The 72,089-nt window shown below is 34.2% G+C and overlaps 3 protein-coding genes and 2 long non-coding RNA genes across 10 annotated transcripts; 4 read left to right on the plus strand and 1 right to left on the minus strand.

Moving 5' to 3' along the window:
• Positions 1 to 11,689: 11,689 nt before the first annotated feature.
• LOC132629839 (IQ domain-containing protein IQM3-like) lies at positions 11,690 to 18,097 on the plus strand. 2 transcript variants are annotated; one of them, XM_060345222.1, is made up of 9 exons: positions 11,690 to 12,087; positions 13,575 to 13,689; positions 14,660 to 14,725; positions 14,806 to 14,908; positions 15,477 to 15,550; positions 15,639 to 15,785; positions 15,889 to 15,981; positions 16,602 to 16,703; positions 17,404 to 18,097. In XM_060345222.1, the coding sequence occupies exons 1-9, from the start codon at positions 11,819 to 11,821 to the stop codon at positions 17,887 to 17,889; spliced, it is 1,455 nt and encodes a 484-aa protein (XP_060201205.1). In that variant the 5' UTR covers positions 11,690 to 11,818; the 3' UTR covers positions 17,890 to 18,097. The 2 variants fall into 2 exon arrangements, with proteins under 2 accessions (XP_060201205.1, XP_060201204.1); XM_060345221.1 differs by having other exon boundaries at positions 11,693 to 12,087; positions 14,820 to 14,908; positions 15,463 to 15,550.
• Positions 18,098 to 28,824: 10,727 nt separating this feature from the next.
• LOC132629840 (uncharacterized) lies at positions 28,825 to 37,959 on the plus strand. Of its 5 annotated transcripts, XM_060345223.1 has the most exons (7): positions 28,825 to 29,149; positions 29,325 to 29,536; positions 35,367 to 35,480; positions 35,882 to 35,959; positions 36,369 to 36,434; positions 36,612 to 36,677; positions 36,799 to 37,959. In XM_060345223.1, the coding sequence occupies exons 2-7, from the start codon at positions 29,348 to 29,350 to the stop codon at positions 37,558 to 37,560; spliced, it is 1,275 nt and encodes a 424-aa protein (XP_060201206.1). In that variant the 5' UTR covers positions 28,825 to 29,149; positions 29,325 to 29,347; the 3' UTR covers positions 37,561 to 37,959. The 5 variants fall into 5 exon arrangements, with proteins under 5 accessions (XP_060201206.1, XP_060201207.1, XP_060201209.1 ...); XM_060345224.1 differs by lacking the exon at positions 28,825 to 29,149 and having other exon boundaries at positions 29,195 to 29,536; XM_060345226.1 differs by lacking the exons at positions 28,825 to 29,149; positions 29,325 to 29,536 and adding an exon at positions 33,899 to 34,134.
• Positions 37,960 to 44,292: 6,333 nt separating this feature from the next.
• Positions 44,293 to 51,422, minus strand: LOC132633623 (subtilisin-like protease SBT4.15). The gene is made up of 11 exons (XM_060350154.1): positions 51,302 to 51,422; positions 51,095 to 51,186; positions 50,300 to 50,400; positions 50,052 to 50,195; positions 49,621 to 49,726; positions 48,857 to 49,364; positions 48,160 to 48,260; positions 47,260 to 47,481; positions 46,643 to 46,751; positions 45,282 to 45,495; positions 44,293 to 44,873 (listed from the first exon to the last, which is right to left on the minus strand). The coding sequence occupies exons 1-11, from the start codon at positions 51,380 to 51,382 to the stop codon at positions 44,317 to 44,319; spliced, it is 2,235 nt and encodes a 744-aa protein (XP_060206137.1). The 5' UTR covers positions 51,383 to 51,422; the 3' UTR covers positions 44,293 to 44,316.
• Positions 51,423 to 56,647: 5,225 nt separating this feature from the next.
• On the plus strand, positions 56,648 to 58,395 carry LOC132633624 (uncharacterized). Its single transcript, XR_009579713.1, has 2 exons — positions 56,648 to 56,806; positions 58,080 to 58,395. It is a non-coding gene; the product is annotated as an uncharacterized LOC132633624 (long non-coding RNA).
• Positions 58,396 to 62,795: 4,400 nt separating this feature from the next.
• Positions 62,796 to 64,119, plus strand: LOC132633625 (uncharacterized). The gene is made up of 2 exons (XR_009579714.1): positions 62,796 to 63,119; positions 63,823 to 64,119. It is a non-coding gene; the product is annotated as an uncharacterized LOC132633625 (long non-coding RNA).
• The last annotated feature ends 7,970 nt before the right edge of the window (positions 64,120 to 72,089 follow it).

The following is a 72,089-nucleotide window of genomic DNA, read 5'->3' on the forward strand; positions in this document are numbered from 1 at the left end:
CGAGGCGCGTGTAAGTTTTTTACTTAAAACTAATTTTATTCAATATAAGGTAAATATTTATTTAATGTTGTACAATTTATCGTAAATATTATCTATTTTTTGCATATTTATAAATATTATCTTAGTCTTTATTATTGTTTATAGTTTCACATCCTAAATTGATAATAAAAAAAACGTGACACGTTAGAAATAAAGTTAAGCATTAATTTAAAACTAAGACGAAACCCTAAAAGATAAATAACTTAAAGCTAATGACTGCAAGTCTTCAAACAAAAAAGGACTCCGAGCACTTTTCAACCACTAAAATGACAATCCAAAATATTGCGTATTCTTGATGTGTTGAGCCTGTTTTATTAATCGTACAAATATAACTAGAGTTCTATATAAAATATTGAAGTTCCGGAATCTCAAAGCATGATTAATATACGGCTAAACTACGTAAAAAAGATAAACTACGTAAAGAGGAGTGAAAATGTGATGTTATTGAAAATGGCGGACTCCTATAAAGCAGTAAAATACTGCGCTATAGGTGAGAGAAAGATTTGGATAGCGCAGTATTTTACTGCGTTATAGCACTTAATGACTCAGTCTCCGTGAAGTGCTATAGCGCAGTAAAATACTGCGCTAAAGGTACTTTGGTAACTTTTTTTTTGTTGGGGTATTTTTGTTCAAAATGTTTTTTTGGGGGGCATTTTGGTTCCGGGCTCGCCTTTTCCCCTACGTATTGACCTCCTTCATTTTCGTATGGCCATTCCTATTTAGGCCTTTTCTAATTGCAACTAGCAATACATGCCCGTGCATCACATGTCTATTCACTTTAATTAGCCAGTTTTTAAGGTTTGTATTTTGAAAATAACTTTTGAAAACATTCTAATTGTTATTATATACATAAAATGTATTTTATGTACCATCACTTTAGTTGTAATTAAAAGTTTTTGAGATGGAAAGAGTCAGACTTTTTTTTATCATTATAATGACAATGAAAGTTGTTCATTGATGTAAAAGAAAATTAGTAAGAATATGAGGGGAAATTTTTTCTTTTAAATTCTTTAATATTTTATATGTATATCGACAGGTTGATATCCATTTCAATTAAGTAACTGTTCAGATCCAAACATAAGAACCATTTTGGTGTATATGTTGGATTAAAATATTTTTATTAAATTAATTATAAAATATATTATAATTTTTTTATATTAATTGTTACAAAGAAATCAAAATTAGAAAGATATATGCTATATCATTAATCACCAAATTTTAATTTTGAAATGAAAATATAAAGTAATACATTTTATAAATGTAAAGAAACAATAATCAAAGACTGCAAAGGAGAGTAAATAAGTAAAGTATTGACAATGAAGGAAAACGGGAATAAATGTCACCCCCTCCCTTTACTTTTACTTGTCGACGTTAACATATCAAGAAAAAAAATTATTCTTGTTATTTTACCCTTCACATTAATTGTTCATTTTCAAATCATTTTCTGAGGCTATTGAGACTATATACCACTAAATATGGATATTATGATAAAATATATACTTTATTTATTAATTTTCAAAGAACGTGCAAAGTCAAAAGTGAACAAGTTATGTGTAGGAGCATTAAAATAACTTTTGGTACAAGTTTTCATTACTATTGTTCGTCCTCTCTTCACGTTTAAAGTATTGACAAAGAAGGAAAACGGGGATAATAGAAATAGAAAAGAAGATAGATATAGAATAGAAAAATAGACATATATTGTTAGTAATGTGGCCAAGTAATATGGACGAAGGGAGTACTTCATTTTTATTAATTCTTAAAGAACGTGAAAAGTCAAGTATAGTAACGTGACCAAGTAATATGAGACGGGAGGAGTACTTCATTATTAATTCTTAAATAACGTGAAAAGTCAAAATGAACAAGTAAAAGTGCACGAAGGAAATAAATATGTGTCGGAGAATTAAAATAGAAGTGCACACGTGTATACATGAGAAGAAAATAAATATTCACTATTATGGCATATATGCACGTGAGATTTTTTAATTCTCAAAGAATGTGAAAATTCTAAAGTGAACAAATTAAAGTGCATGGAGGAAATAAATTAGTGTAGGAGAATTAAAATTGAACTGCATATGTCTATACATGAGAAGAGAATAAATATTCAGCTAGAACACGAAAAATCAAAAGTGAACAAGTAAAAGTGCACGGAGGAAATAAATGTGTTGGAGAAATAAATTTAAAGTGCATACGTCTATAAATGAGAAGGGAATAAATATTAAGTACTATGACACATGTCTACATGAGATATAAAAATAGTTGAATAAAGTGTACAAATTATATAGCTCATGGTACAAGAATTTAATGCGGGTACAATTCGTGAAGTTGTTGGTACAAGCTTGGGAGCCGTGTTCGTTCCCCCAAGCCGCTTATATATAATGAAAATATGTTAAACTATGTATTAACTCCGTATCAATTTATATGGCTGCTTTTAGATTTCAAGATTCAAATAAATCTTTCTTTGACCGTCATGTTTTCTTACATCTTTTAAATATTTTGAATTATCATTCTGACTTATAGTACTTTTTACGTAATTTTTAAATATGTAAATTTTATTTAAAAAACTTTAAAGATTCTATGTTCGAATTCATGATCAGAATTAAACTGTTTGGCTCTCGAAATTGGAATCGTGCCACTTAAAGTTGGACAGAGGGAATAGAAATGTTTTGTGGATCACTTTTTGTCCCTATTAGATTACTTTTCCGTTCCCTTTTCTTGTTCTTTATACTAAATATAAAATTTTCATTTACTTGTCTATTTTAATAAATTATGAAAGACTTATCAATTTCTTCTATTATCCTTTATCATTAATTAACTACATAAAGTATTCATAGTCAAACTTAAATTTTGAAAGCATAATTAATAAGGGCAATTTCGAATGTTTTACTCCTAATAAATGAATTCTTAAGGAAAGCATCAAGTCAATAAGAGACAAGTAAAAGGGAACCGAGGGAGTAGGTACCTTTTACATTCTTTGTCATTATACATTTTGGAAAAATTTATGCAACTTCAGAGTCACTGTTTCATTTCAAATCAGAGCATTTATTAGGTCTTACTAATTAATTAAACCTCATATTCTTCTATTTGGTTGTGTTCAGTATGAAGGAAAATATTATTTTAAAAATACTTTTCAAGAAAATAAGTGTTTTTTTACTTATTTTCTTGTGTTCAGTATGTAAGCAAAACATATTTTTCTAAAATCATTTGTATATAATATAGACAAGGACTATAGGAAGTGAGGGTGCAGATGGGGTGGGGGTGTGGGTGGTGGATAGTAGGGATGGGGGCTACGGGAAATGGGGTGAAGATGACTTACATTGGACGGCAGGGAAGAAATAATGAATGTGAAATGTCGAGCCACTTGTGGAACTTGATCTTCATACTTCCACTAGAAAAGTCATTTTCCTTAAAATTTTGACTAAGCAAACATAAAAAAATTGAAAACTCTGTAACCTCCAAGAGTTTGCTTCTTTAGTTAATGTGTCGAATTTTGTGTCCTTTGTATTTGCTAATTCTCCTTCCAAACTTCCTTTCTCATAAATAATCTTTAAAAAGTATTTAGTTATGTGACTAAGAAACTTTAATAATTATGAAGTTTTACCAATGAGATATGATTAACGTGCCACTAGATTAAATTAATTGTGCAATAAAAAATGGTTAAGGTTCAAATATGCCCCTAATGTTTGCGAAATTGTACACATTTGCCCGTCGTTAAAAGGTTGGTGCAAAGATGCCCCTAACGTTTGTTTTGCCATACATGCCCTTGAGTTAACGGAAAACATTGGAGGGCATAATTGTTCAGTTTCGCAAACGTTAGGGACATATTTGAGCCTTTGAAATTTCTGAATATTATAACTTGTTCAGTATAGTATAAGTTATTTTTTAAATTAAATTTACCATTTTTTTATGAGTTTGGACCTGAGCTTAGCAAGGACCTCATGCAACTAGTTAAAGAAAAAGAGAGAAAAAGACAGAAAGAGGGCAGGTTATAAACTTACAATAATCATTTCGTCCAAAAAAGTCAGCATTTCCATAACAAAAAATAATTCATTAAAATTTAGATGACAGCTTAAACAATGAACTATTCTGTTGGTATTAAGATTTTAAGTATTTGATCTAAACAAACCATTAAAAATGGTATATTTACAGATAATCTTTGCTATGACATCAGGGTTTTAATTTAAGTATATGTTTAGTTTGTCATTTGTGGATAAGTTTACATGTGATTGACCTAAGTCCACGTTTGTTCCTATTATGTTTGACACGGGAATTTTGAAATATTTAAAAGGAATATTATCACCAAGACACCCACTACAATTTAGAATAAAGCAGCTTCGAGGAATTAACACATAAGGATGTAGTAATAAGTCCATTAAAATTTCTAAATGGTAAATATTGAACTCACCATGTTTCTGTTTTAGGGAAAACTAGGACAGGTACAACACATATGTAGTTTTATGCACCAAAAAGAATCCACGGATAATGGTCTTCGATTGAGCTTGCGCACACATCTCTTATTTCATCGGATATCTAATATTTTACATTAGTATAAATATTGGGTAACACTGTCCACCAAAACTTAGGCAGATGAGAAGAATCATCTACTAGTATTTTTTGCCCCATTTACACCCACCTCGACTATTTTACCCTGCACCTACTACCTCACACAAACACAAATATTATGATCTATCCGTTAAGACTTAGACAGATGAAAAGATATACATTATCTAGTATTGTTTGCCTTTGTTCGAATTTAAATTTGACACCTCATAATTCTTCTTTCACTTTATTGACCTTTTTTTTTATTACATAGAGGGTAGGGGAAGGGGAAATGGGAAAGGGATTACAATGTGGGAATTCGAACCCTCACTAACAAAGTGAAAGTTCAGGTAGTCAATCAACCGAGCTACTTTATTGACCATTAGGTTATCCCTTTGAGTGCTTATTCTTTTAAAAAAAAAATTAACAAAATAAATAAAATAACACAGGAATCAAAAGAAGGTAGGATGCCAATATTTTTCCATGGGAAATAAGTTTTTTCAATTAAACATTTTTCTCACCGAACCTTATAATTGTCGGCATGCAATTCAATTAATTGAAATTCATGTACTGATTTGGTCCCTACTTGTTGCCAATGAGGGACCATTTTGCCTGCCATTAAACACATACAATAAGCATTGCATATCCAATTCAAGACTACCAAATTAAAGGTAGGTTAAAAAAAAAAATCCCAATCAGAGGATCTATATGAACTCACGCGAATCAGTAGCCAGCTCTTGTCAAGATACTATATGTTTTTTAAGATCAATTTCATTAAATATGTGATTATGAATTCAGTTATTATTACATATATATTAATATTAATTTGAAGTCGTTATACAAATATATAAAAATTAAAATCAAGGTTCCACCTCTCATCATAATTGGCTTTACATATATGTCCATAGGCGAGTGCATCTGACGGCCAAGATCTCTTCACCTTTAATCAGAGTTCTCGAGATCGAGCCTTTGAAATGGAGTAGTTTTTAGTAGGGAATGGTTTGTCCCTTAGTCGGCCTACTCGATTTGAATCAAAATTAGTAGAACCATTAAATTTCATATACGAGATGTCGGAATAAGGCCTCATCGATATTAGGCATGACTCGCTCTTCCATCCTTAATTAAAGGTCTCGTGTTCAAATTTTATGTGGAAAAATCCTGATAAAAAGTCCTTGCCTCTCTAAAGTGCCTTATACGATGCAAATATATATTAATCGGGGTTCCAATGTGAATACTGAACACTGAGTGAAAAAAAAAAAAAGCATGGCCCTCTTATTACATTTGTACCTAGTCAAATGAATCTTGTAAGACCTGGTAGTCTAAGCCGGGGGCTTTCTCTATTATTGTTAGTCTAGGTCAATAGAGTCAACAAATTCCATCTCTGAATCGTATCATTCTTTTCACATGTAGTTAATTAATAGGAAAGAAAAGAAAATCTAATTAAACATCAATGGGTAGAAAACTGATTGATTTAAAATCCTAGTATTACTATTTAAATTTTGGTATGTTGGCCATCAGACTGTCTAGTGGAGTTTGCTCGACAATTAAAATAAATGTCCATTCAAGAGTAAGTTTAATAAAAATGAAAATTGTAGTATATTACTAAGAAATTAAATAAATATAAATATAAAATATTTGCATAATCATATTACTTATAAGGTAATTACACAATCTGAATTGTCATTTTAATCAAACGTGTGCAAAGTGAGAAAATAACAGCAGTTCTCTACGTTTTATTTAAATGAAAAATTGTATCTTTCAATGGGCAGTTGAAACTTGAAATTTTTTTCTAATATTGTCCAACTTTGTCTTAGAAAAATAATATGTAAATGTTCCTTTTTTTTTTGTTCCTTTTTTTTTTTGCTTGATAGTATAATAGTACCACGAGTTGCTCAATGGTAAAAAATAAGTATAAATATCGTAATCACAATTTTGTCTCCAGGCGGAAATATTGTTTTTTTTTTGTAATCAAGTCCTATTTTCATTGACAAAAATAAATATATATAAATTAGAAGGTTGAAGCAAGTATGTAACTTAAATAGTATTATGATAGACTTACCGTGCTCTATTTTAACTTTTTATTATTTCAAAGCTAAAGACGTCTTATTTGACCAAAATCATCGCAAGTATCTATGACTGATTCTGGTTGTTAAATATTTCTACAGTAGTTCTTATTTACTGTTATAAAGATTCAAACATATTTTAATGAATACAAATACATTAAAGATTATGAAATATGTGTTGAACTTGTATTTGTATTCATTAAAGATTATGAATCGCCTGTCATCATTATCTTTAATCTTCATTAATTATAATAAATACAACAATTACAAGTAAATCTCTCGCTTTAACATTAGGCATAATACTTACGTGACGACATAATTAAATATGTGTTGAACTTGTATTTCTATATATATGCCGAGGCGATGTACCAAAAAAATAATATGCCTAGGCGGATACTAGATACCAAATTCATCTGAACCCGATACTTAACATAGAGAGCAATTTTATGTGTAAAAATTAACTAAAATTATAACAAATAGTAATAAATATGAATCCATAATTTTAAATATATAATGAATTCAATATGAAGAACTTTAAAAATTAAACTCATCAAACTTAAATCCTAAATTCACCTCCACAATATATATTAATATAAGAGTTGGAGGTTGATGTGGTTAGGAAAAAATTAACATTGGCTGGAAATAAAATTTAAAGGTCAATAAGAATCGATTGGTAAATCGATTATTCAATGGAAAAGAAGTATAAGACAATAAGAATACATTGGCTGAAAAGGTGAAAAGAGCATGACTTTTTGTTAGCCTCATTCACGCACGAATGCGTGAAAGGCCAAATTTTTATTTTTGCAGTTTAATCCTTTCACGCACTAAATTAGTGCGTGAAACCTATTTTTTTTTTTTTTTTTATATTAGTTTGGTTCAATTTTTTTTTTATCCTATAAAAGTGGCGGACTCGTACTTTTGATCTACACACTGGGCTACTGATTAAAATAATAACCAATAAAAAAATGGACATTACAAAATATAAAAATAGACCATGCAACGTAGAAATCAAAAACATCTTTTTCGAGCATACTTGAGTCTTGACCATGACAATATAGACGGTATGTGATTTTTTATTGTGATATTATGCAACAAAGACGACTTGGAAACTTATTGGGTCAATTAGTTTGTTATTATTATTGGAAAATTGGTGTTATCTAAGCTAATAGTAGACGCGCGCACACTAAAGGGCGTGAAGACTACTTCAAAATTTATATAGATTACTCCCTCCGTCTCATTTTATACAAAGATGTTTGATTTGACACAAAATTTAAAAAATAAAGGAAAATTTATGAAACTTATGGTCTTAATAAAATATAAAAATGTGTATGGCTAGAAATTATTTCATTAAAGATACAAAGGTAAATTTAAAGTTGAATTGTTACTAAATATAGAAAGATGTCATTCCTTTTTGGATTGACTAAAAAGAAAAGAGTGTCATATAAATTAAGACAGAGGGAGTAATAATTAGTTTTTTTAATAGCTATAGTGTTCGGGTAAGCTTATTTGCACTTCGATTAATTTTGTAGGATATCTATTACCGATCATCAGCATAGATATCGAACTCTATCCACCAAACCTTGGATAGATGTGAAACAAAATCACTTTGCCGACCATTAGAATTTGAACCTGAGATTTTATAGTCGTTGACCAACTTCATTGAACATCAGGCTATGCTTTCAAGTGCAACTAAAAATACATATATTAGTAATGCTACTCTGCCTTTTAGGAGCATGTGATTCACATGATGCACCTTTTGAATAAAGTTGTTGTACTCTACTATTTATCCAATAAAAATTATACAAATAGCTTAAGAACAGTTTTATACATATATATATACAAAAACACACAGTGTTGTAAAGAGATAAGTTAGTACAGAGGAATTCGTGTTATTGATTTAGAATTTTAGATTAAACTCTTGGTAAAAAAATATACATCTGATTTATTTAGAGTAGAAAATGCGCAAAATCGAAGTTTGTATTTAAAAAGGGAAATCCAAACATAGAGTCTATCATATGCAACCTATTAGCCGTGGAATGTGGCATTAATTATTTTTTGAAAATATAATTGGATTAAAAATAAATAAAGAAGAAAAAAGCAAAAAAAAGGAGGATGTCAAAGTCAATAGCTCTTTAGATATCCAATTCTATATTGTTATATTAAGTACATACAGTGAATTATTCACTACTATGACCTAAGCTGAATTCCAAATTTATACATTCTAAGGATTTTGATGTTGCCAAGTGAACTAAATTTTTGAAAGAGATATAGTGTTTGGCAAAACCTTAAATCACTCTATTTAATGGAAGAATCAACTAACGAAAAAGATATACCTACTGTTACATGGATTATGGACCTACACAACCTATTCAAGTCCAGATTGTGAAACTTGGAAAATAGATCGAGTACGAACAAGACTTGAGCTTGAGCAACAATTATTGTCACACCACTTAAAAGTGACAAAGTTAGCTCACGAAGACGACTCGTTCAGTTCCTCAAGTTTGAACGGATTAATGACTCGTCTATTTATTAATTTGATTCAACTTAACCCGCCTATTTATAAATTTCACCTATTTTAACTCTTTTAATTCAACTCATCTAAAAGTTGGACAAATATATAGTTCAAATTGACTGATGAGAAACCTTGTCAAACTCTTTTTAAGAAGATTTCCTTTTTGCAAAGAATATTTTTATTAGGTACTTAAACAAATTATAAAAAAAAAATTAATTAAAATTTAGTAAGGATTGGACGGGTTAAGAGCTATGAGCCTACGACCCATTGTTTAGCCAACTTTGAACCAATTCGTTTCAATCCAAGTAACCTTTGTGCGGGTCAATCTAAGGTTTCCAAATTTCCTTTCCATGTAAGTTACTATCTAAGGGTCCCTAACCTGCCTATTTATTTACTTAATTTAATTTAATCTACCTGAATTCAGCTCAAACCACTCATTTATTAATTTAGTCTATTTAAATATGTCTAAATTTAGCTCAATCCGATCCGTTGACACCCCTAACCAAGAATGTGGCGAGGAAATAAGATATCTCTCCACTCTTGAATAAGACGCATCGAGTCTAATGTCAGGAATAAGAAAATTCATGTAGAAAAACGCTACCTCCTGCTATGATAGAAAATGCTACATCATATATTATCTTATGCAAAATTATAATTATAATTAATTATTTTAATACCACAACCAAACGACTCCTTAATTAAGGAAAAAATGTACCCTTATTATCCAACTACTACTTTCGGTGGTCGCTTCACTTCGAAGTATGCTCTTATCATTTATAGTAGCAATTATGTTTTGGAGACAAAAAATTAATTCTCTAACTACTAAGGCTGGAGACAAAATTAATTCGAGTAGGAGGAAAAAAGCGACAGATTACACTTTATTTTTTACTCCCTCCGGATCAAAAAAAGAATTCACTTAGCCATTTACACACCCCTTAAGAAAATACTAACTCCTAGACAAAAATATGTAATTTGACCAAACTATCCCTAATTAAATAGGTATTGGGATTTGATCATATAACACTTAATAGGGGCACATATGGAAAAACAAGATTAATTCTTTCTTGATTTTCTAAGTGAACTCTTTTTTTGATCTAAGAAAAAAAAGCTAAGTTGACTCTTTTTTTGATCCGGAGGGAGTATTAGCTTATTAAAAAAATATTATTTTTATATTTTCTTAACAAGAAATTACACTGATGTTATAACATATTTATAGTCAATATCACCATGTTTTTGAGATACAAATACCTATTTATTAGAGAGTTGATGAGATGTTTGATCAAACTTTCAGGAGAAAAATAAGTGTATGTATAGTAACTAATAACAAAAGTTGTTCTGTTGAAAACTTAAATAAAAATAGTCATTTCAATTTTTGAAACCTTGGCCAAACATAAAGTTGATGTTCTAATATTGACAAATATATTTTGGCAATTAATCAACCAAACGTAAATTGCTATTCGAATAGTAGCTTGCAAAAAATATTTTTTGAAAATAAGCAAGTTGTTACTCTTCACAAAACAATTCTGAAAAATCAAATGGCAAATTTTAAATGTTTGGCAAAACAAAATATTAAAATCATGAATTTTAAAAGTATTTAATTCATACTTAAATTTCATATCAAGTCTAAATTAAATAGGGCGGGTTATTAAAAAAAAAAAATCGATGAAAAAAAAAGAAGTTACTGTAATACTCCCTCTGTCCTAATTTATGTGACACCATTTTCTTTTTGGTATGTCCCAAAAAGAATGTCATCTTTCTATCTTTAGAAACAATTTAACTTTATGAGAAGATTTACAGCTACACATTTATATAAGACCTGTTTTGTATCACACATTTCAAAAGTCTTTTTTTCTTTCTTAAACTTCGTGTCAAGTCAAATGGTGCCACATAAATTGGGACAGAGTGTAAAAGAAACTCTTATTCCAAGTAGGTGTTTGGACATGGGATTTGAAACCATGGTTTGAAATCAGCGTTTGGACATGCATTTCATCTCATGGTTTCAAACCATGGTTTGAAATCCCAAATCATTCAAAAATCCATGATTTGGGGTTTCAAAATTTTTTAAATATAAAACTTGACCCATAAGTTTATATTATGTAAAAAAAAGACCCATAAGTTGGTAGATATTTTTTACAATTACTCTCACCAACCATTTACCAACCTTTATTTATATCTGCCATGTTGGAGGATTATATTAAAGAGTAGTTATATTACTATTCATATTAATTTTTTTTATTGAACTAAAGTTTGATTAATTAATGTTATTCTAAAAAGGTCTTCCAATAGCGTATTAATTTTATTATGAATTATGACTTGCTCATTTGATAAGATTGTATAAGAATTAAGAATATTTTAATAATTTTTTCATAACTTGTGAAATTTTTATAATTATAAAAAAAAATACGACTTAAGAAAATTCAAATTGAATGTCCAAACATAATTTGATGTCGTAGTTTCGGTAGAGGCGAGTATACCTCTTTAATTTTTGAGCGCGTGGTAGTTGGATGTCAAAAATTGTTTCGTCCCAAATTTTTTGACAAGTGGAGTCTGTAAAATATATTCCATCCGACACTCATTTGGAACTCTGAAAATACTGCGTTTTCTTCTCGGACAACACACTGTCTACCGAGTCTGAAGGGGGGCTTTGTATTTGACGAAATCTCACTCAATGGAAGTCGAAACAAACGGCGTATCAAATTTCAATGTCAATAGAAAAGTGCTTGACATGTCCACATGTGAACTCTCGGAGCTCCGTATTCCCCATTTTCGGAGCTCCGACAACATGTCAACTACTCCAGAACCTGAAGGTTTTGAATGTGATAATGGAATGGTTTCATTTCCGGCTTCGAATGCTGCTAAGAGATTGCAGAAAGTTTATCGGAGTTATCGTACTCGCCGTATGTTAGCTGACTCTGCTGTCGTAGCTGAAGAGCTTTGGTACGTTTTCCCATACCTATTTAATTAGGGATAATTTAATCAAATTACGTTGACGCTCTTTTGATCCGGAGAAAGTATTTTGTTAGGTAATTTTCAAATATGTAAATTTAATTATTTAAAAAACTAAAGATATATATATATATATCCGAATTCACATAAAATTAGTTGAAATTTAAACTGTGTCACATAAATTGGGACAGAATAATACTCCTTTCCTTCTCAATTATGTAACATGTGGGATCATTTGGTATGCGGACTAAATTATTGCGGTATTATAATCCTGTGATTATAGTCCTGGGATTAAAATAATCCCAGCTATGATGGGATAAGGTGGGATATTCTAGGATTAGTTTTGGGCTTCATTTTATACTATGTTTGATGTAAGGTGTAAAATTATTCTGGGATAAATTTATATCTTGTACTAAATATGGTATAAAAAATTAGTGTTCGGATATCCCAACTTATACCATGCACCGAAGATTATTAGTGCTGGGATATCTTAAGATTCAGACTATATGAATTTTGAGCAAATATTTTTTCATATTTTAAGAAATATTGCATCTTATATACTTGTTATATGTTTTTTTGTATATTTAATTATAATATATTAGCTGGCTCTGCTGTGGTAGCTGCAGAGCTTTGGTAGGAGTTGTAACTAATCAGTACTGGAGTATTACTCATTATTCACTGCGTGTCAGTATCTATTTATGTGGCATTTTTTATTTTTGTGATTCAGATTATGTTAACTTTGATTAATAATTTAAAATGTATCTTTTTCGTTGTGTTGACATGAGATGAAGTTTAACTTACAGTACTTTTGTACAGTTTTTCAGTATTTAAATTTTAGGGAAAAGGGTTAAAAATGCCCTTTTACTTTGGAAAAAGGATTAAAAATATCCTTCAAATTAATTTTGGGTAAAAAATACCCCTCCCGTCATTAAAGTTTTCAAAATATACCCCTGTCTTAACGGAAATTCGCAACATAACCCGATTTTATTTTTAAACCCGCTCCATTTAAAACCGACCCAACTATATAAAAAATTCATATGCGACCAACTTGTTCCCGAGTCCTATATCTAGAGCCACTAGGCACAGGAGCAGGCAACCCATATGCGTTTTTTATTTAGTTGGGTCGGTTTTAAATAGAGCGGATTTAAAAATGAAATCGGGTTATGTTGCGGATTTCCATTAAGACAGGGGTATATTTGAAAACTTTAATGACGGGAGGGATATTTTTGACTCAAAATTAGTTCGGAGGATATTTTTAGCCCTTTTCCCACAATAGAGGGGCATTTTTGACCCTTTTCCCTAAATTTTAATTTCAAAATAGTGAGGTGATGTAATCCAATTTAGCTTTGAATTATTCATCAAATTAACTCTCGCTAAGCAAAACATTCACATAAATTAGGACAGACAGAGTACCTTTAAGGAAACTGTGTTTTTTCTTTTTACCTGTTTTTATTTATTTTTGTGCTAATGGTATGAAGGTGGCAAGCTATAGATTATGCTCGGTTGAATCACAGTACAATTTCTTTCTTCAATTACTTGAAGCCGGAAACAGCAGTTTCACGGTGGAATCGCGTAGGCTTGAATGCTTCCAAGGTACAGTATTGTTTACATTTTAATTTGTAGACATTCATAGTAAATATTTAAATGAAAAAGACAGAACTGTTAAGTGTCATGGGACTTATTGTACAAGGATTATAATGCTGTGATTAATTAAATTTATTGTTAGTTGTTACTTATGAATAACAAATGGAAATTATGCATAGATCGTGATTCCAAAACTATGGGTACATGCTTGTACAAGTTGTGGTTTATAAAAGGTATATATTGAAAATTATTAAAAATTCTTATTATTTCATTGCTATTTTATACCAAGACAATTTTTTTCTTTTTATATTAGTAGAACTAGAACATGGCCCCTTAATTTAAAGCTGTTTTTGTCATGTTAGGTGACCTTTCGTACTCCAGTCTCTATTTTGTGTAGTTTAATGTATAGGTCCGGACCAACATAAGTTTTGCAGATATAGTTATGTGGAAATCTCTGCTAGATCAAAATAATAGTATGTTAATAATTCAAAGAGCCCCTTTGGATTGGCTAAAAAGTTGGTCAAACCAGCTCATAAGTCATTTTTTAACTTATTTAGGTGTTTGGTAAAATAGAAAACAGCTTAAATTAAGATAAAAAGTGCTTAAAATAAGCCAAAATCAAGAAGTTGCTCAACCCAACTTATTTCTTTGGCTTAAAAGCCATTTTAGTTTGACCAACAACTTTACCCTTTTATTCCTTATATGTTCTATTAATTTCAATACTACCCTTACTTCTAAAAATCCTTTAAGTAATTTTATCCAAACACGTAACTGCTTATTTATAAAATAACTTTCGGCACTTAAAAAGTACTTTAAGCACTTATGCTTAAAAGTCACTTTTTTCAGCTAATCCAAATAGGCTCAAAATCTTATGATGGTTAATTGATATTGTAGTAGTAATGCAAAAGTTTATACCAGGATTAGTTTTTCTCATCCAAAAAAATCAAACATGCACTAATTGTATGTACATTCCGGCCAGGTTGGTAAAGGCCTGTCAAAAGATGCGGAAGCCCAGATATTAGCTTTTCAACACTGGATTGAGGCGGTGAGTCTGCTTTATTTGAATGTGCTCCTCCCTCAATTTTACTTTCATTATTAATGAGATATGATATTTGATCTATGTAGTGTGGTAATTGTAGATTGATCCACGCCATCGGTATGGGCATAACCTGCATATCTATTATGAAGAATGGTGTAAAACTGATGCTGGTCAGCCCTTCTTCTTTTGGTAAGGAAGCTGAATGCTGAAACTGGTATCATGCATTATCTCAAATGTAAAATCTTCAGGCTGTCAAAGTCCAGTTGTGCGGTCTCACAAAAGTTTTTGGGATGTAATAGCAGCTTTATGCTAATTGTCATAAACCCTGCATTTGATTCCTAGCTAGGTTAACTATTTCTTTATTATTGTTTTGGGTTACTGTTGCAGTTTCTGTTAAAAATTAGTTGGGATTTTAAGTGTGGTGTGTTGGTCTGATTTGCATTCATCACTAGAAGATAAAGCGATTTTTGTGCAAATTTATTCCTTAAGATTATCTTGTAAATATTGTTATATGTTAAAAGTTGCAAGCTTAAGAGCCTGTTTGGATGGGCTTAAAAAAAACAACTTATAAGCTGCTTTTTTTAAGCTAAGCTAAACGGGTCCAATTATTTTTTTAGGCTTATTTTAAGCACAAAATGTCTTATAAGCTACCAGCCAAACACTCAAAAAAGCTGAAAACAGCTTATATAAACTAAGCCAACGGGCTCTTAGTCTGGGTATTAGAATGACTTAAGCACGTGCAGGTTGGATCTTGGAGATGGCAGAAAGGTTGATCTCAAAGAATGTACAAGATCTGAACTTCAGAAACAATGCATCAAGTATCTTGGACCTGTATGTGCTGATTCTTTTGTACTTAATTCCATTGCCTGATATTAGCACACAGCTCCTAATTGTTCCCTCCTAATCTTTCTGTAATCAGCAAGAGAGACAATTTTATGAGTACATAATTTCTGGAGGGAAAATAGTGCATAAGCTAACCGGAAATCTTCTCGACACAACTAAAGGGCCGCGAGGGACAAAATGGATCTTTGTGATGAGCACCTCAAAACGACTCTATGCTGGTGAGGTGAGCGGTACAGAATTGCAGCATATTTGTTTTATTAATATTTTTAAAATTTATGATTATCCTACAAATTCTTAGTAAACTTTCTTTCTGTAATGTCTTTCAGAAAAAAAAAGGAATGTTCCACCATTCCAGCTTTCTGGCTGGTGGGGCTGCTTTAGCTGCTGGACGACTGGTGGTAGAGGATGGGACTGTGAAGGTAGACTGATTTAAGTATCGTAATCACTATATGAATTGGCTTGTTGTATTAGTTTAATCAGGGCATATGTTAAAAATCATATTGATCAGGTAGGTTATCTTTCCCTCTGTCAGATATGATGTTAGTAAGACTTCCTAATTGAACAATTTGGCTCCATCATTAGTATAAGCACTGTCTGTGATGATTCTTTTGCAATTTCCTTGCAACTCTGCACCATATAATTGCATAGAGGTTTGTTATATTGACTCTTTTGCCTTGATATACCTGTGTTGGATGGATATGACATATGTATAGGTATGAGTATTTTGTGCAGATATTCTTCAAATACCCTTAAAAGTTGGGCCCTTTACCTGTTTATGTACTGGATACATACCCCATATCCATGTTCATGTAACACAGGCATAGGAAGAGCTGAAGCTGTAGAAGTAAAACTCGCATTCACTACCTTCTTCAAAAATCATTTTTTGGCTTAGGGCTGTTTTGTCTTCAACAGGACGTATGAAATAAAGAGGATACTGCCACCTGAATCATATGCATGCAATTCTGAAGCCTAATCTAAGTTGCTGTTACAATATTTTGCTAGAATTCTGCTATACTCATGACATTTTTTTTTCCTTCAGTCTATTTCACCTTACAGTGGACATTATCGCCCATCGGATGATAGCCTTGACACTTTTTTATCAATTCTCAAGGAAAATGGAGTCAACGTGGATGAAGTTAAGGTGAGTGATTTTCATGTGTCTAGCGTTACTTCAAAATTTCTCTTTTAATGTCTACACATCAGAGAGCTGTTTATCTCATTATATAATTACTTTTGACTATTCAGAAATTTATTTTATACTCCATTAAGTAAGACCCAAGTCCTCCACCACCTCAGAGCCTATCATGAGCTATGTTGCTCAGACTCTTCAAATATCCCACCGGATGCATGTTGGATCCTCCAAAAGTAGTGCATTTTTGGAGTATCCAACACGGAAAGAGCAACATAGATTATAAGTACAGCGGGGAATACTCTCCTCGGGCTATAGTTCAAGATAAACAAATAAGAGCCTTTATTTTGTTGATAGAATTGCTCAACTCTCTCAAATGCTCTTCCCTTGTATGATTCTATCAAGTAATTGCTTTAGTGCCATTTTATCTTTCAAACATTAAGCAACTATATTCCTTTTCCTCTTCCTAGTCTTATATTTCTTTCCCTTGCTTTTGCATTGCTTCCTGTGTTTACCCTCTCTTTTTTCTATTCCCCCCCTCCCCCAGGCTTGGGGGTGGGGGAGGGATTTACCTTCAAAGCGAAGGGAACAATGCTTAATCCATGTCCTTTATCATACTGTCTGCTTTGCATCGGATTTGACTTGTGGTTTCGTGTGACTATTTTCCAAGTTTTAAACTAAATAATCCATGTCTTTTGTGATCTGTCATCAGATAAAAAAGGGAAATGAAGACCCCGAAGATGTAAACTCTGTCGAAAACCGTAAATTTAAACTTTCAAATCTATCAATCTCTCCTCCTCAAGCAGTAAACGAAGAGGAGAAAGACCATTTCACAGAATCAAACGGAGCACTACAAGCTGAAAGTAGTACAACTAGCTACAAGAGAACCCTCTCAGGCGGCCTTCAGAGTCCAAGAAGAGAAGTACCAAAGACCGCTATACTGGAAAGGATCAATTCCAAGAAGTCTACAAGATCATATCAACTCGGTCATCAACTCTCTCGGGTGTGGTCAACAGGTGCCGGTCCAAGAATTGGCTGCATTGCCGATTACCCTGCTGAACTAAGATGGCAAGCCTTGGAATTGACTAACATTTCACCTAGACCTTCTGCATCATCAACTTCTAGGCCTTTCGACACTCTTTGTTCACCTACTTGTTCTTCACCGGTTTTTGGCAATGTACTCGTGAAGTCTTCTTGAACCCGAGTCCTTTTTACCATTGTTGCTGCTACAATATGCTCTAGCAAGTGTAAATGGCTTGTTCTTCAGCTTATTCTCTGGGTCAGTTAATGTATTTAATCTTTCGAGTATGTGCTGTGTCCTCAGGAGTCAACTTACTGCAAGGACACAAAGGACTGTTTTTATTGAATCTGCATCTCATTCCAATCGGATTTCCTTTTTCTTCCAATTGGCTTAACATGATTGGGAGAAAACATGATGACATTGTTATGGTGTCTGCTCGAAATATTTGGGTGAAGGGATAAGAAAACTATCTCATTAGTTTGCCAAAAGAGTAACAAAAAACAAACCCAAACTTGATTTTCATTCGTTAAAGAACCATCGAGATTAAATGATTAGATGATCAATGTTGTTCATGTTGCTGAGAAAGTTTCTGGTCCATGTGACTTGAGGGAATGCATATAGAAGAAGCTCAAAGTACTGGCGATCTTTCTACTTTGGTCACTAAAGTACTTAAATATTAATATTAAACATGGCAACTGGAGTAAAAATAACACTCACAGACTACCTTTGACCTTATTTTTATAAGATAAATATTAGGGAAAAGGTACAAATATACCCCTCAACTTTGCGATTTAGAGCAGATATGCCCCTCGTTACAAAAGTGGTGCATATATACCCCTGCCGTTACAAAAATGGTGCAAATATACCCCTGCAGTTACAAAATGGTGCAAATATACCCTTTTCACTAACAGAATTTAAAAAAAAAAATCATTTAATTTATTTTTTAATTAAAAAAAAAAGTCTACCTATATTTTCTTTAGTAGACATAGTTTTCTAAAGCCACATGATATTTTTTTTTTCTGGTGTGTCGGGTCTGGTAAGTTTAAAAAAATGGGTAGACTTATTTTTTTAAAGTCACGGAGATATTTTTTAAAACTTACCAGACCCGACACACCAGAAAAAAAATTACCATGTGGCTTTAGAAAATTATGTCTACTAAAGAAAATATAGATAGACTTTTTTTTATGGTAATGTACAAAAGAAAAGCTCAACAAATTACCAAAATCATTTTAATTTTGAATATGCACTCTCAATCTACAAGTCCATTCAATGCAAAAAATCATTTCCTAATTTGACTTCTACTACCAAATCCTGAAACCTTTAAACACATTTACTAACAGAAACAATATAAAGGGCCAATCTTTTGATGTTTTTTTCCCATTAATAGAAAGATTCTAATTTCCCTCAGATATTTAAAGAAATGGGTACGTGGATAAAAATTTTACCTCTTACTCTCTGCAAAATTAACAAGGAAAAAGAGAGCCTTAAAAAATCCAGCTGAATTATGAAACTACCTCCCTGTCTTCTCACATATCATCATGTCAACTGGCCACACCCCTTCATCCGTTCATCGTCATGTCCTACGTTTTCCACCTTTTTATCATAAAAAATCGACTAAACAACATGCTACAAATAAATAAATAAATAAATAAATGAAGTTTATCCTATTTATTTATCTTATGTGACATACTTTATTTCATTGGTTAAAAGGTAAAAGACATAAATTGACCTCTAAATTATACCCCAAATATCGATATCACATTTAAACTATACAGACGATCTATTACACATCTGAACATCTCAAAAGTGAATTTAATGCCACCTTTTGAGCTGATGTGGCACATTTTTTTTAATTAAATAATAAGGGAGTGCGAATAAAATTAAAGCAAAAATAAATTTTAATTACAATAAAAAACTAATTCCCACCCCACTCCACCCCACCACATCTTCTTCTTCACAACACCCCGCCCCCCGTCACACCACCACCTCCAATCACGAACCAGCGCCTCCAACGAAGCTCCACCACGACGGACCTCACCCTAGCCCCCTTGCTCCTCCTTCGCCACTGTCAAGAACTCCACGAGCAACCATCCACACCCACACCCACCACCACCCCACCGGAAAAATCCCCACACCCATCACCACCCCCACCGGAAAAATCCCCACACCCATCACCACCCCATCGAAAAAACTGAATTGAGGAACAAATCATCCAATTTCTCCTCAATTTCGTCCCACTTACACTCAAATTCGTCCAAGTTTAAGAAACAATACGTAACTACAATGAAGAAATTGCACGAACTGCCCTTCAAATGGACTGGATAAATCAAATTTTCTTCATTGTTGTTAAACAATGAAGAAATTGCACGAATTGCCTTTCAAATGGACTGTTGTGTGGGGAAAGATATTGTGTTTCCGGTGGGATAAAAGAGATGGGGTGGGTTGAGTTATTTAGTGATGAAGAAGATATAATTATTGGAGGAGTGAGTGATGGTGGTGGTTCGGTGGTGGATAGAGAAGATGAAGAAGAAGGGAGAGGGCGAGGGGGGTGGGGGTGGAGGTTGAGGGTTATAAAATTTATATTTTACAATAAAGAAAAAGAAAAAATAAATAAAATTTTAACTAAAAGAAAAAAAAAGAATTTAAAATTTAAAATTTTTAAAAAATCTGATGTGGCGCTGACGTGGCGAGCGAGTGTATTACACCTCCCCTTGTGCAACTGGTTATGTGTACATCAGGGTGGTATTAAATTCACATCTTAATTGTTCAGGTGTGTAATAAGTCGCCTGTATAGTTTAGATGTGAAAATGACTTTTGGGGACAAGTTTAAGAGTCAATTTATGTTTTTTCCCTTTGTTAAAAAGTAATACATTTTGATCTCACGACTATTCATGACTAATTTTACAATGTAAATGTTAATTTTCCCCTTTTTAAATTTTTAAATAATTACACATTTCACTTTACTTCACTGCTACTAATAAGCGGGAATGGGAGGAGCTTCCGGTCAATAGGAATTGACGGAAAAGTCCTCTGAATGGTCACTATTTAAGACCTCATTAGCTCTATAGGTCAAACTGTCCGTAAATAAATATTCCAACTATTTCTTCAGGCAAAATTTAACCCACTGAATTAGTAATCTAAATAAATAAGGCATAAGGTGAAACTAATCTTTTTTAATGAAATGAAAATTATAGTTCAACATAGTATAGTATTATTGGGACCGTGCTCAGCACGGGCTACGCTTAACTAGTGATCTTATAAAATGATATACATGAATAATAGTAGACAATTATTTTCTAATTTAATTGCAAAGAAATAGAGATGCAAATGATCAATCAATTCGTGAAATGATAATTTAATAGATCCGATCACCTAAAGCTATTCACTGCCAATCTCAACATATGACAAAGTGGCATACAAAATTGGAGTACATCATCTTTAACAATTAAGCTATGATTTAATTAGGGAGACTAAAATACGTATTGCACCATTTTTCCTTTAATTAAGGTTTTCTCCCATTGAGTTTTGCTGGTAAGGTTTTTAATGAGGCACCTAACAATTTAGAATTATATATATATGTACTCTTTTCTCTTCAAATATTTTTTCACAGAATTTTTCCTGATAAGATTTTGACGAGACACATTACGTATTAATGAATATTTAAGGGGTATTGTTATGAGTGCACTTGTTTGGATGTCCATTTATTACTCCCACAGCTTACAAGAAGCTTATAAATAGCTTGCAAGTAGCTCTGCAACCAGCTTCCCAAAGAAGCTAACTAGTAGCTTATAAGTAGCTTTACAAGTAGCTTCATGAAGTAGCTTATAAGTAACTCACACAGCAGCTTGCAAGTAGCTTCTTTGAAGTAGCTTACACATCAGCTGATGGAAGTACATACCAGCTTCAGTTCTTCTATAAATAGGAGTTAATTCATTTTAGTTGTACATCAATTTGAAGAGTAATAAAATCTCTCTCTCCACCAGCTTTTTTGATAATATTTATTATTGTTGTGATGATTCCGATACAATTGGGCCAGGTACTCAAGTTGGGCATAATGATCAAATTGGGCTAGCTAAGGAAATTGAGACGGATCCAGTAAGAAGGAGCAAAAGGGCCACAAAACCACCTCAAAAGTTATCAGACTATATTTGGAATCCTGGGTAACTAGGATGGGTTAGGTTAACTATATTCAAGGACAGGGATATTAAATAGCTGGTAGAGATATTTTGTGCGTAGGCTAATATTGTTAGAATCTTCTCTCTCCACTATCTGTTCTGCTCTTTCCTCCTTTCTCTGTCTTCTTTTCTCAGACCTTGTCTCCTCTCTGTTTTTTTCTCTCTATGCTTCTCTTTCTGTAATCCTTCTGCTTGATTTCCATTTTCATTGTAATTGCAGTTACTAATTCAATCAAAGAAATCCTTGTTCGTTTGAGTATTGGTTGTTTGTAGAAAGTTCATTACATTTGGTGCTTTCATTGTTGTCTACCATGGTAGACCTTTCGAACCCCTCCACTAAGGAACCACTGTTACCCACTCCTGATGCTTGATTTGTTATCTCTCATCAGTTATCTGAGTTCTGTGTGGCTATGGAGAACAACACCAAGGTGATGCAGGATATGGTTGCTCACATGGCGAATCTCACTACAACTTTTCGACCTCTGGTGGCGGAAGCTTCGCGGTTCCGTACTGTTGACTCAATTTTGGGTCAGCCGAATGCAAATCCGGCTCACCCTACTTTGCGCCACAAACCAGCTCCTGTAGAGTTTGGTCGTTTTTCTAATCTTAATCCGGAAGCTTGGGTGTTTCAGGCTGAACGTTATTTTGACTTCTACTCCATTGCCGATGACCGGAAGAACTCGAGGGTCGTTTCTCCAAACTCCGGCAAATATCCACGGTGTCGGAATTCAAATCTCGCTTTGAAGCTATTGCGAATAAGTCCATTGCGTTGCCTGAACGTATGTTGGTGCAGTGTTTTGTGTCTCGGCTTCGAATGGATATCCAGTCCGGTGTTCTGGGCCTAAGGCCCAAAACTTCAGAGGAGGCAATGGCTTTGGCCCACACTGAGGAGCAACGCATAAATTGGGAGCAGGAGTTTCAAAACAAGCCCACGAAATAAGCCCACTTACTCAAAATCCCAGTCTCTTTTGTCGAACCCGTCTTCTTCATCGACTCCATTATTGCCCAATCCCTCTTCTTCGACGACTGGACGGTTTCCCCTCAAACGCCTTACTCTGGCTGAAATTTCACAACGCCGAGAGAAAGGTCTTTGTTTCTATTGTGACGAGTAGTATACACTCGGTCACAAGTGTAAGTCATCGCCCCAGTTGTTGCTTATTACAGATGAGCCCTTTGATCCAGTATACAAACCCGATTCGTTCGTCCCCGACGACGTTTTGGCTGAAGAATTACAGTGTTTGGAAATTCAAGAACATTCTGCTATCTCTTATTAGGCCTTGGCTAGCGGGACTTCACCAACTACCCTCCGTTTTAAAGGCCATGTCAATGGCTCTCCAGTGCAAGTGTTGTTAGATGGGGGCAATACCCATAATTTTGTTCAACCTCAGGTGGCCAAATTCTTGAACTTAATTGTGGAGACGACCCCTTCATTCCTAGTGGCGGTTGGCAGCGGGCAGCGTTTACTTTGCAAAGGTGTAGTCCGGGATGTTCAATTAACCATTCAAGGTTGTCAGCTATGCATTGACCTCTATATTCTTTCATTCCATGGGTCTAATATAGTTTTTGGTGTAGCTTGGCTGGCCACACTTGGACCAGTTCTCACCGATTACGGTACTCGGCAATTTTAATTTTCTCTCTATGGTGCTTGTTATAGCTGGTCTGGTGAACCACCAATTGATGTTCAGCCAGTTCAATTACACTGTCTACAGCACCTAGCTTCTGTAGATACGGTTGCTTCTTACTTTCGCCTGGAGCTAGTGCAGGATGATTCTATTGAACACCCTCTGCATCCTCCGGATCTTACTACCCTCTTAGGCAAATTTAAGGATGTGTTCTGTATGCCCCGAGGCCTTCCCCCTTATAGACCACAAGATCATGCCATCCATTTACATCCTCAAGCTGATCCAGTCAATGTCAAACCATATAGGTATCCTTATTTTCAAAAGCAAGTGATGGAGCAACTATGTGCAGAAATGCTTAGTGAGGGGATCATTCGACCTAGCACGAGTCCTTTTTCTTCGCCAGTATTATTGGTCAAAAAGAAGGATGGAACGTGGAGTTTTTGCATTGATTATAGGGCTCTCAATGCCATTACTGTCAGGGATCGCTTTCCCATTCCGACCATAGACGAGTTTTTTGATGAGTTATATGGGGACAAGTATTTTTCCAAGTTAGATTTATTATCAGGCTATCACCAGATTCGGATACGCCCTGATGACGTTGCCAAAACTGCATTTCGCACACATGAGGTGCACTATGAATTCCTTGTAATGCCGTTCGGCCTGTCCAATGCCCCCTCGACGTTTCAGGCCACTATGAACTCGATATTCAAGCTCTTTCTCCGCCAGTTCGTCTTAGTCTTCTTTGACGACATACTAATTTATAGCGGGTCCTGGGAATTGCACTTAGAGCACATTTATAAGGTTTTACAGTTGCTCCGTGATCACCACTTGGCTGCTAAAGAGGCGAAGTGCTTGTTTGGGCAAAAAAAAAAAACTGATTACTTAGGGCATGTGTTAACCCCGGAGGGTTTGTTTGGCAGTGGATCCAGCTAAAATACATATAATTCAATAGTGGCCTTCACCTCGGAGTATTAAAGTTGTTCGAGATTTTCTAGGGCTATCAGGCTATTATCGTAGGTTCATCCGTCAATATGCATCAATTGCAGGGCCTTTAACTAATTTATTGCACAAGGAACCTTTTTGTTGGACAAATCGTAGCCAAGAGGCCTTTGACGCCTTGAAGAAGGCCTTAAGCACAGCGCCAGTGCTATCTCTACCAAATTTCACATTAGAATTTCATTTGGAAACTGATGCCTCCGGTATTGGGATAGGAGCAGTGTTGTCCCAACAGGGTCATCCCATTGCATACTTTAGCCAGAAACTTTGTCCCCGGATGCAACGAGCTTCAACCTACCATCGCGAAATGTTTGCGATTACACAAGCTGTTAGTAAATGGCGTCAATATTTGTTGGGGCGTCGGTTTGTTATTTTCATTGATCAACAAGCCTTGAAACATCTCACGGAACAGGTAATTCAAACTCCGGAGCAACAAAAGTGGTTGACTAAACTAGTCGGGTTTGATTTTTCTATCATCTGTAAATCTGGGCAATCGAACCTTGCTGCTGATGCACTCTCTAGAGTTTCCCTGGCCTCTTTCAATGCTGTTTCAGGGCCAACCTATGATTTTATTGAGGAACTGCGGAACACTAACCAAAATCACTATGAGTTGCTCCAGTTGCGGCGCCATATCGATTCCATTAGTGATCACTTAGGCAATTTGGTCTTTAAGGAGGGGCTCCTATTCTTCCGAGGCCGTCTTGTTCTGCCTTCGGACTCATCGCTGAGATTGCAATTATTGAGTGAATTTCATCCCTCACCAGTAGGAGGCCACGCTGGGATCTCACGGACATTTTATTGATTGTTGTCGAATTTTTATTGGAAGGGTATGCGTAAGGACGTGGATACCTTTGTGGCTTCTTGTCAAATCTGTTAGCAAATGAAAGGTTTGATCAAACAACCTGCTGGTCTCTTACAGCCGTTTCGCATTCCGGACTTGGTATTTGAAGAAATCACCATGGATTTTATTACTTGCCTACCTAGTTCTAAGGGTAAGGCCACGATTCTCACGTGGATCGGCTATCTAAATATGGACACTTTATTGCGCTTCCATCTACCTTCACTGCTCAAAGTGTTGCGGCAGTCTTTGTCTCTGAAATTATTCGACTTCGTGGTCCTCCCAAGACAATTGTTACTGATCGAGATCCCCGTTTTATGACTTCCTTCTGGAAAGAGATTCACATATTACAGGGCACAACACTATCTATGAGCACAGATTACCATCCTCAAACGGATGGACAGTCGGAGACTCTCAACAAATGTGTGGAACAATATCTTAGGTGCTTTGTTGTGGATAGCCCACATGAATGGTCACCATTGTTGCCCTTGGCCGAATACTAGTATAACACGGCACTTCAGGCGGCTGCTGGAATGACTCCCTTTCAAGCCTTGTATGGGCGGGCACCTCTTAATATTCCTCGTTATGTTCTGGGCAGTAGTACGAATCAATTGGTGGAGGATTATATGTTGCAAAAAGATGAAGTGATGGACTTACTGAAAACTAATTTGATGAAAGCTCAGAAACGAATGAAGGACATGGCCGATTGAAAACGCCAGCATGTAGAATTTTCTGTTGGAGAATGGGTTTATGTGAAGTTAAAACCTTATAGACAACACTTCTTACGGCTCCAACGCCATCACAAGTTGGGCAGGCACTATTTTGGTCCGTTTAAGGTTCTGAAGAAGATAGGTGAAGTCGCTTATAAGCTAGAGTTACCTGATGAAGCTAGAATACACCTTGTTTTTCACGTCTCAATGCTTCATCGGTATGTAGGCATACCAGAAATTAGGTCACTCCTCTTCATTTGCAAGATGTTCCTGTTACACATACGCCGGACCTTGTGGACAAGGTCCTTATTGGGCTCGGAGGTAATGTGATGATTCCGGATACAATTGGGCCAGGTACTCAAGTTGGGCATGATGATCAAATTGGGCCAGCTAAGGAAATTGAGACGGATCCAGTAAGAAGGAGCAAAAGGGCCACAAAACCACCTCAAAAGTTATCAGACTATATTTGGAATCCTGGGTAACTAGGATGGGTTAGGTTAACTACATACAAGGACAAGGATATTAAATAGCTGGTAGAGATATTTTGTGTGTAGGCTAATATTGTTAGAATCTTCTCTCCCCACTATCTGTTCTGCTCTTTCCTCCTTTTCTCTATCTTGTTTTCTCATACCCTGTCTCCTCTATGTTTCTTTCTCTCTATGCTTCTCTTTCTGTAATCCCTCTGCTTGATTTCCATTTTCATTGTAATTGCAGTTACTAATTCAATCAAAGAAATCCTTGTTCGTTTGAGTATTGGTTGTTTGTAGAAAGTTCATTACAGTTGTCTTGTACTTTTATTATTATTTTATAATATCTACAAAAAAAATAAAACTTACATTTATTTGTTTTTTTTTTATATGACATAAACTTTTTTAATTTGTTAAAAATAATATATTTTAATGACACAGATATTCATGACTAATTTTACAATGTAAAATGTTAGTAATTCTTTTCCTTTTTAAAATCCATAATTGATTAAACATGGCCATGTAATATGACATACATTTTTTTTTCCAGTATTTAATATGACATACATAAATGATACTAATAGAGAATTAATTTCTTATTTAATTGCTTGTGCCTGTAAAAGCCGTAATGCCTGTGTGGTGGCAACGAGGCGGATTTGATCTTACTAAGGCAGCAAATACAGTATTATTTGATCTTAAGCGGCGCAAACAGGGATGGGTCGTAAAACTTTTACAGGGATATCCTATTTAAACATTATACTCCACTATTTAATTTATATTTAATATTTTAAATTTATTTACTTCTACCTAATTTTACAGAAATTCCTCAAACATCACACATTTAGGTTTGTCAAACAGAACTTTAAACCTTATATGTAAAAGTATTCCAAAATGGGAACTTATAAGAATTAATTATAATTGAGATATAATTTAAATAGTATCGCAAGATCGGCTATCTTATCTGTAAGGATGACCGAGTTGGTCGAGCAAGTGATCTCCCCTACGAGACTCATGGATGCTTTCTCGGTCGAGCTTGTCGCACGTGTCTTGTCTAGTGCGTTTTACCTCTTTTAAGCACTCGAAGAATATTAACTGTGTGTTGCCATGTCAACAAATAAAGATCAACTCTCTTTCCCCCAAACGACACAGAAGAATTCTTTTTGCCGGTTAATAGCCTGTTTGACCAAGTTTTTAGGAGGCCAAAAGTGTTTTTTTTTAAAAGGTGTTTGGTCAAATTTTTGGGAGAAAATAAATGCTTCTGGGAATAGCAGAAGCTGTTTTCACGGAAGTTAATGAAATAGATTTTCCCCAAAAATACTTTTAAGAAAATACATGAATTGTTTGCTTAAAAAATACTTTTTAATTTAATTAACCAAACACAAATTCTTTCTCACCAAAAATACAATTTAAAAAAAACACTTTAAAAAAAAAAAAACACTTCTCAAAATAAACTCATTTTAAAAGTTTGGCGAACGAGACTATATATGCCTCAATCCGCCGACATTGCTATAAGTAGTAGGAATGGTTTTACGCTGCAAAACTGCCAAAAAGCAAAAATAGCTTTGGCAGGTCAAGTATACTACGTGGGCACACTGCACACACATGGCCTTCATCGATACATGGCTTCTTCCCTTCTTACAATGGGCTGCGTATTTTTATTAAAACTGTCACGATACGTGGCACTCATTCACCGCCTTCTTTTTCCCTCTCTGCGCTCGTCATTCACTTAAAAGATCCGTTTGGCAATCAAAATTATTCACTTCACTTTATCCGATAATTAGTGTTTGGTCATGAAAATTCTAAATACAATTTAAAATTATATTTCGAGTTTGGTAAGCACCTAAATTCCATTTTTTTTTACGTTCAGTATTAGTGATGTAACTAGAATTTTTAATAAGGAGATTCAAAAATAAAAAGAACTAAACAAACAAAGAAATCAAGGGGTTTAATATTTTTTTTATATATATATAAAATAATTTTAACTTTATATATACAAGGGCGGATGTTGTAAGAGGCCAGGGTGTTCACCCGAACACCCTGAACAAAAAATTACAGTATATATTTAGAGTAAATTTTCTGTGTTCATATACATATATTAACTTTTGAACACCCTGAACATATATTACAATGTATATTTAGGTCCAGTTATTTTTCCGAACACCCTGAGTGAAAATCCTGAATCCGCCGCTATATATATACAAGATAATTTTTCACCGAACGAGTCGGGTGAATCTTTTAGCCACCACCTGACTTTGCCCTGTTTAGTACATTCAAACAACTAATCTTTGCAAAAATGACAATCAAACACAACTCTATCTTCAATTCTACCTTTAAAAATTTCCTGAAAAATATTTGGTTTCTATGCTAAACGTCTACTTAAACATTTTTTTCCTTTTTATCTCTACTTGTTGCTTTTTTTTTTCTCACTTCACAACCATTATATTAGCATTAATGCACTAGATCCTATCAGAACTTTAAAGTTAAGCGTGTTTGAGCGACAAAAATACTAGAATTGAGTGACCCTTGGCAAAGTTGAGCGTGTTTGAGCGACAAGCCGACAACAATACTAGAATTGAGTGACCCTTGGCAAGTTCTCGTGTTGTGTTCCTCTCTTCGGGAAATACTAGAGGTATGATCTTCGTACATCATGCCTAAGTCATATCGTTCTCACAAAATTACACTTAATATGTTGTTGCTGCTGTAGTTGCAAGAAACGTGGCACTCATTCACTGCCTTTTTTCTTCCTCTCTGTTTTTCTTTCTGTTCTGTTGTCATTTCACTTTAAACGTTTTTTGTTTTTGCAGTCTTGGCTTTTTTTATTTTCACAATGAACACCAAACAGGTCACTGATTTAACGCCACCGTGCACGGTGGAGCAACGGAGGTATGCTGGTGGTGATGATCAAGATGAACTAGTGGATTGTGAAATGGAAGCAGCACAAGCTTTAGCTTGTTTGGCTAATCCAGTTAGTAAAAATGATGAGTTTTTTGTTCCAGGTCCATCTGGTTGTTCTGAGGTTTGTTTGTTTTTGATTTAAAAAAAAAAAAAATTGTATTTTCTGGTTCTTATAGTTTATTTCAAATAGTTTGTGATTTGAAGTGTAGTGTTTTCTTTTTTAATTTTAGAGTATTTTATACTGCACCTGGGTGAGCTTATGATGGTATGTGTATATGTATGCAGGCATTGCACATATGCATATCATGATTTTAGCTCTGTAACAACTGCTGAGAAAATGCACCAGTTTTATTAAAACTCTGCTAGTAATCTTGGTTACAATTTGAGGTGAATTAGGAGTGATTTCTTCTCTTTAAATGAAACGTTGAGTAATCAATAGTTTTATGTTTTTTTTTTCCCTTTCTGAAACGATATTTAGGGTGCTTGCTCTTGTTTTCATTTTCAAAATTTGCAATTAAAGTTACGGTTTCAGCCGAATTCAGTAGCTTTGTCTCAGACCTTGTATGTTTTAAGAACTTTACTAAATCCGAACAAATATTAAATTTTGAACTCCTTGATGATGATCAGTGAGTTTAGTGGCCTCCTAAACCCATAAGGTTCAAATCCTAGATCCGCCTCAGAAAATTTGCTAGGATTGTTTAACTATTGTTTAACTTTGATTAATAACTACCAAGTTCTTTGATAACGGTGGCGTCCAAGCTAGCTTGCATGTAACTTGACTAATTCCGCGGATACACCTTCTGTCCCACCAGTAACAGGTACCAGGTAACTCTGTCCTCCAAGGCTGATGAGAAGAAATCACCTAGTATTTTTGTCTCCTTTGGGATTTTAACTTGAGACTTCGTGATTCTCATCGCACTTCATTAACCACTATGCCACATTCTTGGGTACCTTGGTATCTTCACTTGAAAATAAATAGTTTTGTTCGCGATCCTGAAAACTTCTTGTGAATTTCAAAGAGTTCTACATTAAAATTCTTTTTGTTTAAAATCTTTACAGGTTGTAGGAGAAATGTGATCGACGGTTTATTATCAATATTTTCTTCTTTTTATTTGTGGGTGGTACAAGCTAAACAGGACACGGTTTTGTGAAACAAAAGAAAGGAGGAGAAGAGTTTTTAGTCCAAGTTGGAGAGTTAAGCACTTCAAGGGACAATTATTATTTTCTTAACTTTCCTTAGAATTTGAATCTACAAACATTGCGTGCACATAGCATATCCTTAGCTATGGTTAGGTGACAAATTTATGACAAAGGATATGAGTCGATCTTTTACTAGTTAGGTGTGTGCTCATTCTCATAATAATGACTGTGTAAGGGATATACTATCTGTTAGGTGTGTGCTGATTCTCATAATAATGACTTTTTGTATGGGATATACTACTCTGTAGTTTGCATATATTTACTCCAGGAAACTGTTAGTTTTGAGTACATAGTTGAAAATGTAGCTGGGGGACGCTGAAGCTAAAAAAACCAATGAACAGGGGTTTCTCTCATTGTTATTGTGTCTGTAGAGAAATATTGCAGAAGAAAAGTAAATTGGAGAAACCTTCTACTAGCCCAAGATCGTTACTAAGATTGGAAGATTCAACTAAAGAAGAGAAGCTTTGGAAAGGAGAAAGAAAATTTTAGATAGGAGAACTTGGTTATGGAAGAAAGTCTTTCTTGAATTACTTGAATTACTTACAATTGGGTTGGTTACAAATGACTAAGATCACCCTTATTTATACTTGTGTAGGGATGGTTCTAGAAATACTTCTAGATACATCTATTAGAAAAATCTAGTTATTTTTATCTCCTACCACTACTCTAGAATATCTTGATATTATTCTAGATACAAAAGGATCTAGATAATTCTATCCTCAACTATAAATATCTAAGTGTCTAGAATTTCTAGACATGTCCTAAATACAATAAATATCAAAGATATTACATTATACCTTTCTAGAAATTCTTCTAAATATCTATGATATTTATTCTTCCAAAAAATTAACTTTAATTTTTCACACTCCCCCTTAAAGTAATTTTTTGGAAGCTATCCTGAACTTGTCACGGAAGAACTCAGACGAAGCTTTTGGACGTGCCTTGGTGAAGATCTCAGCAATGTTTTCCCGACACTTCTTCCTTCTTCAAATGATGATGGTTTTCCGCTGATAATTGGGCCTCCAAAGAAACATGAATAATTCTTGATAAAATTTTCATCTCTGTAGCGGGCAGACTTGCCACTATTTCTTTTTGGCCTTTGCAAACCACGTGAATCATCTTTATGCTGAATTTCACATTCTTGAGTTTCCAGACTCCCCCTTTGTCTTAGTTCCTTAACAATTGTGTTATCTGGAGAAGCACCAGAGTCGGTGACGATCTGATCATGAATTTCCTTCAAAGCCTCAATACCAGCACAAGATCCACCCCTAGATTCCCTTTCCAGCTCCTCAATAAATTGTTTGGCAGCTTCAGAGCTTCCAAAAATCATACCGTTTGTGTCTCCATATGAAATTGAGCCTTCAATGTCAACCTCTTCCTTTATTTGACCGTCGGCTTCTCCATCGGCTTCCAGTATTTGATCTGAGGTAGTAATTGACTCTGATACGGCAGATGACTGACTAGAGACTTCAACTTCCACTACAATTCCCTCAATGCTTTCTTCAGAATGGTCACTATTGCCATATATAATTTCAGACACTGCCTGCTCAGGTTCTACTTCAACATCCTTCACGTCCAGACCTTGATTACAAGTTTCAGCATCTGGTTCGTTGATTACCTCAACAGCAGCTACCACATCACTAGTTTGAATGTCTTTGAAATCTTCTTGCTTCTTGTTGATGTCACCAATGCCTTCCTTCTCCATGTGATGGACCGTATTATTTTTCATCACAATTATATCACAATCATGTTCTCGGAAGTTGGAAAATTTAGATTCATCTCTAGTGAGACGGTGTCCACATCCTGAATCCACAATCCAGTCTCTTTCGAAATTAAGGGAAGCCAAGGCGTCTACTGCTCGAGTCTCAGCTACAAAGCACCTTCCCCAGTCTTCTTCTTCTTCTTCTTCTTCTTCAGAAGCTTTCTCGGTTTGTGCCATGTTGCTTTCTTTGGCTCAGCAAAATCTTTTTATGTGTCCTACTTCACCACATCGATAACATTTAATATACTGCTTACCATAATTAGAAGACTCCTCCTTCTGTCTTGGCAAGCTTGAACCCTCTTGGAATTGAGAATATGCCATCTCTCTTGAGCCATTTTGCTTTTGCCTTACTTTAAGATTCCTTCGGTTAGCTGCAAAAGCATTTCCTTCCCCTTCTTTGATCGACACACCAGCCATCTGTTTGGCTAGTAGCTCCTGTGATAACAACAAATTCTCAAACTCCTCCAAGGATGGTTGTTGAGCCCATCCTTGAATTGATGTGACAAAAGGAATATATTCTGACTTCAAACAACGAATGATAATTCTTCTCATTCGTGCTTCAGAGATAGCCTCATCAAGGTTTAATAATGAGATCTCTGAACATAAGTTCTTAATCTTCAAGAAATATTCAGCAATAGAAAGATTACCTTGAGTGGTGTTCGCCAATTCATTCTCCAATATCTGTAGTCGGGCTTCATCCTTCTTGTTGAACAGTCGATCGAGGGTCCTCCATATCTGATGAGCTGATTTGCACCTAATAATATGATCAAACAAGTTGTGCGAGATGGACCTCTTCAGGATGAACTCCGCCTTCGCATTAATTTGCTTCCACTTCTTGTATGCGTTGCTATTTTTAGGTCCGTCAATGGGAGGACTTGTGTAACTACCATTAACAACATCCCACAAATCCTCTCCCACAAGGTATGACTTCATACATGTCTTCCATACCTTGTAGTTGGACTGATTCAACAACTCCATCCCCAGTCCATTAACACGGCCGCTTAAATCCATTTAGACAAATCAGTTGAATCTACCACTAACCCGATCTTGAAATAAAATCCAGAAGACAACTACGGCTATGACTCTGATACCATGTAGAGAAATATAGCAGAAGAAAAGTAAATCGGAGAAACCTTCTGCTAGCCCAAGATCGTTACTAAGATTGGAAGATTCAACTAAAGAAGAGGAAGCTTTGGAAAGGAGAACGAAAATTTTAGATAGGAGAACTTGGTTATGAAAGAAAGGCTTTCTGGAATTATTTGAATTACTTACAATTGGGTTGGTTACAAATTACTAAGACCACCCCTATTTATACTTGTGTGGAGATGGTTCTAGAAATACTTCTAGATACATCTATTAGAAAAATCTAGTTATCTTTATCTCCTACCACTACTCTAGAATATCTTGATATTATTCTAGATACAAAAGGATCTAGATAATTCTATCCTCAATTATAAATATCTAAGTGTCTAGAATTTCTAGACATTTCCTAAATACAATATATATCAAAGATATTACATTATACCTTTCTAGAAACTCTTCTAAATATCTATGATATTTATTCTTTCAAAAAATTAACTTTAATTTTTCACAGTGTCTTTTATAGGAGGTGGAAAAATCTTCTCAAACTGTTTATGAATCATGACGTTCCAACTCAGACTCTACAGTTTTGTGTATGTATTACGGGCTTACGTTATGAACTGTATCAAATGACATGTCTGATCAGTACAGCATAGCATTCCCCTAAGGAGAAATAGGTAAGGTTAAATCATATTCTAATTTTGTAACTGCTATTGGGATTTGGAGATTCGGTTTGAGTTTCAATTTCTTGAAGTAATTCGACTAGGAAGATTGTGGTTAAGATCCCTTCCTGAGTCCCAACTTCCTTCTTCGTCATGGATGCTTGATATTAAGAATTTGTCAGTCCAATGACAACTTCACTTCTCCGGAACTACTTCATTTCCCTTCCATCATTGGTGTAGTATGTGCCGCCATTTTAATGATAGCTATTAAAGGAGACGTGAGTTTTCCCTAAGAATTTCACAAGGTAAGGGGTTTTCAAGGACAAGAATGCAAGGTGTTCACTTTTAATTGTTCTAATACTCTTTTCTTTAGTGAAGTCTTGGTAAAAAGGTCTATATTATCTATGATAGGAAAAATACAGCAGAATTTAGATAACCAAAAAACACTATCCTTGGGTTGGTTGGCTCTTGAACTTTACACAATTGACAAGAATGTCTTCTTGAGGCATCCTATCTGAATTTACAGTTGTGAGTTATTGATCGCCCGTAGTGGAAGTTGGAACAACATTTCTGTTGTTTAATTGCTCAAATCAACAGACGAAGTTGTATCATTAGCATTGTTGTAGGAATTGCCGGCATTCTTTCTTATGCAGAGGGCATAGATTAGAATAGTTTTAGTGTAACGTGGGCTTAAATCTGGCTGTTGACAGGATTTTCCCGTCTCTAACAGCTTTAATCTAATAGAGTTTGTCGATGAGCATTTAACTCCCATTTAGAGGAAAAAGGCAACTCTACAACAACAACAACAACAACAACAACAAGCTCAGTATAATTCCCCCATGTGGGGTCTGGGGAGGGTAGAGTGTACGCAGACCTAACCCCCACCTTGAAAGGTAGGGCGGCTATTTCCGAAAGACCCTCGGCTCAAGAGAGGAAAACAAGACAAAAGGTCAGATAGGACCAAGCATATCGAAAATAATATGAAAACAAGGAATAACAAAAGCGAGAAAGTCATGATAGAACAGATAAATAAGATAACCAAAGTATAACGACCCAACAAATATAAGCAGCAATCAAATGCAGAAATCAAATGGCAATAAACAAATGAGCAAAACTACAACTACTATGGTGAAAGGTAAAAAATAAAGAATCTTGCCATCTTTATTTAAGCAGACAGATACATCAGCTTTGGTAATGCTATTACCAGATCTTTTGGAAGAGTTGAGTAATGCTTTTGCTTTTAACAGGAGCAAGCAATAGCTATGCATGCTGAGGAGGAATCTAAACTCAAAGCAAGTCCTCAACACGCTCTAAACTATCCACCAGTTGCCAGCAGAAGATCAAGGCAGAATTTGACTGAGGTACTGAAAAGTCTTAATCTCGTATTCCTTATATCCTTTAGGGGGCATTTGTTCGGTGGTATTAGATAAAAATATTGGTATTAGCTTTGGTATTATTTAATTCCTTGTTTGGCAGTGTTTTCAGCCCGCCCTATTCAGTACTATTCTTTTACATAGTAAGCTATGGCATTAACAATACCGGTACTATTCCTATTCGAAAACACCCTATTCAGTACTGTTTAATTATGCAATGCATGTTATTTGATACAACAAACCAAACAGTCAATAAAAAATAATGTCAGCATAACTAATCCCAACATTACTCATTACTACTACACCCTATTCAGTACTATTCTTATACACCCTACCAAACAACCCCTTAGGTTGTTCGGACTTTATTGCTTAATTTCTGATTATCTCAGGAGGAGAAAGAAGAACGAAGGCTGTGTCGCGTGTTAGCAAATAGAGAGTCTGCCAGGCAGACAATTCGCCGTAGACAGGTATGCGCACCCGAGCTATTCTCTTTGGCAACATCAGTCCATTATTGAGAGTCCAATCCCTATTGCTCATGTAGACCATCTTTTAGTGCAATTTCTTTCCTTCAGAGCACTTCTGTTCTGTTTGAGCATAAACTTCCTTTTCAATTGGCTTATTTGTGGGTTATTTATCAACTAGCTGAACGCAAAAATGCCTAGCATTTAGAAGTTTGATGTTTATGACTTGCTCGAATTCATCGTCAACTTGTCTTCTTAACAAAGTAATCAACTTGAAGAGATTGCGAGGTCTTAATCGATGCAATATCACTTTGTGTTGAATATTCCTATTTCAGAGAGTCGTGCATTTCTTGTGTTCGTCAAATCCAGGTTGTGGCTAAAAGAATATCATGCTCATGTAATTATTTCTTGCTAGGCCATGTATGAAGAATTGACAAGAAAAGCAGATGATCTTGCATCAGAGAATGAATATTTGAAGAAGGTATTGAGAATTTCTTTCTTGTGTACGATCCAAGTTTGACAAATAACTTGATTGTTAACATATAACTTGGTCCATGCAATCTTTAGCTACTTCTCCTACTATTACATTGCTTTTCTATAATATGCTACTGATCCGCATACTCACTTTTTTTTACTGTATGATGTTTGTGACAAGTAGCAAAAGGAGCTGGCAGCTAAGGAGTATGATTCTTTGATGAACGTAAATACTAGCTTAAGAATACAGGTAAATCCTGGTTTAATTAAATAGAATATGAACTTAGAAATTCAGATTATGAAAGAGAGATATCATTGACCTGACACATCACCTGTGTAAAACTATAACGCATCACTTTGGCGTTCTGCAGATAGCCAAAATAGAAAAGGCCAAAGTAGAGGAAACAGATGGTGGTTCTAAGTCAAAACCTGTAGAAATCTCCACTACAAATACAGCTCCAACTCCAACTCCGACCCCCCTTTTTAACCAATCTCCAATTACACCTTTCTTTTGGCCGTCCATTGTTCAACCTTTCAGCTGTTTCTTCTTACAGTGTGGTTCTCAAAATATCTCTGATATTACATCTGTGCTGCCTTCACCAACATCTGTAGACTTAAATTCTATCAACGGACAAGAGTCCACTGCTGGAAATCCATTATATGTACTTCCCTTCCCTTGCTTGATCCCGTATCATCCTCAAAGTAATCCGTTTCATCCTTGCTCCTCTACCCTTACTGAAAACCATCCTGAGGCTTCCTCCGTCCATCAATGTAGTACTCCATATCCAAACATGGAGAACAATCAAGCGGCAACACTAAGAGACTACGAAGCGGCGCTTGGTTTTCCACCGGATGGAGGTGCATCGAAGGGTAGCCGACAGCCTTCTGGGGTCCACTCCAGAGAAGTGGGCCCGATGACTGGTACGTCTGGACAAACTGACACTCCTCAAGACAATGCCCTCGATATCAACACTGTTTCAGAAAAGACATCTCAAGAGTCACTCGCCTGCTCTAGTGAAAAGTTGGTAGATGCCATTGCAGCAACAGAGGCTCGGAAAAGAAGGAAAGAGCTACTGAAATTGAAAGGCCAGCACTCCGATCATGGCTCGCACCACCGAGCTTCCGCGGAGTGAATCTTGATGTGAATTCGGGATTAGATCAACTTCCTTGAGTTAATGGCCGGGCGCTACATTAGAGATTTACTCATTGGAACTGGTGGAGGGTTTGTAATATTACCATCTCTTGAGTGATGCAACTTTTTTTTTAATTTCAGTAAGAGATGGACTATGATGTTGACTACTACAGAAAAACATTACAAGTTTTGTGAGGATTTTGTTATTTGCCAGAGAGTAAATATTGGAAGAGACTGTAGCAATATGTGGTTCCTTTACTTCATAATAGCCCTTTTGTAATAGAGCTAACATTGTCGTTTTGCATTTTCTATGCCTTGTAATAGCCCTTTTGTAATAGAGCTAACATTGTCGTTTTGCATTTTCTATGCCTTGTAATAGCCCTTTTGTAATAGAGCTAACATGCCGTCTGTTTTTACATTTGAAAATAATTTAATTTTAAACTTTTATATTACACGAATGTCTATGACATTATCAAAGCCCGGTTAACAAGACATGCTGGAGGGTCATGCTGCGATACGGTAAAGGAAAGTCACCAAACTAGCTAATTAGATACGAGCCCCTCTTTGGTGGATTCTTCTCTTTGCTCCAGAGTCTACAAGGTATTAACAACTGTTTCAGCTATTGTTCCCTTCCCAAGAGCAGCAAAACTTGTATTTTTGTTAGTCAAGAATGCATTTTGTCAACGCTAAAAAGAAGTTATTCAATTTACTAATGCAGCTGAAGGCAGAGGCGAATCCAGCATTTCAAGAGGATGAGTTCACCATTTTATAGTAACATCAACTTGGTGAGCAAAACATTAAAGGCTGCTTAGAAATTAAAAAAAAGAAGACACAAAAATGCAATTAGTTGGGTTCAATCCCATGACCTTAAGGGATTAAACCCAACACTTAACCAGTGCTCCACTTAATCTTTGATCATGTGTTCCTTCAGTTAATATTATATATATTTTAAGAATTATATACATAATATACCGAGTTTCGTCGGGTGACCATGAGTTCATGTGACTCATTTTTCCTACATAAATTCGCCCCTGACTGAAGGTACGTAACTTTTTTTGAACCGAAACAAGAAAGAGCTTGTATCCGTTGCCTCAAAAGTCTTACAATAATACATAGTATTTTATATTTCATTTTCAATACCATAAATATAAAAATCCTACGCTTAAGAGTTACATAAAATGAAACAGAGGCAAGGTTTGGTAAACTAGATACAGTTTTGTTGCGTCGATAAATATTAGGTACAAGTAAATTCTATCAATTGAAGTAGACAAAAAGTGAGAAACATGAAAACCAAAAGATTCAGAATCTATTATCAAACAGTGAAGAGAAAATGACAAAATTAATATGAAATAAAACTATGAAGTAAATACACAGAAGAAATATGTAGAGAGATATCAGATTATATTATTTCTGCTCTTTCAATATTGCATCTGTGCATCCTATTTATAGGAGCAACAGGACATGGGATATTTTGAGATATTTTGGGATATTTATAACTTAATGGATATCCACTACTTGGGATATTTATAACACTCCCCCTTGGATGTCCATTAATAGATGATGTACCTCGTTAAACCTTATTAAAAAAAAAAACCCTGTGGGAAAAATTCCTAATGAAGGAAAAAGAGTGCACATATCTAGAAATACGCTTTGAGAGCTGCCTCATTAAAAACCTTACCAAGAAAACCCAATGGGACAAAACTTGGTTAAGGAAAAAAGAGTACAACACGTATTTCACTCCCCCTGACGAAGACCAAGATTCAGATGTCGGAGTCTTCGCATTCCAATCTTGAATATCATCTTCTCAAGAGTTGAAGTTGGCAAAGATTTAGTTAACAAATCTGCAGGATTGTCACTTGAACGGATTTGTTGCACATCAATATCACCATTCTTCTGGAGATCATGTGTGAAAAATAACTTTGGTGAAATGTGCTTTGTTCTATCTCCTTTTATGAAACCTCCTTTTAATTGAGCTATGCATGCAGCATTATCTTCATATAATACTGTGGGCATTTTTGTATCACACTTCAAGCCACATCTTTCTCTGATGAAATGTATCACTGATCTCAACCACACACATTCTCTACTTGCTTCATGAATAGCGATTATCTCAGCATGATTTGAAAAAGTAGCAACAATGGACTGCTTGGTCGATCGCCATGATATAGCAGTACCTCCGCATGTAAACAGATAGCCCGTTTGAGATCGAGCTTTATGTGGATCAGATAAATAACCTGCATCTGCATAACCAACAAGATCTGTACTACCTTTGTTAGTATAAAACAGACCCATATCGCTAGTTCCCTTCAGATATCGCAATATATGCTTAATCCCGTTCCAATGCCTCCGTGTAGGAGAAGAGCTATATATTGCTAGCAAATTAACAAAAAATGCTATGTCAGGTCTTGTAGCATTAGCAAGATACATAAGTGCACCTATTGCACTAAGATATGGTACTTCAGGACCAAGTAGCTCTTCGTTTTCTTCCTGAGGTCGGAACGGGTCTTTGCTCACTTCAAGTGAGCGAACAACCATAGGAGTACTTAAAGGATGTGCATTGTCCATGTAAAACCGATTTAAAACTTTCTCAGTATAGGCAGATTGATGTATAAAGATCCCTTTTGCGAAATGTTCAATTTGCAGACCAAGACAGAGTTTTGTCTTTCCGAGATCTTTCATCTCAAATTCTTTCTTCAAATATTCAATCGCCTTTTGGAGCTCTTCTGGAGTTCCAATGAGGTTTATGTCATCAACATAAACAGCAAGTATAATGAACCCTGATTTTGTTTTCTTAATAAAAACACATGGACAAATGGCATCATTTATATATCCTTCATTTATCAAGTACTCACTTAGGCGATTATACCACATACGCCCTGATTGTTTTAAACCATATAATGATATTTGTAATCTGATTGAATACATTTTCCGAGACTTTAAACCAAATGCTTCAGGCATTTTATATCCTTCAGGAATTTTCATATAAATTTCATCAAGTAAGCCACATAGGCCGTGACAGCATCCATCAGTATAATTAATGTGACATCTTCTGTTGTTTGGACTGCTGGCCCAATAAACATTACGTTTACCAAGATGGATCATTTTACTTGGTAATTATTCTACGTCAACATGCTTTAAGAGACGTAGAAATAAAATCCTCACAACCTATACAATATTGCGCGCTATATTGTATATTGTCGACAAGATATCATGTTGTATCGGTTCGCAATTCGACATAACTTACTGAGATCTCATCACTTCATTATTTTCAGGTACCTGAACCTCCTATAAGGTTTATGAAGTGTTATGTCGTAGCTCTTCAAGAGCACATTGCCTCCTTATTATGATCATTTGCTCCTCCCTTTTTCAAGGATTATTATATTTGGAACCGATTGGTCTACCATGCTCCATGCACGCTGTAGACTTTGTCCTTCAGGGACATTAAGAGCATTTTGCAGATGAAATATGAAATAGTTGGGTCAGCAAATGCTTCTAGCATTTGACTTGAATTATCTGAGGATCATACTGATGATAATTCACAACATATTTCTTAGCTGCTTATTCTCTCCCCCTTATTTTAGTGACATATGTCCCCATTTTCTTTGGGAAAATCCATCTGTGTGCATCATGGTATATCCATTAATCATATACCGCACATCAAATGCTAAAAGATGAAAATATCTAGTTCCTGACCCTGAACCAAATATGAGGGGAGAATTTATCAAAATTTATTGATCTGAAGCATACAAGTGCTGTTGTATGCAATATATCATATCTCAGACCAACATCTGAAACTCTGTTCTCATAAGCAATGGTTTAGTTGTATTATGGAGGCATCCAATGCCAAACCAACTTAGATATAAATCAGCATTATCAAGATGATTGTCTTGATTACATATTCTGAAAATTGTGCTTCCAACTCAATTATTTTGAGCAAGCAACTTTGTAAATGTCAAACTGCCAGTTGACAATAAACATACATGTGACTGTCTTAAATAGATGCATCTATTTAAGACATCACATTGCAGGTGAAGGGGCCCACATTCACCTTTTATATTTTTCAGAATTTTGGGGATTCAGTCCCAACATTAGCTGGTGTAATCAACTTATTATGAGAACAAGCAACACAAACAAATTCTTGAAGAATCTTCTAGTTCTTCAATATGTTTTTTAATACTCAATTAGCACATCAGATTTAAATCAGGACGATCAAAATGGTCTTGTCAACTGATAAAATTATCTGTACCCGTAAACTTCAAGTTTACTATGACGAGTGCTATTTCTTTTAATAAACTTCTGGTTTACTATTGCATAAAATTTTATGTCAAAACTTCTGGTTTATTGTGACATGCGATCTCATCATGCTCGGGTAACGCTTTACACACGTGACCCTACCCGTAATAAGTTGGAGATATTCAATCTTCCAATCATCTGTAGTCTCAATATGATGACCATTTTTCTCGCTAGTAAACTTCAGGTTTACTATAATTTATTTTCCGATCGAAATAATTATGATCTCAGATGAATGGCACTATCATATATAAGCTCTTCGAGAGACATCAATTTGTTCACCATAATCATATATTATTTGGACACTGCTAGTGTCATGATACTTGTAAATAAATAATTAGCTCTTCTGGAGCCTTTGATCATTAATTTCTATTACCAAATATTTCTTAAATACTTCTGGTACCATTAAAGCAAATTTCGACACTACTGGTGTCACGAAATAAACATTGAATTCTAAACTTCAATATTTCAAACATCTCCTTCAGGGAGATTCATCATTAACTGAGAATTTTGTATCTAAGCTCAAACACATAATAATCAAATCCTTCATAAAGAAATACATTAATTGTTATTTCCTTCAAGGAAATCAATAACAACTAACCATAATGTATTAATGTGGTTATAGGAGAAAGCATTCTACTCTTCTTCCTTTTGCCTTAGAAATATGTTTCGACGTACGACAGGTACATATAGCAATGTCTGACTTTCATACCACCAAAATATAACATCTACATTCCTTGTATTTTATCCCTCCAGGAGATAAGTTGTGGTATTTGTTCATTCACTTCGGGGAATGAAACCTGATTATTTAAATGTGCTTGAAATACGACGCTCATCAATAGCTCGTTATTTTGCTCAAACACAAGAAAATATTGCTTCAAAGTATTTCTCAGATATTTTGGTAATTCTTTCTGCTTCAGGAGTAAAGTTTCAGAGTTTTACTGCTTCGGGAGTAAAGTTTCAAGTTTTACCACTTCGGGAGTAAAGTTTAAAGGTTGACTAATTCAGGAGTAAATTTCTAAATTCTACTACTTCGGGAGTAGATTTCAGAGTTGTTTCAGGAGTAGAATTAAAAACCTTACTACTTCAGGAGTAAAATACATAGGCTTACTACTTCTAGAGTAGAATTGAAAGTTTGCTAATCGTGGAGCAAAATTATGAGTTTAGTACTTCGGGAGAAAAGCATATAATATTCAGAATATTTCTTCTCAATTATTCTACCTCTTCTGGAGATGGATCATAATATTTTCACAATCAAATGCACGTTTATATTTATAGGCTAAACTATATATTATCACATTCACTTCAGGGAATGGATCTATATTTGCAACATTTATCAAAAGTTTTCATTCTTCAGGAATAAAACATAATTATCTGAACGTGCCTTAAGCATATCAAATCGTGATAGCTTATAGCCTCTTTTAAGATATTGCTACTTCAGGAGCAAATCGAGGCATACATATAATGTGAAGAATTTTTCTCTAACACATCTTCAATCATAAACACAATAAGCCCGTAAAAATATTACCACTTCTGGTGTTCACTGATATAAACTCATTTAATCATTTCATATTTGCGAACTAACCTTCCAGTAGAATATTGGCATAAGGCCTTCAGCAACTTTGGTTTCAAGATATTTTGTCAAAAAGAGGCCGAAGTGCTATATTCCATAGTAATATTAAAAAAAAAAAAAAAGGCCATGTTTCTTAGTTCTTACTACGCTGATGGTGAGCTTCTCCCAAAAATCAGTTTAAAATTTTCGTAGTTGTTAAAGTCAACAACAATCAACCATCAAAACAAAGATAGAAAAATACTTGGAACATGTTACCTGAACTGTTTAGACTAAATAAGTACTGCAAGTCCTTTACTTTATCTCCAGTGAGGCAACGACTTGTACTCAGTGTAATTCCAAGAATTGCACCTTCGAGACTTTCAAAGTATTTGCTCAAGATGGCTAAGGCTCGTGCTGATAACGTGTTATAAACTGCTTGTACATATTGTCCGCTTTGGCGCACCTCACGGCTTTAAAACGCGTATACGAAGGAGGAGGGCCACCAGGCACCATTAGCTCACTTGTATAAACTGTCCGCTTTGGGAACTTCTGGCCCCTCACGGTTTTCAAACGCGTATACAAGTAAAGGCTTCAGGCCCAGCTTATAAGCACGCACACAATCCCGTGTGCGAGCGATGTGGGAACTTCAAGTTCACAACACACCCCCTCATCGCGAGCATCGTGCTGATAACGTAATATGAAATAAAACTATGAAGTAAATACACAGAAGAAATATGTAGAGAGATATCAGATTATATTATTTCTGCTCTTTCAATATTGCATCTGTGCATCCTATTTATAGGAGCAACAGGACATGGGATATTTTGAGATATTTTGGGATATTTATAACTTAATGGATATCCACTACTTGGGATATTTATAACAAAAATGTATTTATTGAATAAACATCTAACTTTAATACATATAATCCACTAATGGCCTATACACTAAGATAGGACTTTTAACATTAGGCTTTTTCCCAATCCACACTAAAGAACCAGAAAGGTACCATGATTTTTCTCTAATGAATTTCCCCTTCAACATAACTCTAAAAGACTTCTTCTGATTCACTGTACTGAATGACAAAATATTTGGCACAACTTTTATTGAAAGACACTTTGGTCCCCTAACTTTTGCTTTGTACACAGCTTTTCCATTCCCAACATGTGTCACAGTTCTATAAAAAATTGCAGAAATGTCACTTTCATTTGCATTCTTGAGTTGTAAATGCATTGAGGGGTAATTTAGTCCATCTGCTCCTTTTGCTTCTGGAACACTTGAACATTTGTACTTTTTGCTTCCAGTGAGCAAGGCTATGTTTGTACTGTTATAGCCTTCTTTGCAAAAATAACTTATGTATGAGTCTAAATCAAGGTCATAAATTAAACCAGGGTTAATTGCCTTTCTTGGATTAATTTGTCCTGATCCTGAGGCTAGTTCAGCTCCCACTGGCCTAATCTTCATAGATTTAGCTGAAAAAATGAAACCAAAAAAGATTATTAACTATCCAACGACAGTATAAAATCTAATTTTTACACTATCAGGTCGTACAACGGCGAAGCTACCGGCAATATACTCCCTCCACCCCAATTTTGTGATGCACTTTGACTGAACATAGTTGAAGAAAAAAAAGAAAGACTTTTGAAATAAGAAGTTTAAAGCTAAATCGTTTCTAAATAACCGATAAATTAGGACCAAAGAAGTATGAAATAACTTTTACTTTATCGGGTCGCACAGAGACGAAGCTACAACCTATGAAGGATGATCAGCTGACCCATCCTTCACTGGCTATAGCTTCAACCCTGGCTAAGGTCGTCTAAAAGATAACTTTATATCCGTTCATAATAAGTCGGATTAGTAGCCTGAATTACAAATCATACCTGTTGTCATCAGAGCGGATTTGATAGCAGCAGGAGACCAGTCGGGATGAAACGATTTTACATACGCAGCGGCGGCTGCAACATGTGGACAAGCCATGGAAGTACCTGATTCAACATAATACTTCACATTTTTCTTGTCTTCACTATCTCCATTGATTCTATGTGATCCTGAATTTGCAGCCAAGATGCTCAATCCTGGTGCAGCAATATCAGGCTGCAAATAATAATACTTCATGTCAGAGAGCACTAGCAGAGCCAGAATTTTTACTAAGGGAAGTCAAAAAATAAAAAACACGATATAATACGTAGATAGACACCTTGACTTAACCTCAACTAACAACTAAATACTCAAACTTTCAGAATGCACATCTAGACACCTCAACTCGTACACATTGTGTCTCGTGGACACCCGATGCTGACGGGGAACATGAACTTTGGAGGTGTCTAGATGAGCATCTTGTAAAGTTGGAGCATCCAAGAAGTCCTTCTCTTCCAACCAAGAAGTTCTTCGCTCCTTCCTCTCTTTTTTTTTTTCTTTTTTCTTTTTTTCTTCTTTATTCCTCCTCTTTCATGTCTAAAGGATGATTGAAAACAAAGAATCGTTTTGGTTGCAGTAAACGACAATCATCAAAATGGCTAAAATGAGTGCTTTTTAACTCAACTTGCATGCTAAAGCTAAACATATGAAAGTTCAACTAGAGATTCAGAGCAAAGAAGGAAATCAGTAACGTCATAAGCTAATATTTGACTTTTAATTACTTTGTTTTTGCATTAATTATCCAACATATATCTACGAAGAAGTCAAGGAGATTCAACATATGATGAGACATACACGTAAATTTTCATTAAGGGGAGTCAAAAAAAGAAGAAGTAAATACACGAAAAATTGAAGGGATTCAACGTATAATATATGCACATAATTTTTTTTTCCATCTGTCTACAAAGTGTAGTTTTTCAGCAAAGGGGTGTCAATTGATAGTGGCATACACAAGATTTTGAACAAGTAGAGTTAGCCTAGTCTTACAATTATGATTGTAAGTAGATGTAGAGTTTCGTTTCTTCCATTCTCAAATTGATGTTTACTTTGTAGGAGCTATCTTGCTCGGACTTTTTAAAAGTATTGATGCGTGCATTTTGGAACCTCTAAAAAATGTGTTTTTTTTAAGAATTCGACACGAGTGAGGTCATTATTTTTGTTAAGTCCGAACAGCATAGTATAACACCATTACTTTTCAATGGTGTAGGCCTATTTATAAAATATTTTTTGCCCATTACATACATAAAAAAATATATGAAGCAATGTTGGATAACACCTAAAAGGAACCAGAGGAGATGAAAATAATGATTCTCATTTTTGTCACCTTGAGAATGTTGAGACTGATGGTTTGGGGTCCTCTAGATGAGAAAGAAGCCACAAATGGTGCAGTCATATTCACAGTTCTTGATTTGTATATTACAGCTTTTGGGGATCTGAAAATTCATCCAAAAAAACATTAGAAAATACATAGTTAAATTCAGCAGCGAAGCCAGCATTGTCAATAAAAAATTCAAAATATAAATTAGTAAGCACGTGAAAAAATTAAGAGGATTCAACATTTACTACATAATACATAAAAATAGTTTAACATTATATATACAATGTAATTATCCGACGCGCGCGGCCAGGTCAATTATTTTAATGACAGCTACTTTTTTCTTGAGGAGCAATGCCTTTTCGCTTTTCTTAATTAATTCATAAAAATAGCAATTAGCATTGTGGTGGAGCGATAAACACTCCTTCATCTTTAGCCAGTAGTCACGAATTCGGGATTTCAAGCCCCGGGTAAGAATTCGCCTTTGTTAGAAAGTGCTTTACTTCCTGGCTCGATTTCAAATTTAATCCGGCGCCATTAGAAATACTGATCACCAGGCGAAAAACCAAAGAAAAACTAATTCATAAAATCAATATATAAATATGTGTGTGAAAAATCAAACTTACTTTGTAGAATTTATGTACTTCTCAACTTGTGCAGCATATGTAGTATTGATATTTGTTGCTGATATTTGTGTCTCAAATGCAACGTCTGTCATCTTATCACCGACTATAATGGCACCAGCACCTTTCAAGTATTGAATGACGGAATCTTGTTGACTACTTCCAAGACAATATACTATTTTCCCTTTCACTTTGCTCTCCTCTAAGGTACCAATGTCGCAAGCACTGAATTTAAAAAAGAAAGAAAGAAAAAAATTTAAAAATTATAAAAAATCTTGATAAAAGAAGAAGCTTAAAAGTTATAAAAAAAGTTCTACTCCTTCTGCTTTAATTTAAGTGACATATAATTTGACTCAACAAGAGTAGGAAAGAAGAGAAGATAACATTGTGGTATTAAATATGCTATAACATTGTAAATAAAGATTTTTGAAAATTATGGATTTAAACTTGCCAGAAACACACATATATCTAGCTATAAAAGCTTCAAATCATGTTTGGAGTGCCGCCCCAAGAAATGCGTCCGGTAATGCGTGATTCGAATTTAGTCGGGCTCCATTGAAGATACCGGATTGAAAAAAGAAGAAGCTATAAAAGCTTCTTGTTACAAAATAATTTGATTCCATAATTTGGTTAAGCACATAGTTTAGAGAGAAATGAAACTTTTTAACATTGTGATCTTAAACATGTTAAAGACATTTTTGCGATTCTCCATATAACTTTTGAGACTTCTAATCCTAAATAAGCTATAAACATTATATGGCTATGAAAACTTCTCGATAACAGTAAAATGAGAACTATAAAGTTAAATTATTCTTATTCTAAATATAAAATTATATTTTTGAAAAATTAATAAAAAAATAATGTCACACAAATTGAAACAAAGCGAGTGTAACATATGCGTACCTTGAATTTCCATGATAAGATGCATTTTTTACCTCTGCAAGAGTTCCCGTGGTTAAGGGAAACCATTTTTTATTCGGTTCAAATGTGTTGATTGAAATTCCCTATAGAAGAAAAATACAATAATTGACCATAGAGAACTTCAATAAATAAGCGGGTCATTAATCCGTCTAAAAATTACTCTGACTAAGTTAAGATGGCTAAACAATGAGTCATAACTCCCCTCGCTCCACTTTAATTAAGTTTTAATTTCTTTATACGTTTTCTTATACATTTTAAATTACCAAATACTTTTTTTTTCTTTATTATAACTATATCTAAACGTGTCAAACAACAAAATTTTAAAAATATTTGACAAGTTTATTTAAAGATCAATTTGAGCTACATATTTAGCCCAAATCGGACTAATTAATCCGTCATGGAACTATGCCAAACTAAGCCCGTTCAAACTAGTCATATTTTCATGGATTAATTTTTTCATCCATAGAAATATAATTTATTGACCACTTATCGATCGTATTTTTAAAAAGTTACTACTGTTCTGGAAATTCAAATTCAAAAGTGAAATTCCCGGTAATACATTCGACTTTACTTAACGAACTATAGCACCAGAATATTGGCTACATTTTAAATTTTACCCCATAGTTATGTAAACAAAGCATATATAAGTGAAGAACTAAAAAGAGTTTGTGTAACTTACAGAAATTTGGACTCCGTTACCCAACTTAGCATCAGTCTCAAATTGTCTATCAATGCTACTAGCTGCCACCGTAAAAATCCATGGTGCTACATTTTCAATACTTCCCAAATCAGGCCCACTATTTCCACCAGCACAAGAAGTCAATATCCCTTTTTTCAGGGCATGAAATGCTCCAATAGCTATCGAATCATCGAAAAAATCGCGGGACTCGCCTCCGACAGACAGGGAAATAAAGTCGACCCCATCCGCGATCGCGGCGTCGAACGCAGCTAAAATGTCGCTGTCTGAGCAGCCCATGGACCAACACGCTTTGTAAGCGGCAATGCGCGCGGAGGGGACCCCACCGCGCGCAATGCCTTTTGCTAGACCGTTTAGGCTGGCATCCCGGACGGGTATGCCCGCGGCCGTGGAAGCCGTGTGGGACCCGTGGCCCTCTAAATCGGCCGTTGTGATCTGGTCAGTGTCCCCCACACCTTCAAGATTGAAGTATTGTGCTCCAATCACTTTGCTGTGCATTTGTAAAAATATTAGTATGAGTTTAAATTTTATACACTAACAATTTAAAAGAATCACTACGGAAACTGGCAACAGATAACTTCTATAGCTAAACAGTAAAAAAAACGCCACTAATCCTATTTAACGACAACTTAGCAACGGGATATAAAAATAATGTTAGCTATATGCTTTTTAATGACAAATAGAAGAACGTCAAACACCATGGAGAGGAAAAATACACTTTCGCACCTAATATTTACAATACTTACTTGTTGCATTTAGTGAAATTCACACCCTTGTCACATTTGCCTTTCCATTTGGAAGGTGGAGGCCCAAAGCCTTCATCATTGAAACTTGGTGATTCAATCCATACTCCTAAAAAAATCATATAAGTTGAAAAAAAAAAAAAATGTAAGTCTTGGTTGCAAGATTTTATTTTTTATTTTTTATGAAGATGGTGTTCGGGTTAGTTTGGACACACATCGACAATTTTGCCGAGCAGAGTTGGATTCAGAATTTTGTGTATGAGTTCTAAATTCTAGAAAAGAAAGCCTACTGAAATCTAAATAAATTATTTATACATTTTAAATATATTTCTTAACACAAATACGATCCTGCAGCTAGAACTCTAGTTCCGCCTCTGGCACCGGATACATGCTATTGAAGAGTTTTGGTCATTGTTTAAACATTGGATACTTACCTGTATCAATAACACCTACAATGATATCACTTTCAACTTGTGGTTTTCTTCTAACATTCAAAGGCATGCCAACAAAATCCCATGATCTTGTAGTACGAAGTTGTCGAATAGTGTTTGGAAACACTGAAATAACATCTTCTCTACCTGCAACAACAATGTCATACTAAATTAAATTAAAATATGATCAAACTAAAAGATGAAATTTTACACACTCATTAACTTCGCCAGTATTTGATATTATTTCATACGAGATAGAACGTCTGCTTCTTCGGGTGATAATTTTGCCACGAACCCATTAAAACTTCTTCGGTAACTGTGGAGCACTCTCGATTCTCTTGATAGTCCTAAACTGAAAATTACAAAATTATTGAGAAAAAAAATAAACAATATTTCGAGTCTCGAATAACTAACTTAAATTTGCTTTCATTTCTAGTAACCAATTGCAAATGGAGAAAAAAGTTATCATGATCAGTGTCGTACACATGATTTTTCATATGTCAAAATTTACAAAAGTGAAGAAATGAACTCATATTAACAAAAACACTATTCAAATCGTAATAATAAAACATAATTCAGGTAATTACCACACAACTCTCTTGGACAAGTGTTCATATTTTGAAATATATTCATAATAGTCTTATTAGAAATACTTCAATCAGTGTATTCATTTTGAAACAAATAACAATAGAAGCAAAAGGGCACATCTTTTATTACACTATACTCCAACCATTAATCAATAAGGATTGTAGTGGAGTATAGTAAGTAATCCTACATTATTAACCAGAGTTCTCGGATTAGAGTTCTGGGTGTGGAATCACCTTTGTTAGGAAGCGCTTTACCCCTAGTATTGGACTCGTCCCCGACAACAATCCAAATTTAATTGGCCCCCAATATATACGGACACTGAACACCGAACACCGAGTAGAAAACCAAAGGTATGTATACACCAACTAATTAATCATACTCAACAAACCATCAAGAATTAACGACAACAAGAATAAATTCACAAACAAATATGTGAAAATAGGAAGAAACATATTTACTCTGATCCAATTGCTTGTTTGAGAATGTTGTTGTGATTGTTAAGCAAGAAACTGGTGTCCTTTGGAAGTTCCCCCATATACACAATATATGACTGTAATTACACATTATAACATCATGAACATTATAAAAATCTAAAATTTAACGTAAAAGATTTGCAAAAAGAATGAAAATAACATCAATCGAAGATTTTTTTAAATATTTTATACCTTTCTTTGATTATCATTATTTGCATTAACTATGAGACACAAATTGAAGATGAAAATCAAAGCACTTTTCCACATTTTCATTCTCTTTCTCTAATAAAGTCTGAACCAAAGTTGAATTTGGATTTAACTGAGTTGAAAGTGTAAGTGAAGACTTAGATTTATATGGCTTTGAACGTGGAACTATTTTGTGACTCTAATTAATTTGTTCCATAATTATTGGGACCTCGTTGAACCAATCTTTCGGATAATGGTTATTGGTTAATATTTTTGCTTAATTGTTTTAAAAATAAATTAGCTCTAATTATGGTTGTGTATATTATGTAAAATAAAATGTTTGAATTATGAGCTGTGGCAGAAGATATTGTGGATTGGTTACAGAGATTCCTCTATGTTTGTTTCCACTAATGATGGAATTTAATTGATCTTTTAGCATAAATTTATCTAAAGTTGTTTTTTCCTTCCAAAGATAAGATTTCTGTATATGAACATACTGTTTATTAACTTTGATTTACAAAAATATATGTTTTTCCTTAAATTATTGTTTAAGCCAAAGTATAAAGAATATTCTGTAAAACTGGATCTGATATTTGGGTAATTTCTAAGATCGTTGTGAAATGTATTTTGATATTCCTTTTGAAGCTTTTCAAATAAATAATAAATAAATAAATAATTTAAGGAAAATGGAAATCTTGCAAACATAAATGCGAAGCTTACAGTAAAATGAAGTTCTAAAATATTATTTGAGCAAATTTCAAAATAATATTGAGATTGGGTCTTTGATCCTTAATTTCAAAAATTATTTTTCATCTCGAAAGTGCACTATATTAGGAAAGTAATTTACTCTTGTACTATTTGAAATTAATTAAGTTTGCCTTCCTTTAGACTTTTGTTCTAATAGTACCTGTGGATCATTAGGAAAAAGTCTCCGTTTTACCCTTAATTGACCCGTGTCGGAGCTTCAACTTGAGGTAATTTTTAATAAAGTTGAAAGTCAACCGATAAATCTGGATTTTTTTTAAAAAAAATTAAACATGTGGCTAGTTTTGCGTTGGATCTCCACTAGAGAAAATAAGAAACAAAGAAACAATTTGCTAATGGAAATTATATGAATGGAACAAAAGTATAACGATAGACTAAATTGAACAAATTTGTTATCGTATATCTACGAATTTGAACCTTTTTCCTTCAACAAACGAAATAGTCCTAACAGATTAGACCTTTCCAAATTAAAAAAAAAAAAGAAGAAGAAGGTTTTTGGTTCATCAATCGAAAGCTTTGTAAAAGTCAAAGCAATGCAAGTTCAAACAAAGTTGTGAACAAATTAAATGCTATACTCTTTCTTCGTTATAACATACTTTCTAAGGTTTATATTATTAATCCAACCCGATTAACGATAAATGACTAGTCAACGTGCGTATTTTTTTTTTTTAGTATCATTATCTAGTATTCGGTGTTTATTGGCCCTGCTAATTCAAATTCACATTGCGTAGCGTCTATTAAAGGAGGAAACACTCCTAATTACCAAGGAAAACTTCATTCGCAGGGCTCAAAACGAGACTTCTGATTAAAGGTGAAGGGATCCCGTCCATCCCATCACATTCTTAATGGTAAACAATGAATTCGATTGGATCAATATATCTAGCATATAAGCTGTGAGTGCACGTGTATCTGCTGTCTCAAGCTAAGACTGTATGCATGTCAATGTATTTTTGTGTGTGTGTGAAATAGCACAACAAATAGGTTAACGGGCAAATTGAAAAGGATTGAAGGAAAGGGTGTAAATTAAAATTGTGAAATATACATTAGGGGTGTAAAAGGTAAAGAACTCCATATAAAATTCACCGTATATACAAGTTTTTTTATTTTATTTTTATGTATATAATAATTAATGTTGAATGTCCTTGGCTTCTTGTTGAATGGCTTCGCTACCGTTTCTCACAATATGTGTTCAATTTACAGATGAATTTAATATGTAGTGATCAAATAGATTTAGGATTTCTAAAACATGTGTGCACTAAAGACAGAAGAAAGTACTAAGTGGGAATTGATCCTCATTCCTCTTAGTAAATAACTCAGCATTTAACAAAGTACACCATTCAACCTTTTTGGAGCACCCGAATTAACAAATAATATTAGATCAATTCTAGAAAATATGTATAGAAAATACCTAACTTGGGGAAGAGAATTTAAATTCTCGTGCATTATAATTTAAGTAACAAATTCCCCCTGGTATTGATACATTAGGCTAATAATTAACTAGTGAATTTGTTAGCGCTTCGCGCGTTCAAGAAAAAATGTATAAGTTCATGAAAAAATTGTAAATTTAGTAGATATATAAAGAGACAAATTTTCTACACTTATGCATATAAAATCAATTCACTAAATTGGTTAAACAACTTAAATACTATGTCAATTAGCTTTACTAATCATGTCATTAATTACACATAAACAAAAAAACAAACAGATTATAAAAACGACTAAAATTTTAAGATGATATTGTTCATCAAGATCCAATTTCAAAATTGGTCATCTTATGTGTGATCTTCCGAAAGCACCTGTATCTTTGCCAGTTGTTCTGTAAAAAGTTTAGAAGCCTCATGTATTTTTATTAGAGTTACTTCCTAAAAAAACATTATATTAAATCCTTGAAAAAATCTTAACATTTTCATATGGTTTTAGTTATTTTAAATTAATATAAGTCTCTAATAAGTTCAACTTAAAATTTAGAAGCAAATACTATTTCGAAAATAGTTTCACATTTTTGAACAACAGTCATATTTTTGTTGTTAATTCGTCACTCAAAATGTCTCTAATAATGCTATATTACTGTGTGAAGTCACTTCGTGAGATATGAATTTGTGCATATAAAATTCTATGCACTGTAATTGATATTTTGAATTTTCTTATTTCTTCCTAAATTCACTTCTATCACGCGAGAAAAATTAAAACTAAGAGAATCAATATAGTGGTCTTTAAGAAAGGTTATAGACACGAGAAAGTTCACTTCTCTAGTGATAGCTCATATTTTTTAGTTATTTCTCATTCGGTGTTCGGTACCCGTATTGGAGCTCGACTAAATTCGGATTCGCACCGAGTGCCAATCTGGGGGAGCGCTTCCTACCAAAGATTTTCCATACTCAAAGCTCAAATCTAAGATTCTGGTTAAGTGAGGAGCAGCTTCATCCGCTGCACCACATCCTTTTATGATAGTGATAGCTCATCAACCTGCACATTACCTATATTCTAAATGTTAAAAAGAGCAAAAATGCAATCACACAAGCTAAAAAGATATATTTAAAGTTAACATAGCAACTTTAAATTACATAGATTCATCATCATAGAAAAAAAAAGAGTAATATTCAATTTCAATGTTGCTTGGCATAAGGTCAAGAAAGGCAATACTTAAAGATTAATTGAAATGGTTAAACTTCTCAAATTCTCGTTTCTAATTTTTTTTAATTCCCTCTCAAGAACTTTCCTTTATAAAAAAAAATATTTTTCAAGAAAAACATGTTAGCATCGAATTATTGAGTTAATAATATGAAAATTAGATAACCTCATATATTCTTGGCTTCATAGAATCTCCATACATGTCATAAAAACCGGTTGCCCTTCCCATATGCAAAAGATACATTTTTAGTCCTTTTCTCAACTTTTCTTTCCACTTAAAATAAAAATAAAATAAGAATAGTTACTTTCTGACTACACTATTCATGAATAGTGGTGGAGCCAAGATTTTCAATAATGGAGTTTAAAATTTAAAGAATCAAACAAACGAAGAAGCCAGGGGGATTCAACATATACGATACATATTAAAAAAAAAAATTTAACCTTTTATGTACAGGTAATTTTCTGCCAAACAGGGTTCGGATGAATCCCGTTGCCCCTTCTTAGCCAGGCCCAAGAGGATTACATGTATCAATGAATATCTCTTCATTGCAATTGCTTGTGATAGTTCATAAGCTGTTACAGATACGGGGTTGATTCCTCTAATTGTAGTAATCATGTCATCATTCATAAAATGGTAACTGAAAAAGATGTCCAGTCATTTCTTCCGAACAAAAAAAGAGGAGAAGGATATTTAACAAAAGATGTAATTAAACGAAAATGAGAAACAAAAAAAAAACAAAAAAAAGATAAAGAAATGATCCTCTAACAGATATGACCTTTCCGAATCTATACCTTAATTTAAACCATTAGTGATCTTTACATCCCAACTGCCATCATTATATGTTTTTGTACTCACAAATGACACCACTCATTACTTGCTACATGATATGTAAGTGTAAGTGATTTTTTTTTTTTTTTTTTAGAAAATAACGTGCATATATTTCACAGATGGATTCAGAATTGGTGTTGGACTGCGGGAGAAATGAGTCGAAACAGGATTTGCTTTTACCACAGAACCAGAAACACATTCCGTATCAGGGTTCCCACATAATTTTCTTTTATATATTTAATGAAATCCCTGCTATGACTTTTCATTATCTTGATTTACTTCAAATCTTTAACAATTCTAATTAATTGAATTCTTTAACAATTCTTAACTGCCTTCAAAACTCTTCATTTTCCTTCTTTATGGAGTACAACAATAACCATTAATAGAAGAGGAAGACAGGGAACTGTAATTACTAAGAAATTTAAGTTGAACAGTTTCAAAATAATAAATGCACCTGACATTTATTTCTGGGAAGCCTAAATGCAATTCTTTGGCTGTGATTCTCCGAGAACAAAAGCATTAGTAGTTTAATAGCTAAATAATTGCATTACAATGAAGAAATAAACCAATAAAATGCCAAAAAAAAAGGAGAAAAAGGATAAATAAGAATGGTGGCCATAGAGAGGTGCCACATCACCTTGTTTATGCCTAGCTTTATATTATATATAGATGTGGTAATTGAACTTGTTTCTATGTTTTTATTTCACGAGATTACATTAATCACAAGTGGGATTTAATTTGCTTTTACCCCTATATAATGCTGTAGAATACCTTGCTCCAAAACAAAATCAATTAAAAGTTGTAATTAATTAGTAAAAATTGCAGTGCACATTGCAAAATAAAATAAAAATATAGGGAAGGCTCTTATGAAATTTTCAACGTTTATTTTTGCTCTATTACTAATTATCTTGGGTAATTGTTCCTCTTTTTTATTATCTCTATCTACCCAAAAAAGGCTTCTGTACTTAATGTGAAATTATCTGGCCTCATAAATAAGGCAAACTTACTTTAATTTATGTTACCTTTTATGGTTTTATGAGATAACATCAATTTGAAGTGGGCTTTGCCTCTACAACCATAATTCATTAATGCATTAATCAGGAGTGGGATTTGCTTTTACCCCCATATAATGCTGTAGAATACATTGCTCCAAATTAAATCAAGTAAAAGTTGTATTAATTAGTTTATTAAGTGCTAAAAAAAAGAAAAGAAAACAAAGGGAAGTATGGGGAAGGCTTTTATGAAGTTTTCAACATTTGTTGTTGCTTTGTTGCTAATCATCATGGGTAATTGTCCCTCTTTTTTATTATCTCTCTCTGGCCCTAATTTGTCGCTAAATAATTCATTGTTTGATAGAATTTTTAATAATTCATCGCTAAATAGATTAGTGGCAGAATTTTGTTGATTCGTTACAAAATTTATACGTCATTAATTCTAGTTCTTTTTAAATAATATTCCCCATTGATAATCATCATCAGTTTGTCCCTTTTTTAATTTTTACTCTCTCTGGCCCTATTATCACTAAATAATTCGTTGTTTAATAGAATTTTTAATTATTCATCAACAAGATTAGTGATGGAATTTTGATGTTTCGTTATAAAATTTCTGCTGTTATTTTTTCTTTCTATCCCCCTTTGATAACACTTCTTTTGATACGTTACTTGTTGGGTGTGCGAACAAAGTAACACACTGGTAGCTGAAAAGAAAAATGAGCTACTTATGAGGAGTTGGATACTCTTAATGATATGAGGCCTTTTGGGAAAAACCGTGCGGGCTTGACCCAAAGCGGACAATACCACATCATGTTAAGAGTATCTTTGGGCTGTTTTAGCCCAACAACTGGTATCAGAGCTAATGATTTGGCGGGACGAGTATGAAGATGGCGGAGTGTGGCGTGGGGGTCGGCTTAGTGCCTTTGCCCGTCTATGGGCTGGTTTACAACCTTTACCCTTGCTTTGAAGACGCATATATAGCTTTTGAGCTTCGGTGACCGTAAATACTCTGACAATGTGGGTGACACATTGGCATATTGAATCTCTGACCGCTAATGAGCCACGTGGAACTTAGTTCGAGTGGGAGATTGTTAGGTGTGCGAACAAAGTACCACATTGGTAGCTGAAAAGAAAAAGGAGCTACTTATAAGGAGTTGGATACTCTTAATGATGTGAGGCCTTTTGAGAAAAACCGTGCCGACTTGACTCAAAGCGGACAATATCACATCATGTGAAGAGTATCTTTGGGTTGTTTTAGCCCAACATTATTCTCCCCAGAACCCACTCGTGATATTACACTGGGTATGTTGTTGTTGTTGTTGTTGTTGTCGTTACAAAATTTATCTGTCATTAATTCCAGTTCTTTTTTAATAATTTGCCCTGTTGCTAATCATCAATGTTTTGTCCCTCTTTCTGCAGTTCTTACTCTCTCTGGCCCTAATTGATCATTAAATAATTTGTTGTTTTAACTTCTTCTTTTTTTGATAATTCGTCGCTTAATAGAATTAATGACAAATTTTTGCTACATATGTGAAATGATAATCTGATTTGTTTTAAATATTTTCAGTTGCAGATATTCCATCCAGTAAGGTGGCAGAGGCACAAGTGCAAACGTGTAATCATGCAAAGGATTGTCATTATTGTTTCATTCCTATTTGTATTTTTCATCAATGCTTTTGTTGGTCCAAGTCAAAGTCTGATGTGACTACGGTTCGTGGCCCGAAACCCGAGAATTGATGATGTGGGGATAAAAATTTATTCGCACTCAAAATTTTACGTTTTACATGAACTAAGTGCGGATAAATTTTTACTATATCGACTATCGTTATGTATGTTTCTATTTCCTAAATGAATATGAACTTCAAAACTCTTATGTTGAGTAATACATGTTGCCATAATTACGCCATTTGCTAAATGGAATGATGCCTTATTGTACTAATATTTTGGTGCATCATCAAAATTGTAGAAATAGGGCTCACTACTCACCTTTCCGTCTTATTTTTGTAGTCACTATCTTAGAGTTTCAAATTTTACATGTAAAATTCCAAGACATTTGTAACTCCATGTAATTCCTATTTTTACTTACATAAACTAAAAAGTGGCTATATAAGAGTTTTACCCCATCACATTTGTGAACAACCCAAAAAAGGCTTCTGTACTTAATATGAAATAATATGGCCTCATAAATAAGGTAAACTTAATTTACTTTACGGAAAAGGCAAAAATTACCCTTGAACTATCCGAAATAGACTGCATATACACTCCATTTGTTTTTGGTACCAAAAGAGCCCTCGCTATCATTCCAAGGGACCACAAATGTCCCTCTCATTAACAGACTGTCATGAATGCTGACTGGGCAGTCCGACGTGGAAGAAAAAGCCTGCATGGTTGTCCACCCAGTTTGTCCATGTGGCAAAAACCCCGTCCACTTTAAATCAATGCTTTCTTCTCCAAACCATTCTATAGGTTTGTATAGGGGTGAACATGGACCGGTTGGTTCGGATTTTTCAATTACCAAACCAAACCAATTGCGTCGGTTTTTTAAATTTATAAACCAAACCAATAAAATTCGGGTTTTTCAACTTCTGGTTTTCTCGGGTTATTTGATTTCTTCGGGGTTTTTTTTTTCTCGAAAAAGTCTTCATACATATGACTTTTACTTCAAATATTTCTTTAGTTATAGTAAGATACAACTGTATAACTAAGGTGTATCTTAAGAAAATAACACAAAATATGAGTTGGGTGATCACATCGTATTAAAATATCCAACAAAAAAGATAATAAAATCGGTTAAAATAAGTATTGCTAATTAATAAGTCATAAAAAATATAACTTTAATCTAAATACTAAGTTATGCTAAACTAAGTACGGCTAATAAGTATTAATTACATGACAAGTGAGATTTACTTTTGCCCCTATATAATGCTATAGAATACCTTGCTTCAAATCAAAATCAGTTAAAGGTTATAATTAATTAGTAGAAACTGCAGTTGCAAAATAAAATTAAAATATGGGGAAGGCTCTTATGAAGTATTCAACATTTGTTGTTGCTCTGTTGCTAATCATCATGGGTGATCGTCCCTCTTTTTGATTATCTCTCTCTAGCCCTAATTTGTCGCTAAATAATTTGTTGTTTGATAGATTTTTTTTTTAATAATTCATCGTTTAAATAAATTAGTGATAGAATTTTGCTGCTTCATTACAAAATTTATCCGTCATTAATTCCAGTTCTTGTTTACTAATTTTCCCTGTTGCTAATGATCTCTGGTTTGTCCCTCAGCTCTTTCAATTTTTACTCCTTGCGGCCCTAATTTAGTGCTAAATAATTCGTCGTTACATAGAACTAGTGACAAACTTTTGCTATATATGTGAAATGATAATTTGATTTGTTTTAAATATTTTTAGTCACATATATTCCATCTAAGGTGACAGAGGCACACAAATGTCATCATACAAGAGATTGTAGGTATTGTTTCGTTCCTATTTGTGTTTTTCATAGATGTGTTTGCTTTAACAAGTCAAAGTTTGAAGTAAACAAGTTTGGCTCATTCATGCCATTGCCATTACAGAATCCATCCAAGCCATCGCCGTTACCAAAACGACTTATTCATGCCATTTTTCATCAACGTCTGTTTTACAATGTCAAATATGACACGTGGCCTCCAATTTGAGGTCAACATTGTTTAATTAAACCGGCTCAACTTTTAATCCCAAATTAATTAAACAATCCGACACATACATGGAAATGGCATGGATGAGCCATTTTGTAACAGCGATGGAGTAAATGAGCCAAACTATTGACAAGCGGCATAAATGAGTCATTTCCGATAGTTCGATGACATATTTGACCCTTTCCGTTTTAAAAATACAACGGGTTCAATTATGCTAAGAACCTTTAATGGTTGGACCCGTAGAGTTTAAATCTTGAGTCGGCTTATGCCTCAGATCCTTGAACCCTATGTGGACGGGAAATTATTTTTTTTCTTAAGGGAGATGATTCATACACCGAACCACACTCTTTATTTGCAATATCTTATAGCAAAAAGGAAAAAAGAATGATAATAATATATCACATGTGAAAGTATTAATTGTTTTTAATTATTTTTTCTTTGTATAGTTGCAGAGATTCCATCCTTTAAGGTTGAAGCAATTCATGAATGTGATCATCCATATAATTGTGAACCACGTTGTCCTCGAACTCTAGCACCTGTTTGTTATTCTTCATAGATGCATATGTTGGTCCAACAAAAAGGTTGAAGTGGCTACTACACAAGGAGTGATAAATCCCAAAACTTAATGTGTTTTATTTTGTTTAATTTGATTGAATTGTACTGATATGGGTATGTAGAACTGAGATCTTGATCTTGAGTAATATATACATGTTTTAATATTTATGAATGCGATCATTGTGCTTGATTAATTTATCAAAGTAGTTCTGAGTTCACTATTAATTTACTTGAGTCTTAACGATGGCCCCAACACCGAAAAACAGGATTTTCAGCAAGGCGGTTTATCATGCACTAATATATATTAAGAAAAAAATTGACCTTATATGTATGGTGTGATTTTCCGACAGAGATGGTTCAAGTGGAATTGGAATTAGCTATGAACTAATATGTTTCTAAGTAGATCCTAACTAACAGAATTTTCAATAATTCGTTGCTAATCCGGTGCTAGATATGATTAGCAGTGAATTTTGTTATTTAGCTACAAAACATGTCCATCGCTAATTCATATGTTTTTAGTAATTTACCCCATTTCATACATGTTTGAATAAGTTTTAATGTTTTTTCAATGTCCCGATCCTCCGCATCTTATGATGTCAAAAAGATTTTAATTTCTCTAGAAAAATAAATACATAAAGTTGTATTTTAACTAACAACCAAAAGAATGTGGAGCGATGGATAACATATTTGCACCTTTGAACCTAAGTGTGGATTCGGGCCGTGTGAATGGAATTTCTTTTGCTAGGATAACCAAAACATACATGAAGGTAGATTTAGTGCTCGAATTCTTTAAAAATATCACCGCACCCGCATTATTTCGTGCACAAGTTTCCTGCAAACGTGCATTACTTTTGAAGGATTTGACACACACCAAACAGTTTTTGAAAGTCCAACCAACATAGAGGTAGATTGTGTTGATTGTTTGATAAGTAGCAGCAGTCAAACGTTGCAGCTAAAAAATATGGTTTAGGATAAAACAAGATCAATGATTAGCCTTTCAAATGAATGAACAAATTGTTAAAATTCAACAAGAAACACGAATACAATAATCACATAAATGAAGAACACCTATAAAATAATATAATACATGAAAAGAAGGTGCGTACCTTGATCCGCCATAGCAAAGCGCAATTGAAAACGAATTAGGCTGAGTCCACCAACTATTAACATTCAGCCTGTTTTGCTAAAACACAATAATAAGTTATTGATAAGTCCACATTTAATAAATAATTGTAATACAAATATCATTGGCTATTTAATTGTTTATGCTGACAAAAAAAATTATGAACATTAAAAACAAGTTGTTAGACTCTCGTCTACGTTTTTGTCATGCTCTAGTAAGTTAAATTTCTTCACAATTAGAAGTGAATCCGGATTCGAAGCTTATAAGTTTTTATAGCAAATTCAAGTTAATACACATTAATATACGTTTAGTTTGGACTTATAAGTCTATGTTCAAGCTCGAAAATCAACTTGTACGTGCCAGAGTGTTGAGATACACCCTACAGTACTAGGTGTACAAGCTTAAGGTCACCAAAAGATATCTTTAGGTCATTATTCATCTAATTGACGGGAGGTTTTGAATTAGATACTCAGATTCTTTAGTATAGTTTGTATAGACCTACTTAAATAAACAAATATTTAACAATGTAAACTTTCAGGAGATAACACTGATCGTATTAGAACTGACAAACCTATATAAATAAATATGGCCCCTTTTAAATAACTTAAACTTTCAGTTTCAGATGAGATCGTTTACAAAATCAAACGTTATTGGTAATTCATTCATTTTAGTATACGTACGTGAAATGATGATTTTTTTTAGTTATTATTTCATATATGCACTTGCAAATACTCCATGCTTCATGTTCAAGGTAGCTGCTCTGCACCAAAACGTAATTGGAGTTAAAGTTATATAAAAACAATTATCAATGGCCTGCTGATAGTGTTAAAAATTATTTATATTAGCGACGTATTTAACTTAAACTCAATTGAGAACTGGCCACAACCTAAAATCTAAATGACCCATATTCTATTGTTTTCTCATGTGAAAGATTGATTAATTAATCTTTAATTCTTTACTGCATTAGATGTGCATTGCCTTCTAATTAATGTCGTCATTATCTACTTATTTTTATTAGCAAAATGGATTAAATTCAGTAACCCAAAAAAAAAATAAAAAAATACCAAATGTTGACCAACTTTGGTCCCATAAGATGATTGCTCTACCACTATATAATGCTAAAGACCTTTCTCCAAATCATTCCAAAGTTTATAATATTTTCTGTGTTAGAAAGTGCAGTTAAAAAGAAATAAAAAAAATATGGCCAAAATTCTGATGAAGTCTGCTTTCTTTGTTGCCTTGTTGCTGATCACCATGGGTTTGTTTCTCTTCAATTCTTATTTTCTGGAGTCTTGAACCTCTAGTTCCTTGATTTTCGTTTTTCATTAATGTAATATATTTAAAGAAGGGAGTCTTTCAGCAATGATAAAGTTGTTCCCATGTGACTTATACGTCACGAGTTCGAGCAGTGAAATCAAGCACTTATGCTTGCTTTAGGGTAGGCGGCTTGCACCTATCCCTCTATAGTGAGTTTTATACATAGAAATTCCCTACACATCTATAAATGTTTGGTGGTCAATCCTGTACTAATGCATAGTATTAACTTGAGGTCACCGCAGGAACTCATATATTTCAAGTCTTGGACCCCCAACGTCACGGCACCAAGTTCATCTAAACCTAGTGTTTCAATGCAGAGCATATATTTATGTTTAAAATCCAGTAAAGTTGCAACAAATAGTAAGACTGAACCTATAATTTTAAAAATACAATGGGTTCAATTATGCTACGAACCTTAATGATTGGACCCAAAGAGTTTAAATCTTGGATAAATCTCTGCCTCAGATGCTCGAATCCTATGTGAAGGGAGAGATTTTTTTTTTTTTTTGGAACGGGGATGCATCATACACCAAACCACATTTTTTATTTGCAATATCTTAGAGCCAAAAAAAAAAAAGGATAATGATAATAATATATCATATGTGAACTTATGAATTGTTTTTAATTATTTTTTCTTTATATAGTTGCAGATATTCGATCCTTCAATGTTGAAGCAAGTCATCAATGTGATAAGCCATATGATTGTGAAGAACAGTGTCCCAATAGTCCAGCAGCTGTTTGTATTTTTCATAGATGCGTATGTTGGTCCAAGAAAAAGCTTGAAGTGGCTACTATACAAGGAGTGATAAATCCTAAAAAATGATGTGTTTAATTTGATAGAATTGTACTAATATGGGTATGTAAACTCTGAGATCTTGAACTTGAGTAATATGTACGTACATGATTTAATATTTATGAATGTGATCGTTGTGCTTGGTTAATTTATTAGAGTAGTTCTGAGCTCACTATTAATTCATTTGGGTCTTAACGATGGCTCCACCTGCGAAAAACAAGGACTTTCAAGCAAGGCGGTTTATCATCTACTAATATATATTAAGAAAAAACTGACCTTATATGTACGGTGTGATTTTCCGGCAGAGACGGTTCAAATGGAATTGACATTAGCTGTAAATTTCGTCGTTAATCTATTGGTAAGTAGATTAACTAACAAAATTTTCGACAATTCGTTTCTAAACCGTCACCAGATAGAATTAGCAATCGATTTGATTATTTAACTACAAAACTTGTCCATCGCTAATTCATAGTATTTTTAGTAGTTAACCCCCTTACATACATGTTTGAATAAGTTAGACTGTTTTTCAATATCCTGATCCTCTGCATCTTATGATGTCAAAATGATTTTAATTTTTCTAGAAATAAAATACATAAAGTTACGTTGTTAAGTTAGTTTAATTAACAACCAAAAGAACGTGGAGCGATGGATAAGATCGTTGCACCTTTGAACATACACTACAACAAATTTGGTTATCAGTGACGAACTATGTTGTCACTTAAAATTCATATTTCGTCACAAAAAATATTTTGTGAGAAAAAAAAAATCGTCAATCGTTGGTCCCTAAACATGGGTCGCTAAAAGTATACAAAGACAACTTAGTGTTTCATCACTAAATAAGGTTTATTAACTACAAAAAATAATTTCGTCCTTAAATTCATACTATTTATGACAAACTTCTTCGTCAAAAAAAGTATAAAAATTTTGTGGTTGATAGTGTGTTTTTGTCACTAAAAAGACAATTAATGCCGACGAAACAACCTTGTCACTAATTATTATTTTAATCAGTGACGATCATAATTGTCTTTAAAGTTATATGTAATTTGTAGCTGAAAAAATGTATTTTCGTCACTAAAAACGATCTTTTATATACAAAAAATATTTCGTCATTAAATACATAAATTGGTGATAAAAATAATTTTATGGCTAAAAGCTATCATATTGTCGTTAAAAATATTGATTTTACCGACAAAACAAAATTGTCACTAAAGAATGTGATTATCAGTGACAATTATAATTATCATCAAATACAATTCAATCCGTACGCAAAGTGATTTTAGGACAACTTATTATCGCCAAATATATGTGACGAACTAATCCGTTGGTGATTAAAATATAATTTTCCTAAAAAGTATAATATAATAATTATTTCAGAATAAAATTAGTATCCATTGTACAAATTAAGCAAGCATGTATTTTATTCTTTAATAATATACAATATGAAAATAACGTCACAAAACATGCAAAGTACTAAAAAACAATTCAGAAAAAATGACTAAAATTATATTGAGACAACATCTCATTACAAATTCCTTAAATTTAAAGAAACAATAATGAAACTAAATCTATTCAACATGAAAGTAAAATTACTGTTACACCCCATTTTAATCCGGGAGTTAAAGCGGAGTACAACATATTGGTGATTCCTAAATTGCTTTATTTTAAGGAGTCGCCACCTAATTGATTTTATGGTGAATTAGGACACCTGATTATTAACTAAGGTAAAGCTAACTAAACCTCCGTTAATAGTCTGCTTAATCAATGTGATTCTAGGTAAGGGTTCTATATTATCCTAAAGGGAAGGGGTTAGGCATCCTTTAGAATCCGTTAACTACGGTTATCCAGCCAAACTTAGGTTAATTAATTAATGCTAAATAAGATACCTGAAATTTTAAGAAAAGAGCTAAGAAATGTTGCTAAGATGTTTTAAAAGGAAAATATAAACTATTTAAAATAACACCTGTAAATATTATTAAGGCTTTAGATAATAAAGCTATTTAAAATAAACTTAAGAATGTTGCTAAAGCTTCAAGTGAAGAATATAATAATGATATAGAAAATAATCTTATAAATATTGCTATGGCTTAAAAAAAATGCTATTTTGAAAAAATAAGATTTTGCAAAATATAATAATTTGCATATAAATGAAAAAGAGTGCGGGTTGCAGCGTTTTAATATTTGAAACAACTCAAATGGCGAGATATTAATTGATTTTGCAATTTAAGAATATAGACAAGGTGCGAATTTTCTTTCTCCTTTTCATTATCTCTTATTAATTATGCTTAGCTAAAAATGTGCATGACTGATTCAAACTTAAAGAGTTATTTATAAAATATACTTGAATTTATATTTGTGTATTAGTGAAATCCTGAAATTCCTAAAATAGTAAGAACAAAGATGATTCCTTTAACCTAAAATATATAGGCATGCTATTTTGCAAATCGATTATTCCAATAAAATAAATATTATATATGCTATAAATAGCTCAACATAAAAAGAAAACTTATGGGACTAATGGCGGGTTTCTCTCTTAAATTCTACCCATTATACTAAAGCTAACCCACTAAATTTACTAGAATTCATCTAAGTTAGGAAAACAAAGTAAAGTAAGGGTTAGTCAAATAATACAAATTAAATGCATAAAAAAAAAAATAAAAAAAAAAAATAGAGGCTGAAATAAAATTAAATGGGCTCAGCCCATTTTGAAGGATTGCTACTGCTGCTGTTGCTGCCTATTGGGCTTTGACCCAGGACTTGTTTTTTTTTTCTATCTTTTTTTGCGGACAGATGGCTGGACAGGGAGAGGAGTCATGTTGGGCGTTGAGCCCAACGCCAAATGCGGAAGAAGAACGAGTCTCTCGAACTCGTATGCGAGGTTCATGCAAAGAAATGAAAGAAAGAGAAATTAGTATACTAATAATATACATAAATATACATAATCAAACACATTATACTTGTAATGCACAAACATATAAGACTTGTATAGGCACAAAATCACCAAGCATTCATGCGACTTCCTGCTTTCAGCTGGAAGAAGAAGAAAGGAAGTACTTCGGTTCATGTTTTTGAAATCATTTTTTAGTCTTAAAACAAAAAAAAAAAAAAAACAACGAACACTGGAATAATTGCTCCAGAGGGTTTCAACACAGCAGAATGGTAACACCTAGGCTAGGTGCTATTGCAAAAAAAAAAAACTGAATCAAAATCATAAAGTGAATGCTTCTACATAAACTAGCAAAACAGAGCTTCATTACGCACCGAAGGATATTGCCTAGACATGGGAAGTTAAAACAGAAAAAGGAACAGTGATAGCATGTACCCATATTAAACATGCTAAACAAAGAGAAGGATTTGGACATAATAACCAGCCGTGAAAAACCAAACAGGGGAGGGACAGCAGGATCTGTCACCACAACAAGCTGAGTAGAAAGGCAAAGAGACCACTATTATGACTAAACACACTGATCCACAACCAAACCTGTATTTAGACTTAAGAAACTATTTAATAATACCCTATCTATGAGGACACAGAATACTCAAACATCAGCAAATTTCAACCTGTTGACATACTTGAGACATCATTTCAAGACATACAAAAAAAAGCACTAAAAAAAATGGGTAACATACGGCAGTCAACACACAGATTTGCACACTGGATACACATTTAATCATTTTAGATGGAGAATTTTGTATGTGTGGCACAGGCAGAGTTTAAAAGAGATGCACTAGAAATACACAGCGCGTATTGAACCTAAACATGGCAGATTTGTGGTACAAAGCAACCACTGAATTCAGGAGGAGTACTTATAATATTCAGACACATTTTAGTCCACATTTTTTCATATTAACAAGACAAACACTAGTGGCTACATCAGATATCACCCCTGCCAATAGCTCATGATTCATCTCTAAGAAACAAATTTTCAGTCCAATGGTACCGATTCTAAATTCAGTCAACGTAATGCATTATTTGAACACAAGATTTAATATATCATGGCATAACAAAGAAAACAGCAGCCAAGGTGAAAGAGAACAGGCGAGTTACAACATGTTTGAAGGGGAGGAGCTATGCAAAATTCATTCAATGGTATATGATGACATATCTAGAACAGGGAGAGTGATAAATCATAAACAGTAATGCAAAATTCAAGAAGTAAAACAGGACAAGGATGAAGTTTGATATTCATGATCAATAAGATATCCAAAATGAGATGCAATGCCACAGAATTCCCAAGGGAGAAACTAACTATGCAAGCTACTAAGAATGAACTCTCAATACAGAATTCAGGTGATCCAAAAAAAAAAAATCAAACTCAAGGTATTGATGGTCATGTCAAACCAGATTCAAATGCTATGATTATATAATGGTCACATATGAGTTAAATTGAGAAGCACAGAATCATATTATGTCATCAAGACAGTAATTTAGATAGATACAGTTGAATATGAAGTTACTAGACATGTATTATACACTTGGATAACTACAGACAATTATGTGGTGAGTCATGGAGCATGGATATATTATTAACAAGTGATAAAGTATAGAGACTAAAGAAGGATTCCAATAGTGCATAATAAACATGGAGTCAAGTATGCAATTGTTCCATTAAGACAACATGACAATTGAGTAAGCAAGCATGTGAAGAGCAGTCATGCTTTTATAAAGGAAAGACACATCAAGGCATGGTTTACTAAGTCACCATCAATGCTAGTTAGAGTTGTTTTTCATGGCACACTTGCAATAGTTCAAATTAGGCAGGTTCACATGGGTTAGCAGTCAAGATTGGTCAGGGTGACTCAACAATCATCTATGATTCAAAATTAGGCAGACTTATACTGATACTGTTCCATATCAACCAAAGCAAACATTCATGACCTAGGCCCTTACTACTGGTGTGAGATTCTTATTAATAGCTAATCACATTTAATCTGGACAACAATAGTAATGCAAGCTCTAAAATCAGACCAGAGGTTCATATGGCATCAGTCGCATTCAAATAAGGGAAAACAATAATGACATATGAAGTTAACAGCATATCATAAAGCTTATGCTCAACACTCACCATATCCAATCTTAAAGCAGATAGATATATCAGTATGGGCTAGCAAAATTGCAAAGTTGTAGTTAATGCTAATCATGTTCAACTCATGATAGTCGATTATGACAATATGAACTAGTATGAACTTCAAACCAACATTTTTCAACATTGATCATATTCTACTTTAACAAACAGTTATGGCAAGGTAAGCTAGAGGGAATTACAGCTAACCAGACCAGCAACTATTATCTAGCGTTAATCGAATTCAACTTAAAGTAAGGATGTGGTAAACTAACCTAAGTCTCATACTAGCCGTTCAACATTAATGCTAGCAGCTTCAACAAACAACCATGACTTTGTAGAGAAAATAAATCTTAAACTAATCAGCCGGCATCAATCATATCAATTTAAACAAGCAGCTACAACATTGTCGACTAAAAGGGGTTTCAATTAACCAACATCAAATATAATAACACCAATTATCAGCACCTTGGTATGGTTAATCCGGATTTAAAACATGTATAAAACACTGCTTAATTACCAACAAAATCTCTTCAATTGCACTAATATAGCAGACTGCCTATATTAACGAGATTACTACTAAATCAATTCATACAAAATCCATAAACGAACTAAGCTACCAGGCTGAAAATAAACTAAGATGAGGAAGAAATTACCTTCTTCGGGTGCAGCGAAGTGGGGTTTCGAGTCTTTGATCCACCTCGAACACTATCAAATCCGAGCTTGCGACACTCGGATTCACAGCAATAACAAGGCAAACGAATATAAATTGGGATCTAATATTTTGACCCGATTAAAATGAGACTACGATTTGCTAAAGAAACTGATTTTTTATGGATATTTTGAGGCGGCTGATGAACTAGTATTGCTTAAGTGATTTTGCCACTAAAAAAAAAAACTTGTTTCTTGCCTTAGGGGGTTTTGGAGTTCAAGAACTGCTTTCGTGAGGCGATTTTGGGGGTTCCAGCACCTGTCTCAGTGATTTCAAGCCGCCCCTATTTATAGGGTTTTGGCTTGTTTGAAAAAGGAGAGAGGAGCGGGGAAGGGAAGTGCGGAGGTGGGGAAACAGAAAGAGGTGGGAGACAGAGAGAGGAAACAGGGAAAAGTGGGAGCGGCGGAAAAGAGGGAGAGACGAAGAAGGAGAAGGGGAAGGGGGGTGCGGCGGTGAGGTGAGGGAAATGAGGGAAAATGAGAAGGGAACCGCTAGGGTTCCCTTCTTTTGAACGGGATTGGGCTTCCGGGTCGGGTAATGTTAAAACGGGTATGGGCTGGTCTGTTTGAGTAGTGGGCTGAAAATGTTGGGCTGGGTATTGAAAAATGTGGATTGGTCCGAAAATTGGGTTGGTCTCACAAATTAGGCTTTAGCCCAAAATAGTTTTAGGATTTAATTATGGACTGAATTGATACGGACTAAAATATGTAATTATTAGTGCTCAGATAAAATTATATGACCGTGCAATAATATTTACAAAATCCACAGTAAATAAACACTATTATTTAATTATGCAAAGTTAAATGTGATGCGTGTGCGTAAGCTGGTAAAATGCTGAAATGATAAAAAAAAATTATGAATTATAATAATAATAATAATAATAATAATAATAATAATAATAATAATGATTGATAAATGATAACGAGGATGGCTAGTAACTGTAATAGAATAATGAAGCGCCGGTATTGATAAGAGTCTAATAATTATAGTAAAAAAAAAATATAAATATATATATATATTTTTTAATTTTCTAAAAATATTAGAAGCGTAAATAGGTATTTTGGAGGAGAGGTGGGACAAAATTGGGTGTCAACAACTTGTCCCTCTTTGTCCGATAATGATGAAAGAATTTTCGGGCAAAGACGTTGACTTAGTAGCCTATTTTGTCCCGGCTAAAGGATTGTGGAGGACTAAGGGTAAAGAAAATCACGGCCGAACTCTGGTCTTTGAATCGCCTACATATCTCGGGTTGCACGAGAATCAGGCCGCGTGTAGTTCTGGGAAGACTACGACACCTATGACTGGCAACTCACGATTTGATGCGAATCTTCGCAAAAAATATTGTCCCAGTGTCGAATTATGATGACACTGGGTATTGTGATAGAACCCTGAAAATTGATTGTGCTGGAATATGAACGGGAAATTTGAATTTGGAGCCGAGTGTTCGAGGTAGATCTTTGACCCTTGTCGAGAAGTCTGCTTGTCCTTCCCGACGTATTGCCCCAGTTCGCTGCCGAAGAAATAGTTCCACGTTGCGCTAAAGCTCCTGCGAAACTAAAAACTAGATGAAAATAGTCAGTAAGAATAAATATTGAAATACAGCGATGCAAGTGCGGTGCAATGCGGCTGCGAGCATATGCAGGGCATTAATAAAATAATAACAAGACAAGGCAGGTGCGGTGCGGTGCGATGTCTTATGCAGAAATTTAAAAAGGGCGGTGCATGACCCATGTGATATATGAAAGTCGGTGTTCAGCCTTATGCAGAAATTTTAAAAGGGTGGTGCATGGCCCAGGCAATATATGAAAGCGATGCGAAGGGCGGTGCGCAGCCCATGCATCATATGAAAGGCGGTGCATGGCCTTATGCTGAAATTTAAAAGGGCGGTGCACGGCCCAGGCAATATGAAAGCGATGCGAAGGGCGGTGCATGGCCCATGTGATATATGAAAGTCGGTGTTCAGCCTTATGCAGAAATTTTAAAAGGGTGGTGCATGGCCCAGGCAATATATGAAAGCGATGCGAAGGGCGGTGCGCAGCCCATGCATCATATCAAAGGCGGTGCATGGCCTTATGCTGAAATTTAAAAGGGCGGTGCATGACCCAAGGAATATGAAAGCGATGCGAAGAGCGGTGCGCAGCTCATGCATCATATGAAAGGCGGTGCATGGCCTTATGCAGAAATTTAAAAGGGCGGTGCATGGCCCAGTAAATATGAAAACGTGCGAAGGGCGGTGCGCAGCCCATGCATCATATGAAAGGCGGTGCATGGCCTTATGCAGAAATTTAAAAGGGCGGTGCATGGCCCAGTAAATATGAAAGCGATGCAAAGGGCGGTGCGCAGCCC

The sequence above is a fragment of the Lycium barbarum genome, chromosome 3 (assembly GCF_019175385.1).
Source record: "Lycium barbarum isolate Lr01 chromosome 3, ASM1917538v2, whole genome shotgun sequence".
In the NCBI taxonomy this organism is placed as follows: domain Eukaryota; kingdom Viridiplantae; phylum Streptophyta; class Magnoliopsida; order Solanales; family Solanaceae; genus Lycium; species Lycium barbarum.

What these genes read in the sequence shown, in the direction of transcription:
- LOC132629839 (XM_060345222.1), top strand. Translation starts at nt 11,819, where the DNA reads ATGGAAGTCGAAACAAACGGCGTATCAAATTTCAATGTCAATAGAAAA. An exon ending in GCATCAAGTATCTTGGACCT is followed by an intron (nt 15,551 to 15,638) that starts GTATGTGCTGAT and finishes TTCTGTAATCAG; the next exon opens with CAAGAGAGACAATTTTATGA. An exon ending in TCAACGTGGATGAAGTTAAG is followed by an intron (nt 16,704 to 17,403) that starts GTGAGTGATTTT and finishes ATCTGTCATCAG; the next exon opens with ATAAAAAAGGGAAATGAAGA.
- LOC132629840 (XM_060345223.1), top strand. Translation starts at nt 29,348, where the DNA reads ATGAACACCAAACAGGTCACTGATTTAACGCCACCGTGCACGGTGGAG. An exon ending in CAAGGCAGAATTTGACTGAG is followed by an intron (nt 35,481 to 35,881) that starts GTACTGAAAAGT and finishes TGATTATCTCAG; the next exon opens with GAGGAGAAAGAAGAACGAAG. An exon ending in ATACTAGCTTAAGAATACAG is followed by an intron (nt 36,678 to 36,798) that starts GTAAATCCTGGT and finishes GGCGTTCTGCAG; the next exon opens with ATAGCCAAAATAGAAAAGGC.
- LOC132633623 (XM_060350154.1), bottom strand. Translation starts at nt 51,382, where the DNA reads ATGAAAATGTGGAAAAGTGCTTTGATTTTCATCTTCAATTTGTGTCTC. An exon ending in AGAAGCAGACGTTCTATCTC is followed by an intron (nt 50,196 to 50,299) that starts GTATGAAATAAT and finishes TTGTTGTTGCAG; the next exon opens with GTAGAGAAGATGTTATTTCA. An exon ending in AATTTCACTAAATGCAACAA is followed by an intron (nt 49,365 to 49,620) that starts GTAAGTATTGTA and finishes ACAAATGCACAG; the next exon opens with CAAAGTGATTGGAGCACAAT.